Source organism: Anguilla rostrata, chromosome 3 (genome assembly GCF_018555375.3).
Source record: "Anguilla rostrata isolate EN2019 chromosome 3, ASM1855537v3, whole genome shotgun sequence".
NCBI lineage: Eukaryota > Metazoa > Chordata > Actinopteri > Anguilliformes > Anguillidae > Anguilla > Anguilla rostrata.
In genome coordinates, this window is record NC_057935.1 from 17517758 (window position 1) to 17589846 (window position 72089).

The following is a 72089-nucleotide window of genomic DNA, read 5'->3' on the forward strand; positions in this document are numbered from 1 at the left end:
GTCGTAACATTCTAGTCCCTATTCACATGTAAGAATGTCTACATGGGGGGCGGGGGGGTGGGGGGGGGGGATGAGAAGGAAGATGAAAGACAATACAACTAAAAAATATAAAGTGTGATGATGACCTGGAAAGGTTTGCTGTGATCAGACATCAGACACAGGCTTTTGAGTCAGCGCTTAAAAATAGTTTCTCTCAGATGTCATGGTGTGAAAGATGGTGCAGTTCTGAAACACTGAACTCAGAAAACCTAACATAGGCGAAAATAAATATATATCACATGGTGCCTACTCATAAAGTCTCGTAACAGGACCTTCTGAAATACTGCTTTATTCTCACAGAAAATGGACTGTGTATTCCCTACTCAGCCTTGGCTGGAATCGGTACACATTTTGTCTCCTCTTCAGTCAAATGCATTATATGGCCAAAACAAAAAAATAGGAAATACATTTGAACAGTCTGGGAAAGTTTCCGACTGTTTTCTCACAGTCTGTACTTAGGCAGTTAATACAAACTGTTCTCTTTCTATTGGTGATTGTTTTGTTAACATGTTGCACTGTAGGAGGTTTATTGAGAAATAAAAAAATTGGATTCCTGCACATTGAATTTGGAGGACATTCTTTTGAATCGATTCTCTTTGCTGTGAAATTCTGGAAGGCAGTTGCGCCGCCTGTTCTTTAGCGGTGCATTCTGCAAAACCACTTTGTGCGCACGCCTCTCGATTGTTCCGCTGTCATTTTTTTTAACACTACACTTCCAGCACCGGTCCCACTTCCACCCTCTCACGTTGTGCTGGATGATAATCGCCATGCCAACGAAGCAGACCGCGATGCAGAGGACACGAGGGGCCGCGTTGTGAGATAGCCGCGGAGCTCTCGTTTGGGGGGGCTGGTGTGTCTTTATCCGCTCACTAGGAGGACTGCCGCTGCTCGGGATGCAGTTATATTGCATTTAAAATAAAACGGTAAACGCGAGAGAGAAGGGGGGGGGGGGTGTTTAAGGGGCTGATATCCATTTCAGGCTGAACGGAAGCTTTCAGCTGCCGCCCACCCTAACACTCATACACACAGGTACACAGACACAGATAAACCAACCGTGTTTTTAGGCAACACACCAATAAAAGACATACACGTACGTAAGCACACGCACACTATCCAACACGCACACACACACACGCACGCACGCACACACACACAGCAGATGCACACACAAACACACACACGCACACACACACACACAGCAGATGCACACACAAACACACATGCACACACACACACGCACACAGCAGATGCACACACAAACACACACACACACACACACGCACACAGCCGCATACAGGAGCGCTCCTCGTTAAGCATTGCTCCCCCTGTCGCGGTCGCTGTGGCGGTTCTTGCGTTCGACGTGCAGACTCCGGAGGTCCCCACGCCGCGGCTGCTAGAAGGGGGGCTGGGGAACCGTAGTGTCTGGGACAGTACCATTCCTGCCAGACAGGGTGAATCCCTCCCCCTTTACACACACCCCGCCCCCATCCCACCCCTGCCCCCCCTACTCACACACATCCCCCCTTCCCCCTCCTCGCGTTCCCCCTCCTTCCCTGCAGTCTGCGGTTGTTTACACCCTCCCCTCGCTAGCCATTAGCATTCAGGCGGCATCCGGTCTGTGGCACACGCCATTCCCCTTTTCACACCGGCAGGTGACTCTCTGTCTGCTCAATACCGTCTGGCTCGTCCTATTAGTCTCCATTTATCGCCAGCGATGGGTCTGCGAAGGACGGGCGGCTCTGGCGGATGCTCTGGGCTAGCGGCGCTCCGAGCATCGCGGTGCACGCGAGGACACGCAATTTATCACCAAAAAAAAAACAAAAAAAAAACTGCAAACTGCAGCAGAGAGGAAAAAAAATTTAAATAAATAAACAGAAATCCGCCTCCGCGTTTTTATTATTCTGAAATATTGCCACCAGCGTCGGAAATATGAAATTGAAACCGTGTATGGCTGCTTCCTTGTTCTCGAGGCTCATGACGGATTATATTTCTGTTTATCCATTCTCTTTAACGGAAAGTTTTATATTTTACCGTCAGAACATAAAACATAAAAATAAGAAAGCTCAAGGCTGCTTCTGTTTTTCTGCTGTGCTGTACCAGTCTCACATCCCCTCTCTCTGTACAGACTGTTCCAGAAAACACAAGCAGAGGAGCTTGTGAACACGCGCACACACAAACACATACATAAAGTTCAGCACTCTCTCTTACACACACACACACACACACACACAAACACATACATAACACACTGCAATCTCTCTCACACACACATTCACATACAAACACATACATAAAGCACAGCACTCTCTCACAGACACACACACACAAACACATACATAACACACTGCACTCTCTCACACACACACTCACACACAAACACATACATAAAGCACAGCACTCAAACATACACACACACAAACACACACATAAAGCACAGCGCACACACAAACACATACATGAAGCTCAGGCACTCAGACACACACATACAGACATGTGCACACACACTCAAACTCATACACACACACACACGCACAGCACACACACACACACCCTGGAGATGAATAATACAATCATAAATCATGTTGTACTGCAGGACCACACTGTGATATTTTATTAGCATGAGGCTAACGTAATGCAGAACCTTAGACTCTTGTTCCAGGAAAACAGCAGCATGGGTCGGGACTTGCCCGCCTGCTTGCGCTGGGGGATTTGTGTGAGTGGGACAGAACGTCTCGCCCAACAAACATCCCCATTGTCATCTTCCCAACGCCGCCGTTTCCATGGAGAACATTCGCCTGCCATTCATGCCATGTCTGAGAGAAATGATCACATGTTTGCAAAGACTCCATTCATGAAATTGTGTTTGCACACAACTGCATTCCAGCCTGTTTGTAATATACTATAGGACTGTATGATTTCACATTTTGACACATATATGTGGTGGATCGGCCTTGGACAGAAAGGATTGTAATTTTTGGTTTGTTGAAAGAAACCAAAGTCACATTCATTGTATACAAATAATACATACAAGTGATCATACAAATGTATGCACGAATCAGCCCCAGTTCTATCCTAGATAAGACATTTGAGACAGTTTTGATGAAATAGAATTCTAAATAGAATGCTACAAGTTTGTGTTTGTGTTTTTTTTATGCTTCCCCAGTTGTTTATTTGTGTGCTTGATGTGTGTCACTCTTGCAACTGTGATGCTGTAAGATATTTTGTTGTTTTTTGAAGGATGTTTTTGCTGTAATGGAGATTATTCTTATTCTTGTTTTTTTTTTTTTTTTTTGGTGGGGGGGGGTATTTTTGTGTTTTGTTATTGAGGTTCTTGTTTTGTTTTGTTTGTTGATGTGATTGTAACAATTGTTGTTCTTGTAGAGGTTGTTAATTTGTTGTGCCAGTTTTTTTTTTACTCGGTTTATATTTGCCTTTGAGTTCAACTTTTCCACAAATGTTTTTTTTTTTTTTGGCATGTCCAGCATCAGCAGCATGTTTTGTTATTGTTGTTCCCGCTGATTTTGTTCAGATACTCCTCGCTGATGGCGTTTTTGTTGTTGTGGTTGCTAATGACGTTGCCGTTGTTGTTGTTGCGGATGTTTTTGTTGTTGTTGCTGTCGACGTTGTGGTCGCCGGGGTTGTCGGTCTGCTTGTCGACGGTGTTTTTTGCGGACGGCTCGAGCTCAACAGATGAAAGGATTTGCACACGGTTGCGTGAGCTCGAATGGGGAGCCCCTGGGAGAGGCTGATGCCAGGGGCTCACTGGGAAACCGAGTGCCCGCAGGCACAGATAAATAACCCTCGTGGGCCTCCCCCAGGAGCGGGAGCGGCATCCCTCCTAACTCCGGGGACAGTGGGGGACACAACACGTGCCAGGGTGTGTGAACTGTCAACTGGGCGGACAATTCCCGAAAAAACATTCTATTATTGGCTCCTTTTACTTTTCAATTTCTCCACCGACATTTGTTTTCTAATTTTGCTAACAAGCTGCAAACCGCCACTGCAACCGTTCTTGTGTGCTCATAAATGCACAGACACACGCACAACATTACCAACAGAGAGGGGAAAGGAGAAAGGGAGCGAAGACATGAAAAGAATTCTCAAAGTCCAAGATCTTTAAAAAAAAAAACCTGAGTGTGTGCGGAATTGCAAGTTTGTTGCCCACAGTGACATTAAAATTTGATGAGCATAAGCCCCGCCCCCCGAAAAGATTCCTCACACCATCATTTCCAAGTCATAAATTTTTACAAGGTGTAGTTGGCATAGATTGGGAGGATCTCTGCCTATCTGTCGTCTTTTCATACTGAAAGAAAAGAGTTTGTATGATGGTGTAGATGGGTACTCGAGAAGGCAGGTCAGGATAACCTCGTACACTGGCCCTTCATTTCCATGGCCGCTCTGAGCATTGTCACTAGCCTAACTGTGGGCTGTGGGCATGGTATTATATTCTAACACAAGAGAGCAAACAATGTTGCTGGCAAGCCTATCAGCCCCTCTGATAACACAGTAATCCCCATGCATTTTTACAAGGTTGTAAATGCGTTCTATGCATCGCTTTTTTCCTGGAAAGTCTGCACGCCTTGCAAGGAAGCTGTCATTCAGTTGCAGCAATGGCAGGCAAGCACCATCTCAAGAGAAGTTTGTTTTATCTCCAAACTGATATCCCTGGCAGTTTTCTAACAGCATACTGGCCAGGCCCCTGTTCCTGAAGGGCAGTAAGGTTATTTGTGGATTTTAAGTGTGTTATAGCAGTATTCAAAGGTGAAAGAGGTCACCACTGTTTTCTACTGTTTTTTTAGAAGAGTCTCATGCTTTGTCACATGACAATATGCTGGCACCAGTTCACAATGATTTAGTTAATTGTTACCATTTCTGATATTTTATTGCATTTGTGTTTTCGACTTGTTTTGCTCCTGGCCTTCTGGGAAATGGTGTGACAGTGGAATAGATTTGTGCTGGGAGCTGGTGTAGCTGAGAAGAGTTGACAGCCCTTGTTTTATAGCCCGAGTAGTTCTGCTCACATCCCCGAGGTCTGCCATGCATGATCGGCACTCACGTGTCACAAGTTTGCGATGTGAATTTATACCCAATGCATCAAACAGGAAGAAGCTTAGTCCTATCTGCATGCAACAATTGCAATGCCTTCAGTCGTGTAAATAAACACGTGACCATAACTGTTGCTAAGTAGTACTTGTTGCTAAGCTGCACCTGCCTTCAATGGCACTCTTTCAAAGGAACAGTAGTCCTCTGATTAAGCAATAGAACATCAAACAAAAAAGCTAACTGCAACGATTTTGGAAACAGCAATTCATTGGCTTGAATGGCTAGAAAATAGAAGATCACATTTTCCCCCAAATAAAACAGCAACAGTGAACCTCACAAGATCCTTCACATGCTACTCTGTTGGATCGAACATCCCATAATCTCCAGTCTTTAAAACAAATCTGTAAATGAAGGCTATTGGGTTGAACCTCCTTCAGAAGCTGTGCATTCTCAATCAAAACATTTCATTACACAGTTTGCATACCTGACCTGAATTATTGGGTTTGAACTGGAAACCAAAAAAGACCCGATGTCCAGGATCTTCTGAACCTCCATTACAGTTCTTGATGCAGTAACACACCCTGAAGTGTGGAAAAAAATCATGATTTTCTCAATGCTGACTTGACAAGATCCACAGAGTAGACTGCATTACTGGGCATACTATCACCCAGGTAAAGCGAGTGTCAGTTAGATTCCTATGTATTCTGATGGTATGGAATTCAGCTTGCAACTGAAAGGTTGTGGGTATAAATCCCAGCAGGGGTTCTGCCACTGTACCCTTGAGTAAGACGCATATCTTGAAATGCTTGTGTAAAATATCCAGCTGTGCAAATGGATTATATGCACAATTGCAATCTGTGTAAGTCACTTGGGATAAGAGTTGAATGTTGAATGCCTAAATTCAGTGGAAACACAGGGTTTGCAGTGTCTTATAAAATTGAGATCCAACTGAATGTCCGCTGTGTGTCAGCATCAGGGGCACGTGAAATACAGACCTCTGGTATGACAGCTTCACAACTCAGCCTGTACTGCAGAGGACAGGAAGAAGCAGCAGCTGGTTACAGGCCCCTGGTTGGTCAATGTCCTGTGCTGTCCTCAACTGACAGAACAACAGACACTGCGGCACTTAAAACTTGCTTGGGCCTTTCAGATTGGGAGGAGAAGAAGTCGGAAAAACATGAGCTAATCTAATCAGAGAATGAAATCCTAGGAATGGCAGTGCTACAGAACAGCAGCCACCTCGACAATGAAGTGGCCTTGCTCAAGCATTCAGACTTCACAGAGGTTGTTCTTATTTTAGACTTCATTGACACCTATGTGCGCAGTGTTTGTACTGTGTTACGCACTGCTTGCGCAGGTACAGCATTTGCATAAGCTGTGCAGACATCTTGCCCAGCCATTCTGAATGAAAAGATTTTTAAACCTGTCAGACTATTGTGACCACTGCCCCCCCCACCCCAAGCGCACACACACTTATTCTTCCACCCACACACACTCACTTTTGAAAATGTTTCTGACTTCTACAGTGCAGTCTAAAAGTATTGGGGCAGTGACACAATTTTTGTTATTTTGGCTGTGTATTCCAGCACATTGAAATGAAACAATGAATATGATGTTGAAGTGGAAACAGTCAGCTTTAATTTTTGTATATTTACATCCATAATAAGATTATGTTAATTTGTCCAATTACAGTTGGTCCCTTAAAATTTGGGGAATGTGTATGAAAAGGGCTGTAATTTCTACTTCAATCACTCGATACGGATGTACATACTCTCTACTTAAGGCGGACAGTCAACACTATAACCTCACAATGACAGCAGTCATTTTATTTTGCATTCCATTGTTTACCTCACGCTATTATTTTGAACTGTTCATCGGGCGATGATGAAATAACGAGGTCTGCAGCCCTGGTTCTGGAGAGCTGTGGTCATCTCATTACAACAGGTACCTGACATGGTTTCTGATTTTAAGATGAAAATGGCTCTCCTGTTATGGGGTCACCGACTCCTGTTGTAATACAGTGTGAGTAAGTATCATTGTGGGGCAGCATGGACAGACCCCTCATTTTGGTACAGACCGTGTCAGTCCCCTCTGTGGCTGGCAGCCCCGCAGGGAGACAAACAGCTGGCTCAAGGGTCACCCGTGGACGGGAGGGCATCAGTCAACGGGGATGACAGCTTCCGATCGGGATAAGAAATGGCGGCTGACATCACGTGTTTTGGAGGAGAGCGTATGTTTGTCTGCGCTCTCCCAAATCGATGGTGGACGTTGCGGTAATGAGATCCGATAAATCCAACTGGCATTCCAGACTGGGGGAGAAAGAGGAGGCAAAGCAGGAAGATATCATTGTGAACTTTCATGAGTCTTACACACTTAAATTTGGCTGTTCAATCTGGCCTAGATATAGATATACAGCTATTTGAAAGCGACACTGCACAGCCAATTGACTCAATTGCTTTTGAGTTAGCTATCAAGCTAAATCTCATCTGCTGCCACTGACAAGGTAGCACTTAAAGCAGAATAATGCAGACAACAGTGCAGGGATTAATACGATGGGTATCTCAATCATACATAGTCAATATACATCAAGGTTAAAAGAATCTTAAGGCGGGTCCTGTTCACTTTGTCTCCTCCCTTAGCACATGGTATCCAGGAAGTAATGTTTGGTTGATGAATCCCTGTGCGCACGTGTCCGTAGTCAAGGTACTGAGCTTGTTATTGCTGTGCACTTCTTTCCGTAGGAATCGACTCTCAGTGGAATATGATCCACAGCATGGCTTCCTGAACTTTCCCAGCTGACAGGGGAGAAATGAGGCCAGCGCTATATTGGATGGCGATATTTCTAAAAAGAAAAAGAGGGCTTAACCGAGTGCTCGCAGTCTAATTGGAGCTCTAATTAAAATGTAATTGATTTGCCTCTGTTGGATCAGGGGGCCATAAAAGAGACGCGCAAATAATTTCCGTAGGCGTCTGCACCTTATGCTAATCGTCATTCAGAGATACATTATCAGCGTGTGGAAATGCAAGTTGATGCTTTGAACAGAGTTCATTCAGAAAGTCGTTCATACGCAGCCTCGTGGCTTCAAGCTGATGTTTTCATGGGAAGTGGCTGTCAGTCAAGAGCCAGGGGTGCTGCATATTTGTCCGATTTTTATTAGCCTGTTATTTATCTGGAATTTAAGCTATGTGCAATCTCAGTGCATCGCCTTTGTTTTAAGACATTTTTTAAGACATTAAAAAAAAGACACACTCTGAGAGATTAGCTGACTTCGTTGTGGTTCTCAACCCCCAGATGAAACTTTGACAAATTAAGAGGGCTACAAGAAACCACACCCTTCACTTTCAAGAGAACAAAACAAAACATGACAAAACAAAAGCAATGCACTGGTAACACCTGAATGGGAAAAAAGAAAATGTCTCTCTCTCGCTCTGTCTCTCTCTCTCTCTCTCTCTCTGTATTGTTTAGTAAATTAGGTTAAAGCAGTCTGGGAAACTACATTTTGGAATGGAACAGGTTTGTGATGTAATGTTTAGTGAAATGGAAACTTGCCTTTGATTCTCTAACACACAAAAGATAAGTATGACCTGGACCTATGTACATTGCTGCTGGAAAGTTATACTTTGGGGAAATGTGTTCTTGTTATTCACCCAAGCAAACAACAGCCTTACACAACATTCATGCATAATGTCGTTTAAAAAAAAATCTAATAAATATATATATAGTAAGTAACATTTTGTGCTGGCCAGGTGAGACTAACTCCCTTTGCTCAAGTAAACGTCAGTCTTGTCAGTCATATGCACTCTGTCAACAAGCGTACTTTTCCATGAACGGAATGTTCACAGCGATAATGGAGCTGGAAAAAAACACCTGGCCCTAGAACTGCTGAGCTACGGAACTTGGGGCGGGGCTAACGCCGTGGTCTCCGCCTTTTAGCCGGCAGGGAAGGCTCATTCATTCAATACCCATACTCACATCCAGCTGAAAAAAAGGTGATAGAAGTCTTTAAACTTGACTATTTGCATTTTACGATTAAATTAGGAGCCCGGCCTAGTTCCTGTCACAAAATGAAAGCAGATGTGGCTTTGCATGACAGAATTCTGCTGATGGGAAGTGTAGGGGATATGCAGTGCTGCTTGTTATCTATTCAATGCGTCAAGTTTCAAGCGACACCTAGCTTAATGTTTCTCTCCTGGGAACGGAACATCCTGGAACTGCAATTTGTTGTAATTTGAGTCCAATTTCCAGCCTGCTCCTGCACCTTATGTTCTGTTTTGATGTCAACATTTGGTTTCTAGTCCCTGTCTTCATGAGAAAGCCCCATTTCGCAGTGATGGGACAGGTCTGGAGGTCAGCTTGTTAACCAGGTGTGCATCAGACAGAAACAAAATTCTCTGAAATGGAGGGCACATCTGGTGTTGGCCAAAAAAAAGAAATAGGAGCATTTACTTTGGGCTAAGATTTTCTGATGGCCCAAGGTCAGTGTAAGAGAAAGTGTGTGTGTGGGTCTGTGTGTGTGTGCGTGCGTGCATGTGTCTGTGTGTGAGTCTGTGTGCGTGTGTGTGTGTGTGCAGCCAGTTTTCATGTTAGCCTGTGTGCATATGCTCAGTTCTGAGTATATGTGTGCAGCGTGTGTGTAGTGTGTTAAGCATAAACTAGCATTGGATACTGGTGAAATCACTGAGTTTGTGATAGACATTCGGGTGTGAGACAAGGCAAGTGCAAGGCTCTCTCTGCCGCACTCAACTTTTTTTTTTTTTTTCACGAGCCAACACTAATGAGTCACTCACAGTGCTTTGATCCTGTAAACAGGCAGCATCCTCTGCCTCACATAACAGCAAACTTTCTGACTGTGGCGTTGAGAAATCCGGCTCATTAGACTGGTTTTCTCACTAAGCACTGGCCTGAAGCTGAGCAGCATTTAACGATCTGTCAAGCTTCTCTGTCGACACGCCGTGTGTGTGTGTTTTGGCCTGTTTGCGCTTGAATCCCAGCCAGGGCTCGAGTAGTAGTATGTAAACTTCTTCTACGTTGCAGTGCATCACTATTGAAAAGCAAAAAAAAAAAAAAGAAGCGTCAGTGTCACTCCGGTCTGGCTTTGGGCCAGAGCCTGCAGCCTTCCTCATCCAAAGATAACAATAACACACAGGGCCTTCTGCCAAACGGTAACCATGACAACGCCTCTGAGCGTTGTCCCGTGTTCTCTTTTTTGTGTGTGCTTTAATCGGTTTAATATAGACCGGCTCTGTCCTTGGGCCCTCCTTTATAATCAGAGGAAACGTCTTCTCACCTTACTGGACCAAGTGCGGTTTAGAACAGTCGTTCACAGATACAAAGACAATGGATGGTTACGAGAAATGGCTTTCAGTTCAGGTTCATATGACCTATTTATGCACAAAGCCTATAGATGCATCTGAAACCTGATTTGTCAATGTACCTGCACACAACACAGCACGCTGGTCGCAACTGACAAATCTATATCTAGCCCTTGTTTTTTTAATAAAATAAGAACAATCCAACCAAAACTGAAAACAGAAAGATATTTTTAAATAAAATAATTTGATACTTAATTCTCTCAAATAGTAGATTAGGTCAGCCAATGATACTCACAGGTATGAATAGATGTGTCGCCGTAGAAACAAGGTATTGGGAAGTTTAATCAGATAGGGATCCATTTTGGTGGCACTGTTCCCTGATTTTCTTGGAGAATATCCCATGACTTCCTGTGTATGATCGCAAAGGTCGTGGAGCCGCAGGTCAGGTTGTTCCGGCTCTTTGAAAAACCCATTGCCGTGTCAACAGAGCATAGTAACAGAGGTCACTCACACACGCACACGCACACGTACGTGCAGACGCACATGCGGATTGGAGCTCGGGGGCATGTTGAGCGGGCGTGGTAGGAGATGTCGTTCCTGTGGGTAGAGCGAGCGTGTTTGTTCAAGCCACGGAGGCAGCTTTTTAAAATGGTTTTTTTTTTTTTCTTTCAGAGAACGGACCGATGCAGGTTCCCATGCAGTAAGATGGGACCAGTACAATGCGGTACAGTTTTTGTGGTCATCATTGTGGTCAGTTTGGGCTGTACAGACATAGGCACGGAGTCAGCCAGCATGTGGAATTCTGTAGGCGGTAACAGAATTCTACAGTTATAAATGATACACAGCTGATGGAAAATGATGATGTCAATGCACTTGTGCTCTGTCATATTGAAAGATGTCCCATTCTGCAGAAAATAAATTATTTAACATGTAGTGAAAATAATCACTCCATAGTGTAAAGTAGCAATTGACATTGACTTTGCAATCTAAGGGTATAAGTGTAACCAAACTGTGCCAGTAAAAATGCAGCCAAGACTTTTACAGAACCACAAGATCACTTTCGGAACTCAGATGTGTTTCCATTTACAGTATGGTTCACTGCCTGCAACTATTATCTTATGCAATGGACTCTGTGCAGAAAATTAAGAATAAGAATTAGAATTAGGAAAAAAAAATCCAAGCAAAGGAAAACAGACACAACCCACTGAACATTTTTGTGGTGAAAATTCAGTGAAATGCCAGCTAGGCGTTCAGTTGAAAGTTGAAGTTTTCTAGCCAACGAGGATGTAGCCAGGCTATATCTTGGTAAAACCTGAGCTCCTCGGGTATTGGGGTTCACCCAGTCCATTTATGTCAAAATGTCTCTCAACCTAGATTTCCACCCTTTTGGATAGATTCTGGCATTTTCTTACCGGGGAAGTGAATTCACTGACTACCTATAAATAAGGAAGCATGGATTTTGTTTCCTTCCTATTTATTTATTTGTTTCTCTTTGTCGCCTTGGTCTCGGGGTCCACCAGCTGTTAATTAGCTAAGGGAGCGGGCCTTTTTCTGGGATCCTATTCCCCCCACAAACACACATGTGCACTCACACACACACACGCACACATATGCACACACACATACACGCACACACACACGGAGGAGCACAAACAGGCAGTACAAGGGGAAAAGAGCAGCCGCTTCCACAGCAGCACTGTAATTGAAAAAAGGCAATGGGGAGCAGGGCAGCGCAGATTGATCAGCTCTCCAAAGCCATGACCAAAAAAACAAGAAGCGAAGCCATTTGTAGGGGCTCTTTTGTGACCGCCGGCCAAGTTCTAAGGCTCATTTATTTCATTTGAACAACAATAGCACGCCATTGTAGTGGACTGGAGAGAAAGCCGATCACAGACATTGAAAATCAATTCCCAGACATCTTGAACAAAGTATGTGTAATCCTGGCTGGTGATCTGTGGACAGAGAGAGGATTGGGGAGGGGGAAGGGGTGGGCTACCAGACATGCAAGGTCAAAGGAAAAAGCCAACAGGGGTCATTGCCATGGCATTTGATTAGCCGTATGAGTCAGGCCTCATTTTGAATCCTGTCAGGTATGTGGTGAGGTTTTGTTGTTGTTTGTTGTTGTTTTTTTTATCCTTTTAAAACGTGTGCGTAATATACAGGAATTCAAAGGGGTTTCTGGGAAATTTGCCACCAGATGAGAACCTAATTGGGTCACTGCAAGGCTTTTGAATGTAACCACAGAGTCACGTTCGCCTTCACCTGCGGCTCCATGTGGACTTCAGCAGGTAGAAGCTGATGGCCAAACACCTGTAATATTATGCATTGCAGTAAATGCAGCAACAGCTGCTTTTCAGGTTATGTAAATGTGTTACAGATTAATAGATTACACTTAAAATAAGAATATAGATGTATACACACACCCACGCATATATACACACACATATATATATATATATATATTTATCCCCACTGCTTTTTCTTGGCTGTGTCTCAAGACCTGTAAACCAGCTCCCCTGCAAGTGTTGTTGCCCTCAGACAGATCTCAGGCTGTAATCTATTTTTCATAGCAGCCATTTTGCACCCCCACCCACAACCCCCTTAGTGGAAAGAAATCTTATCAATTTTTTTTTTTCCAGCTGAGGGGAAAATCAAACGCAACCTCTGATAAGGGCACATGCTTTCCAGAAAAGAGGATCATTGGGGATCAGGTTCAGTGTGTACAATTCCCTCATGACCTCAGTTTCTGAGTCAAAGTTTCCATTCTCCAGAGCAAGTTTTGACATTAAGGATTTTTTTTTTATGACCGCATTTTCATTTTTTAAAACCTCCTGTGTTTTTTTTTTGTTTTTTTTTCTCCATAGTGAGACATTCCATAGTGTGTTTTTGCAAGCCGTAAATCAAGATGGCATTGGTGAGATGTGGGACACTGGAAGCAGCAAGAGGGGTTCAAGTGGGTCACCATAGAAAGACGCATTTCAAAAATAAAAAGAAGCATTTTCACTGTTTACAGAGTTTTACACAGCATATGTGTGTGTATGTGTGTGTGTTTGCATGTCTGCGTGTATGTGTGTGTGTGTGGGGGGGAGGGGGTGGGGGGGTGTTGCGCACTGTACCTGGTGAAGGACTGCCATATACCAATGCTCATCTTCTCAGATATAATTGGATCGGCACAAATCACTTCCTGTCCTCAATTTTACGTTATTAAAACATCATTATCATTTTTGTGATTTCTTTCAAAAATGTGGTGCTGTTTTTAGTATCAGACCATGAAGGAACACTTATTAAATTCTTGGATTATAAGGACATAAGATTAAAAAGTGGGTGGGAATGCAGTGTTTTAGGAGGTATGCTTGCAGGACATGCAAATTTGTTGGCCTGAGCCTTTGGCCTTGATCATCAATCTCTTACTGCTGTTTGATGGTTGGCTAGCTCAAAGCTTGTTCACCATGGCAACAAACACTGAAATTATAATAATGGCAAGAGCGCGCGAATAGAAAATTAGACATTAAAAAATCTGAGACCCCACAGCAGGAAGTTCAAATGGTAAATAATCGACTGTGCTTTGCCCAACAATTTGGGTAATACAGGGGAAACGCACAACCAGTCACACAACTACAAAGCCCTTACGTGCCTATTGGACCACCCCAATTGGTGATTTGATAAGAGCATAAAATCCCACTGTATTCACAGTGCCATCCACAGCACACTTGTCATCACCACCACCATTTTTTAAACTGTGAGATCGGCATGCTTTTGTTTTTGTGTCATATTGTGTCACGTCTACCCTACCTAGTTATGTGTTGTCAGTAGGCTCCAAGAGCAACCTGTGGAATCACAATGTGATTATCATGGCCTTTTGTAAACAAATGAACTTCAGTTTGTGAGAAATTTCAGAAGAAGTGCCGAATAAAAGGGACTTAAAATAACAATGTCTCATTTCTGTGGTTATTTTTACTTTTCCACCCCCATTACTTTTTAGTCTGCCCTTTAATCAAGCATGACGTCCATCACAATTTTGAGGAGCTGAGAGCAAGCCATCACAAAGTGGGCAGTTTGACTGAGCGTCTCTGAACGTGTGCTGAGGAGAGCAATAGCAGATGTTTCCACTTGTAAAAACAAAACAAAAAAAAAAAACAATTCATAGGCTGTCACTCTGGCTAGGCAGTGGTTGTCGCTCTATGGTCAAGTTGTGGTTGTTTTGTGACGGTCACCAGCTGTGCTTGCGTGGATTCCATATGCAAGGATGCGGCGAGGTTGGTGGACAGACAGTCCCACGCTTCAGGTTCATTTCAGGGTGTGAGCGTTTACCGGAACGTCCCCACAACTGTGTGTGCGTGTGATGGTCAGCAAACAACTTTTCCATAATGACAGCATTTTAACTGAGCTTTGAAATGTCTCTCTTATTCCTCACTCCCTTCCAAAGTCAGACCCACGTGACGGTTAACATGCGCTAAAAAAAAACCTGCTGACGGCGAGCAAGCCCTGGCTTGCAGAAGCCGTCATTTTCTGCGTTCGGTGACCTGGAAAAGGTTAGTTTTCCTGTTATTACACGCATTACTTCCACAGCACTTCCAGCAGGATAAACTCCCGACATGTTATTTCTTCCTGGATTAGCCGGGTAGTGTCACTCATTTCTCCCGTGATGAGTTTAACCGAGATACCTTCCTCTGAGCCAAGAAGGAAGTGAAGGTAGGGGGAAGCATTTCACCGTTGCACGCCCATAGTGGAAAGCCAACATTGTGCCTTGGTCTCAGTGATTTGCCCTCCCTTCTCTTGATGAATATGTCCTGTCTCACCCTTCTCTTCAGTTCATTTCATTGGCTGCGTAAGGACAGGCTAAACACGGTCTTTCATGGGCTCACAGTGCTATTTATTCTCGTCCTGGGAGATCTCATGGACGGACCAACTAAAGAAAAACAAACTCCTCAATACATTTTGTTTTCATTAGTGCCTATTTGAGAATGTTGAGTCAGAGTCTTCCCAGCCTCCTGTTTTTCCCCGGTTCATCCGTACAGGATTGTTATGGTGTTACACACACATATCTAAGCCCGTCACATGGTTTGTCATTCCGCGCAGTACATGCGCCAAAGGTGGCTCGCATTCTGAGCCAGCAGGGGTCCCACAGACAGAGCCACGCCCCTGGGCTGGTCCGCACAGCGTCGCCCGCCCGCTGCCCCCCCTGTCACACGCCGTGAACAGGAAGCCATTTGTTTGCACAAGATTAGTTTCCTCGGCTCTGTGGAAAGCGGAGTGGAAACACTGTGGCAGTTGGCGGTTGGGCTCTACGGGAGGGAAGCTTGGCCAGGAAGCTTATGAGCTGCTGAGGTCGGCCAATCGGAAGCTCGGAGCATGGCACTCGGCTGGACTCGGAAGCAGGCAGCCGCCAGGGAGAGAGGAGATCCCCACGCCAGGCCAAATACTTCCCTTTGTCCCCACCGTCGCTCAGGAAGCAATCCGTCAGCTTGTTTATGGATTTAGAGCCACTCGGCTTCCGCACTTTCTCCAGCAACCGCCAGCGAAAGCTCACATGACACCATTATCTCAGTATCATAGAACAACGGGGCTAATTAACACCAATGCTAAGTGCCGCTATTAAACACGATGACCTACCTTCTTGGACCAAGTAAAGAAAATGCGGTGTTTAAATTGTGTACGTTGCAGAATAGTTACGAGTTAGAATCCCAGAGCAAAGGTGCAGAACTGGTGCTGTAACCTCACATTCAATGGGCAAGGTTTTTAAAACTTGAGAACATGGTCCCGTATGACTGCAGCTCTGGAAAACTACAGCACCTGTGTTACATAGTTTACATAGTCACCTCTCCCACCCCCCTCATTACTGAATAAGCAATGGAAGCTAACAGGATGCATATCAGAGCTAACATTGCCACTCCTGAAGCGATGAAGGACTTTGACAGAGATGGGACAGCCAACGTTTGGTGGTGGCTGAAAGTGGGCAGGAATAGTTCTGGAACTGCCTGAGAGGTTGCAGTTTCAAATCCCACATTCTGCTTTACCCTTGGGCATGGCACTTAACGTGAATTGCGTCAATTAATATCCGGCTATGTAAATGGGTAGTAAATGTATGAAATTAAAGATGCGAGCCGTGCCAGGAACGCTGAATAAGGGTCTGCTGAGGAAATACATCCTGCGATGTAATAGATGCAAGGTCTCAGATTTACAAAGATTAGCTGAGAAAAAGCGAGAAGCTGAGCTGAGAGGAGGAACACAGTGTGCCAGACAGGCTACAACTCAAATTCATTTTAACTGAACATGTCCATGACTCTGATTTTCTTAGGAAAATGTCCCTTCTTGTCCCTCCAGTTGAATTTGTTTGGAAATAATTGATGGTCATTGAGGGAGGGGGAGGGGGGTGATAATAATGCATACAAATATATCCAGGGCTACCAATCCAAGCCAGCAATATTTTTGATCCGTATAAACTCACTGCTACCTCTCCCTGCTGCATCGGATGTTTGCGTTTCCCATCTCCCCTCTCTCCACCTCTAACCTCTCTTACAAACAGCAGGTCTCTGTCTCCAGCTATACCTAAGGTCTTTCCATCTGGCCTCCTTCCTGCTTGCATTTACATTACATTACATTACATTATAGGCATTTAGCAGACGCTCTTATCCAGAGCGACGTACAACAAGTGCATAGGTTTCATGATGTAGAGGCGCAAAAGAAACACTAGAGTGAAGTAAGGATCGTAGTGCCAGAAGTGACCACATCGATCAGGACTCCAACCCTGTAGAGTAAGCTTGTTCAGCAAGCAAGAATCCTACCAAGTACAAACTAGCACTGGAATCACACCTAATCATACAAAAACAATCCTGCCAGATACACTAACAATCAAATTATCCTAGCTAGGTATAGTGAGCTGAACTATAGGCTAGGGAGGGGTGGGGGAGAGGTGCAGCCTGAAGAGATGAGTCTTCAGTCTGCGTTTGAAAGTGGGTTTATAGATCAGGGTTAATTTAGGGTTAATAGATCAGTGTTAAGGCAGACTGTGATGTATGTTGTATCACTGTGATGTGATGCTGGTACCAAACCAGACGTAAATGAACAAATTGAGCTGCATAGCTCTTTTTTCATCTATGTGCGTAGATGTCTCACAATCTGTTTTAGCCCTGCTTTCACACCTCTGGTTTCCATCATCCTCATCCTCATCCTTGTCTTGCAGCCAATCGGGATGCCCCTCTACTTGCCTCATAGCTGTAAAAATGTTCTTTCCGGTTGAAGAGTCAAGCCAGGGATCTCCTGCAGGACCGATTCCCTTACATTTCAATTCACTTCCTTCAATAAATACACTTCGTTGAGCTGGCAGTAATCTAGGGATCTCTTCAGTGTTAGAGAATCTATTTTCTTTCCCTCTCTGTCTATTTTTACACCTCTGGAGTCGTTCTGCAATGTGAAGTGTAATTGTTTACATGACTGAGGAATGCAACGCGGTCTGTTTAGCACCACGGGACTCGGCAGTTGTGTGAAAACTTGTGGTTCGGATTACAGTAGGTTGGGTCAGTAATAGTTTTCGCATTATTAAGCTACCAGAGAACAAAAACAGGGCCTAGGAACCCTGCCTGCCAGGAGCTCTGGCTGTGAAGGTTTTGAAAACAGATGACGTTGATCTCCTGCGATGGTAGGGACACTGTGTTTCCAAGTGCAGGAATGCGAACAGGAATGTGTTCACTGCAGATGTGCCATACAAAAAAATCATCTAGCAAAAGGAAGGGTAGAGAAAAAAAGAAAAACAGCCAAAAAAAAGAAGAAAAAAAAATCACTCTGTTAGCCAAGCGGCCAAACAGAATAACAATCCGCAGTTAGTCATGTTTCTGAAAGTACAGGCTTTGTACAATCCGATCCAGATCATGAATACGTCACAGACCACAAGTTTTTTTTTTTGCGTCTTCTTATCTGTTTTTAATTAGGTTTTGCTATGTTTTTTGTGTCCTACTATGGTTGTGTAACAGCTTACTTCTATTATTGCCCCCAGACAGTGTTGCGTCACAGAACTTTCCCATTTTAATAACATTTTGTGTTATTGTGGACACAATTTCATCTGGGCTTCAAAAATAGATTATCTAAAAAAAAAAAACAGATGGGTTTAGCTTCCTACATAAGCATGACATTGTTTATTTGTTACTTAGTTAGGATTCCCCTTGCTGTTATTTTTGCTTACAGAAGGGGCTTTTTATGGATCGCTGTTTACAGATCATGAACACTGTTGAGTGTCTAAAAAGCAGAGGGCAAGGAAACAGAATAAAGGTTGATGGAATTTTTTGTGAGTGTTATTTTTTGTGATATGTGTCTGATGATCTACACGCTGCCTTCTTTTTGCATTGAGATCAGCTGGTCTATCTCTCCTCTTCTCTTTATAGTTTACATTTAGTGCATGCTGGCCTATATGTTGTCTTCCTCTCATGTCACTTGGCTTATATGTTGTCTTCCTCTCATGACTGTTGGCTTCTATATTGTCTTCCTCTCATGTCTGTTAGTCTATATGCTGTCTTTTATGTTTGTCGGTCTTTCTTTATAGTATGAGTTTGTTTGTATAACTTCCTGATTTTGCAGTATGTGTCTGTAGGTCTACTTTTCATCCTCCTTTTGCAGTATGTGTCCGTAGATCCACTTCTCATTCTCCTGTTGTAGTATGTGTCTATAGGTTGACATCCCATCCAGCTTTTGCAGTAAGTGTCCATAGGTCTACTTCCCATTCTCCTTTTGCAGTACATGTCCGTAGGTCTACGTTTCATCCACCTTTTGCAGTATGTCTCCGTAGATCCACTTCCCATTCTCCCTTTGCAGTACGTATCCGTAGGTCTACTTCTCATTCTCCTTTTGCAGTATGTCTCCGTAGATCCACTTCTCATTCTCCCTTTGCAGTACGTATCCGTAGGTCTACTTCCCATTCTCCTTTTGCAGTGCGTGTCCGTAGGGCGGCAGACAGGAACGGAAGTGCTCTCCCTGTGGGATGCGGGGTCCTGTGACACAGAGCTCCGATGGGCCATTAGTTAAAGGCTGTGGACTCAAGCTCCCGGCAAAGAGCCATTGCTCATGGAGGAGTCAACGGGTGACCTATGCTTCCCCGCGTCCGCAGGATCGGATGAGGGATGGGTCAGCGTGGCAGTGCCTTTGTCTGCTCCATGGCGTCTAGGACACCCCCAGATGGATGAAGAAAGAGGGGGAGGGGTGAAGGGATGGATGAAGGGAGGGAGGGAGGGAGCGAAAGAAGGAAAAGGAGGGGGTTACCCTTTTATCTGATTCATCCCGGCTCCCCCATTCATGCATTCACACGTCCATCTGAAGTGGCTGTTGGCCCCTCCTTCATCTGTCTAGAAGGGGGGAGGGGGTGGAGGTCCTGTGTGTGTGTGTGTTTGTGTGTGTGCTTGCTCAGAAATCAAGTTTGATATCCTCTGTAGAGATATCAGTCTAATTTAGACGCATTTTTTGTACATGTTTGGACGGCCAACGAAGCATGTCATTTACGTGCATTTTGTGCTCTTCCCTCCTTTAGCAGCGCCCTGTTATCCACTGCCAGGTGACGGGACGTTTTGGAAATAAACAGATGAGTTTCTCCTTTTCGCCCGTCTGTGGCATTGCATGTCAGCAGACATCATCCTCTCCTTCCGTACAGGCACTGACTGACCTGGGAACAACATAAAGACGTCAGCTGCCGGGTAGATGTTGTATCCACAAGGACTTGCTTTTGTGAATGGCGTAAACGCCCAGCCCAGGTAAATGTCATCGAAAGCGACCTTTTGAATAGCGTGTTGAGATACATCCCGTTCGTTATTTGATGATGATGGCTCAGTCTTTCAGTTGGTGTTTGCTCATGAGGCGTACAGAAAAGAGCAAATATTTGGTTGCTCTTACGGCACTTAAATAACTGTTTACATACCAATCATTTCCCGTTTACCTTTAATGTTTATCCGGAACCTCTACTTCCTGTAACAAGACATGATACACAATCAACATCAATCTCTTTGGAAGTTATAATAAATAATTAATTTGATTTCCAGCTATTTTCTTTTATTAAAATGTTCTAATTAATATGGAACATGAACTATAATAATAATAGTAATAATAATAATGATTATTATTATTAATATTATTATTATTATTATAAATAAATAAATCATTTGTGGTCAAGCCTCTTATCAAAACCAAATACATATTGGAAAAGATATTGGTGGTGTCACATACACACACACACACACACACACCAGCCTTGAATCTACCCTTTGTCAAATTTTCTCCATACCTTGTCACCCAGACCATCTGTCAGAGGCAGTGATCTTCTGCCCCTTCTAACTCGCTGGGCCCCGCCCCCCTGGAGGTGCAGAAAGCAAAGCTGAGCACCCGTCCTTTTTTAAAAACATCCACACAATAGAGCCAATCTCTGTCCTTCCCACCATCATTCAAACCAGCCATTTTTTTAGATTCATCTATGTATGCTTTTGCGTGCTTTGGAGTCCATTTTGGCTCAAGCCACAGCTCTTACGTGCTTCCATATTTTTTCCGATATATTCACAGATTTCTGCATTTGTTTTTATATCACATATTTTAAGTGAGAAATTAAATTCGTTTTTGCCAGCCACTTTTTATTTGGGCTGACATGAAAAATAGACTGCACCATGAGAAATTCTTCAATTATGAATTCTAAATTTAAATAATGTCCTAATAAAGCTTTGCCTCATTATCAATTTATTCATCCTCTGCTTTAATCCTTACCCCTCCTCCAACCACCTCCTCTCATAAACAGAGGGCCAATTCCAATGGCAGACGCCCCTCCCCCATCCTCCCTCTCTCCCCACTTCTCCTTCCCTATTCAGTGCCTTTTTTTTGCCTAGACTCTCATCCTCCCCCCACCCCCACATCCATGCCCCATCCCTAAATCCCACCCCTATTAGGTGCTCAGCTGATGTGAATACAGATGCGTGAGCCACATGCGCTGAACACCGCAAGGAATCCCAACTCCTGGGCCCGTCTTCCTTCAGTCACCCCAGGTCATATTTTCTCCATCCTGCGACGACCAAGCGTAAAATTTGTCTGTATGTCTGTCTGTTTGTCTGTCTGTTCGTCCTTCTGTCCGTAGGTCTGTCTCTGTGTTTTTCCACCCATATGTCCATATGTATGTATGTATGTATGCATGTATGTGTGTATGTGTATGTACGTATGTATGTGTGTGTGTGTATGTATGTATGTATGTATGTATGTATGTGTGTGTGTGTGTGTGTGTGCGTGTATGTATGCATGTACGTATTTCTCACAAGACAGAGGCCACACATAACAGTAATGATAACCATGGCCAGTCTGTGGACAGAATCTAGCGTGGATAGAAACCACAGAGTGACAAATTGGAGGATCTGTAGAAAGGAGAAAATTTAAGGGCAAAGCAATGTCATAGAGGATATAATGTGGTTTTGACTTTTTTGGATGACATTTCAATATCCTGTTTGGTCGGAGTACCCTCCCTTTTGACTTCAAGCGACGGTTTTTCATTTCCCATTTCTTGTCATTCTTTACACAAGGGAGACTTTGTTTGCTGCCATGAGAAGGAAGCTTGGAGATGGCCAATCAGAAAGCAGCAGCGGGATAGATGTCAAGGCCAATGCGACACAAACCGTGGGAGTGCTGTAAAGGCAATCCTGAACAGTTTTAGATCCGTTTTTATTTCATATTTTTGCCGTTTTTGAAAGTTCAGCGGTTTTCCAAGGCTCGTCCAATCCACGGGATGCCCTCCCTGGATTCGGGAGAGTGCTCACAGGCAAGCGAGCTCCTGTGAAACACCTGGAGCTGGGACATCTCTTCTGACTAAAAACATTTCCTCTCGGGGCAGCCTCTCAGCCAAATGGACACCAGTAGGACTGTCGGTCACAGCCGACGCCCCACAGTCATGAATGAGAACCAGACGACCGGGCAAGCCGGCAATACGCCGCATTAACGTAATTCAGCCTAATTCGGCGTATTAGCGGGGCAAGCCACCTGGCAGCACATCCTCACATCTGGCGCAAAGCTTTCCGCGCTTTTTTCCCAGTTGTCCGGCCGCTACAGAACTGCCGCACTACGGCGGCCAGCGAATCCCCCGCCCACCCCCACCCGGCCCCATTCGGTGCGAATTGCGTCTCTACCTCTCGGTCGGAGGCGGGGGGGGGCGACGGTCGAGCGGCCTCAGATATCGATGATCCCCAGGCTCGCCTTCTTATGTAACCGCTAATGTTCCGCGCAGTCTGTCAGGGCAACGGCAGCACACAACAAGCACTCAGTGACGGCAAGGCTTGACATTTACACCCCCATCTCTATCTCTCTCTCTCTCACAGACATTTACACCCCCACCACTTTCTCTCTCTCTCTCTCTCTCTCTCTCTCTCTCGCACACACACAAACATTTACACCTCTCTCTCTCTCTCTCTCTCTCTCTCTCACTCTCGTTCACTCTCTTCGGTTTTCACTTCTCCATAAAGGTCAATGGCGCTGTCTGTCCATTACGCTACACGTTTAGCGCTTTGTGTAACTTTGTGCGTTAACACCCCACACCAGCCTGCATCAGTTATCCTTTTTCAAACAGATAAGAGAACAACACCCAGCCTGTAAGGAATGCACAGAGAAGGCGTGGGAACAGCCACCCCCACCCCCAAAGATTTCACTACATGAAACAACAAATGCAAAAATGACGTCATTGTTGATATCGAGGAACACAATGAGGCACTCATTAGGAAGGATGGCGACGTTGACGGCACAGAGCTTCGCGCGCACAGACACTAAGCCTGCCCGAACACACGCTTATTCTCTTATTTACTTTAGCAAAATACAGTTTTATTCTGCTCTTCCTCCCCCGCGGGGGCCTTGTTAAAAACAGCTTGACCCAGACAGCGCGGTCACATCTCCCCCTGACCCACCACGCTGTTCTGGGGAGATGGGTTCACGAAGAATGCAAACCTAGTATACTGGATTCTTCAACCATATTAGTACATACACAGCACAGACACAGAGCACAAACATTCCCATAAACACACGTGCACACACACATACCCAGGCACACACAAACACACACACACTTACACACAGACACACACATACATTCACACATATACTTTCTGCAGCAGTATCCATTACACTTTTCACTGCATCTCTGTTGGGTTGCAATAACAGGAAGTCAGTCCCTTAGACCACTGATACTCAACAGAAAGCCCAGTCATGCTCTCACCATGTTGAAAACCCCTTCGCTCACACTGTACATAGATGTTAAAAATGGCCTGTAAAAGGGCACACACACACACATATTGTAGCATTACATAACCACTGCCTGTAAATGGTGTAAACAAGGGGGGGTGGCAAAGCAGCAGTTTCATCTGCACTCTCTCTCTCCCTCCCCAGCCCTCAGGTACTTTATTTATTACAGTCAAAAACACAGATAGTGTACATACACATGTATGGGGGGGCGGGGCAGAGAACATTCCAGATGAACTGTCAAATGCCAGAGCTGATCTGCCAGGCCCATAAAAGGGTTTGCATAGGAGGGGGTTGTTTTTTTTTTTTTTTTTTTTTTTAGGTGGGGGCTGTGATTCTTTGTGAGAGAGGGTAAAAGACACAGTATTTCTCCAAAAGGGCATACACTGAGACATGATGGGAAGGGACAGGGGTAGGGGTAGGGGTGGGGGTGGGGGGGGGGGCTGGGAGTCGGGGAGGAGGGTTTGCAGAAGGTAAACAAACAGGATGAGGACTCCATGGAAGGCGACTACATTCCACAACTTCTCTCTCGGCAACCAAGAGCGCGGCACTGCACAAGAACTCTTCTTCGGGTTTCCCAGGAAGCAGTTCGGCTTCATGTAAATATGGGCTGGACTCTCGCCTCTTGATTGGCTGGAAATGTCAGAAAATAACATCTATGTTAAAAGTAAAACTTTCTGTGATCTGTGAATCAGTGAATTTTGCTCTGTAACACCCATAGTAAAAATGTATCATCGTCTCAATTCAGAGCTAGCAAGGAATTTTTCTTTTTACACCTACATTTCCGAGCAAACTCTCTGTTGTTCGTATAATGGATGCACGCCTGGTTCTTTCAGCTGTTCGACACTGCCGCTAACTTTATCAGGTGTGCTGATAATCTCCACTGGTCTTTCTAGCCTGGTAACTGATGTTTTTCCCCATGATTTTGCAAGATGTCCGCTTGCATCATAGCCAACTGATGCATGTGTATTAGGAAAATATTTTAGTGTCATTCAATAGCCCTGTAGCTAAGCTGTGAAAGTGGGTAGCAATATATAGTAACTTGTTTGTTTTGTTTTATTCTTACTTCTTATTGTAGTTGGAAGCGCAAGGACATGTCAGGTAGAAGAAAAGGGAACATGGACATAATAACTGAAAAAATCACAACTGTGTTTTATTGCACTGATCCAGTGCCTATTTTAGCATTAGAGCACCATCTTTTCCTATTGCTTATCCAATTAATTTTATTTTGAATGACTGGCATGCAGTTGTGTTAGCAAATGTGCAGAAGCTTTATTTTTGTATTCAATTTCTTCTTGCTGAAGATGAATGGAGAGTCCCAATTATTTTCACCACATCCCAGACGTTTCTTGAGTATGAGGTATAAGGGTGGCTTGAAAAGTAATCTTCCCAATATTTGACTCTAACCGTGATTCAGGTTTGGCGACAGCGCATACAATATTTTTAATGCAAAAACCACACCTGCAGTATATTTGATGCGAGAACACGTGTACATCTAAAAGAAAAGAGGACCCTGTAATAACTGAAGCATTCCTGTGAGATGTGCTGGGGCTTCTGAACACATGTTTTTTACTGCTAGAAGAGAACTACAGCTTACAGAAACAGAGCCGCTGTTTCCAGAAGCTGCCACTGCACTGCCGTACGCAGTTTTAACTTCTGCAAATTTTAAGAGCACCGTCTCCCTGTTCACAACATCAAACCCAACAGCTATTTCCGATGGGCCTGGAAACCTCGCTGTTACTCATTCTGACTGTGGACCGGCTCTACCTGGGCAGCCAGGTGAGCTGTCAGGTGAGCCCCACTCTGGTCCCGCCCCCTTCCTGTTCCTGATGATAGTGCTGTGAAGGACAGCAAAAATGCAACTGAAAAAAGAGTCAGAAGGCGGGATAATGCTCCCTCCTCCTTCCTCTTACTGGAAGTACAGTAACACACCCAATGCTGCACAGGCGTAGTGGGAGTATGCGTGTCTGTGTGTGTGCCTGCACGTGCTTGTGTGTGTGTGTGTGTGTCTGTGTCTCTGTGTCTGTGTGTTATTCTGCTCTGTCAATAATTATTCACCAGTGGATTATATTAGGTGCTTCCTGACCTTGTAATTAATGGTTTTGGGGGTCTGGAGGTAACATGGACCAGTGTGAATGATGCACACCCCAAAAGCTGGTAATGAAAGAGGTCTCTCCAAGAGCACTCAGGGGGCCAAGCTGGGGTGAGACCAGGGAGAAAAAAGGGAGAGGGGGAGATCAAGAGAGGGCAAGAGAGAGAGAGAGCCTGGGGCCCCACCTTCCGCCGACCCTTCCCTCACACCGAAAAACAAAAACAACATTTTTGAGTGTGATTACGCAACGACCTGGAGGTGGTGTGGTTCGCAGTGTGAGGCATCCTGAGGGGGAATGAGAGAGAGAGAGAGAGAGAGAAGAAAACAGAAACAGAGACAATGAGATAAAGAGAGAATGAGACAGATAGAAAGAGAAACAGATAAAGAGAGAATGAGAGACTGTTCCATCTTCCCTTGTTTACCAGTGACCACATGCACCGAAGTGAAACAGCTACAGCCCACCGTCACGTAAAATGTGAACAAGGTCAAATCATGTTTGCGTGTTCAGTTTAAATAATCACAGCATTACAAATTAGTTTTTCATATTCATGACTCATGTAATGAGGGAATATGATTACTATGAAGGAGATATATGTCTGGTTAATTGGGAGCAGTGTAGTATAATGGTTAAAGAGCTGGTCTTATAACCTAAAGGTCACAGATTCGATTCCCGGGTAGGACATTGCCGTTGTACCCTTGATCAAGGTACTGAACCTGCATTGCTTCAGTATATATCCAGCTGTATTAATGATGCAATGTAAATGCTATGTAAAAGTGTAAGTGTAAGTCGCTCTGGATAAGAGGGATTGCTAAATGGCTGTAATGTAATGGACAAAGGTCGTCAAGCCTGGGCCCAGAGAGCTGGAGGGTGTACCAGCTTGAGTTTTTGCTAGTTTTTGTTTCAGACCCAAGAAAGTAAGTAAGGTGAGCTAGCTGACTGCTTTCACTTACCAATAAGTTCAACCAGTAGGCAAGCTCTCCAGAATCAAGATGGAGGATCACTGGACCAGGGAAATCAGCAGCGGTGTGGTCCGATTAAAGGCAGAGATCTCCACAGTAGAAGTGGGAGGGCTGTAAGGCAGGTGTGGTGTTTCCTAAGGTGCAGTGTAGTCCCATCAGACAGGGGGTGGGGGGAGCAGCCCAAGGCTTATCTCATATCGCCCTACGTCCATCACTCTGGGGTTTACCTTCACACTGCTTTAATGTGAGGGGGGGGGGGGGGAGAGCAACCTTTGTCCCATCGCTGAATTTATCACCCCTGTTGGAGAGGTGGGTTCAAACGGGGAACTCTGCCCCCTCCCCATCACCCCCCACCCCAGGGGAGCAGAGGAAGACCGTTTGCCCCCTACGCTCCCTAAGTGCCCGCTGTCGAGGGTGGTGAGTGCCGATGAGGCGTGTCAGCCACAGACTGCTTTCCTCCCCCCAGTTCCGCCCCCCCTCCTGGCCCAGAGGGAGCCCAGCCCCGCTGCCATGGCGATGATGGATCCCAGAAGAGGGCCGGCGATGGCGCCCATGCGTGACCGGCCACACGCACATCCCGGCGGGGGTGGGGGAGTGGGTGGGCTGGGGTGGATGGGGGTTGGGGTGTATGGTGGAAGGAGAGGGGGAATTCATTGGGAAGCAGGGTCTTCTTTTTTCCTTTGCCCCGAATGCCTCTGCCCCCCTCCTCCAGAAAAAGGCGCACCTGCTGATGTAATGCAATAGCCCAAGCCACTACAGCCGCTACCACCCTGACCCCCCCCCCCCCCCATTCCCGGAAACATCCCATTTCCTCCAGTACTTTTAGGGATCTCTGTCTGTAAAGCACCCGCCCCAGGGAAACGGGTTACATTTCTTAAATAAAGAACCCATCTAAATTTACACTCCCCTGTGGTCTGGATGGATCTGTTTCTTTGTCCAGTGCGCAGTGCTACTTGGACCATCCTTTACAGTGATAGCCTGCTTCTTCCCTTACAGTGTCCAGGCTCCGCCCCACCCAACAGATTGTTTTGTCAAGTGGCTGACAACTCATCCCAGTCTTGACAGACAGTCACGCAAGAGCACCTTTAGGAAGGATCTCTTTTTTCTTCTTAATTTGGCCGTGCACAAAATATGATAGGCTGAATGATAGAAAATAACTGGTTACCTTATGCATTTCTGGCACAGAGTATAAAATGTATTTTATTTTATTTATTTTTATTTAACCTTTATTTAACCAGGTTAGTCTCATTGAGATTAGAAATCTCTTTTTCAAGAGAGACCTGGCCAAGCAAGCAGTCAATTACAGACACAACAAAATTTCAACATTTAACATACTAATTTAGATCGGCTTTTAAAACCAGCTAATGCCAACCAAGATAAGGACCTTGATTTGGCGAAATACTGCTGTCCAATGTTCAGAGCTGGTGCTTCTTTCATTGCTAGATCGATCAATGTCCTATCGACCACCGTCCTATCCCGCATTGCTGCCTATCCAGAGTGGCATAATGTCAGTGTCACAGCTGTGTTTGTGAGGTCTCACATTACACCTCCACTGCTTTGTGCCCAAAATAGACAGGCAGGATGTGGGGGGGTGGGGGGGGAGGGGCGGGAGGGATCTGGAGTGCGTCTTCTGGGTCTTCAAAATTCATTCCGAACCTTTTATTTATTTAATTGGATCAATTATCGGGCCTAATTAGCCCAAATGAGCTGTGTGCAGGAGGAGCTCGGGTGATTGATGGAGACGTTCCGGGGCAAGGGCCCGGAGACGCCTCTCCCCCTCGGCCGCGGCGCGGGAGACGGAGGTGCGCTCGCGGGGCGAGGGGGCCTCACCAAGGGCACCCGGGCCATCTGGCGCTCTGACGCCGGGATCCCTTTCCTCTCCGCGGCGGCTCGCTCGCAGGCTCATCCTGCGCTGATCTGCTTAAGCTCAGCAGATGAGCGCTGACCCTTCCTCGCAGGGTATTCCCGGAACTCGGCGGAACCGTCCCCCGCCCCCACCACCAAGTACCCACCCCCCACCTTCGCAGGCTGGTAAGCCCCCGTTAATGTCAGCGAGGTCCGGGTGCGGTAGGCCCCCCATTTTCGATGTTCAAACGCGCTCCCCGGTCTGTTGTAATCGAAGGGCTTCCACCCTGCCCCGCGCTGAACCACGCCCCGTTTCTTTCATGTACCACGAAGCACACGCTCCGATCGGGGCTTTTGATTCCCGGCTTCTGAAGCAAATTGAAATATTTGCGCTCATTTTTTTTTCTCTCCCTCCCTCTCCCCCCTCCCCCTCCAGAACCACCAAATAGAATTTCCATTTTCTTCACTTATCAGACTTAATTACCATTTTAATTAGTGCGAGAGAGAGAGAATGTGTAATCCACCAACATATGGCTGAGGGCTGAAAATAACAATCCCATTAGCCCATCATTTATTCTTCTGTAGTTGGGTCTGTCGAAGAGCTCCTCTAATTAGCTGCGAGAGGTGGCAAACAATGGTGTCGCAGTGATCAGCGCACCCTCCATTTCAAACGGTCTTCCTTCGAAAGAGGGTGTTCGCCGAGGAAACACCAAACGTGGGGGATTCTGACAGCGTTCGTAGAAAAAACTACAAAGTGCCGTTTCGCTTTCAGTCTCACAAATTGCTTTCAGCTCCCAGAGATCCTGCGAAAGACTCTCTCTCTCCCAATCAGGCATCGGAGACGAAACCCAACTGCTCCCAATTGCTCGACTGAAGAGGACGACGCAGTTTGTTCTTTTAAATAACATTTTTTATTGCATGTGGCTATCGATAATCAATACAGACTAAAGCAATATTTAACTACACTCATTTAAATTATTGTTTTTTGTAGCATCACAATTAACAGTATATGAAGTATGTACAATGGAAGACACAGCAAGATCAAACAGACCTCTTAATATTTAACCTTTCGATATCAAGAAACCAGATACATACTCAGGATGAAAACACATGAAATTACTGTTAGGTTCCAATAGCAAAAACAGAAGGAAAAAAATGTACAAACAGCAAAATTTAATTTTGTCTTAAGGTTTTTAACAAACATATTAACACAATATTTATACATTTGGTTTCATTCTGTAAACTAAGTTGTTTTTTTAAATGTAAATATTGCATATGCCATTTGTGAATTGTACCTATGTAGCAAGATTAAATCTAATGTCAAGTATGACTTTTTTCTTATTTTTTTTAAATATTACAGCATTGTTATAAAATATTTTCTTAGTGGCATTCCATCAGATAGAGAGTATAGACAGTAAAGGCCTGTCCTAAAATTTCAAAACTCCAGGCCGAACTTTAAGATTCGGCACATACCTTTATTAGTGCTGTCTGTTTGGGGGCTCCATTCAAACACATATGTACAACAAATGACAAATTATTCATTTCAAAATCAAAATTGTTATAGTTGTATTCTCTGAGTTTGTACACTATTTACAGCATTAGGCAATGTTGTGGAGAACGAGTCCAAGCCTGTGAATCAGGCGTGCTTTTTTGTATCGTTTTTTTTTTTTTTTGTATCGCCATTTTGTTTTATCTTGTCGTACATCTGCAGAGATCACAGAATCCTCTACATTCAAATGTGTCTTGTGTTACAATCTAGGTGGTTGTAAGTGCAAGACCTTGCGTTGGTTGTAACGAGTTCCGTCCCCTCGGCCAGATAAAAAAAGCCCAGCAATGAAGCAGCAGTGTTGGTTTCAAGAGTCTGGCACATCCCTGATATCAACGAGCTCTCCCCGCCCCACCGCTCAGTCCCCCCCCCCCCTTTCAGCCAATCATATTCGGCCCAAAAGCTTGTCGACGGAGCGACCGGCCAATGGGAAGGGAGGTAAAGCAGGAAAAAGACGACTTCCTGTGACATCGGCGGCACGCGCGAGAGAGATCGCGAAAGGATAGGGAACAATTGGGGTCAAAGTTTAAAGTGTATAAAGGTGCGGGAGGCGGGGTCTGACCGACGGTGCTTTGACATCACAGTGACATCACACTGTTCTAAACACCTGAGCGTTCACAGCTTTTCGTGCCTGTTCAACCCTGCCTCCCATTCTCAGTTTGGCTTTCCCATTCTCCTGCCATTTCTTCACTATTTACTCCATATACGTACTTTGTAATATGATAAAAAAAGAAATTCTCTTGTGAACATTTAATTAATAATTAATATATTAAAATAAATTAAATGTTTAAGAAAAATAATAATACAAGAATTCTTTGAGTCTTTGATTTCAGAAGTTGAGCTCGAGCATTCAATACACAATGCCAGCAGCATCTGTTCATGCCTCTTGAAAACATTCAGGTTTCATGGCTAACGCTATGTCCTTTATTTTCTGTGTGTATAATAGGTCCAAACTCCTAAATTCTTCAGTAGAAATACTCTATGACAAAGTCAGTAAGGCTTTTGACTGGTAGTATGAAACATTCAGTTTTTGAAAATAAATTAATTATTTTATACTTTTTTTTTTTTACCATGCAAGAAAAAAAAATCTGGCTTTTTTCTGAGGTAGGGCTTTCAGAAAATTGTTGAATCTGTTGTTGAATCAATGACAATTCCACCTCTGTGCTGTACATGTTGCGCAAACACACACATACACACACACACACGGGTATATGCCATATATAAATAAATAAGTGTGTGATGTGTATACGTGTGTCTGCATCCGGTTGAAGTGCGTTGAATGCGTCGTGAATCTCCAGGTTTGGTTCACAGGTTCTTGGAGCGAGGTTCACTGGCAGCTCAGAGTCCAGAGATCAAACAAAACCAGTGAAAATCTAAGGTTAACCTCCATGAAGAAGAAACAAAAAAAAATCATATCTACATACATTTGTCTGCCATAAAAGTCTCTGTGACTCTACTAGTCTAAAGAGCAGCAACGTGATGGTTCCTGATAGAGGAGTCCAGGACTGGGGGGAGGGAGACAGTCATGGCAGCCCTCCGAGGTTTGGAGGGGGGACTGGGGGGGGGGGGGGGGGGGGGTTGGGGGTCAGGAGGTCGTCTACAGCAGCACATGATCCATCCACTCGCCTGGCCACTCCTTTCATGGCGTCTGCTCGTCCACTCACAGGAAAGAGAGAGGGGAGAGCGGCACCCTGGTTAATCTGGAGAAACAGAAAGAGAGAGAGACAGAGAGAGTGAGTGAAAGAGGCCAATGTGACAGAATTTAAGGCACAGAATACAGCTGCATTTGTTCAGAAGTCAGGCAGGAGAGACTAGAAGTGTGTGTGTTTGTGTTTGTGTGTGTGTGTGTGTGTGTTTACCACGGTGATTTATGTTGTTGAAATGGGACCACTGAAGGAAGGAGAAGGTTAAATGGTGCTTTCCCCTTGCTATTACCAAGTAAGGAATGCAGGCTCATTTGCTATGGGCAACTGAAGTAGCAGGTGCCTTCTCCGGGAGGAAAAAAAAACAGACTGGCATTTAACACCAAGCAGAAAGGGTCTCCAATATCTCACACACACACACACACACACACACACAAAAAAACACTCACGCACAAAATACAAACATACACACTAATAAGACACACTGTTTCTTCCCCTTGAAAAATAGATTCTCCTATGTTTTCAGTGCTAAATCAAGTTCAGAGATATTCATTCATGTCCAGAAGTCAAGTATAAAAAGTATAGTAAAAAGTATATAAAAGTAGCCCTGAGAGGTGTAACGCAGGTTTAGCAAGTCGCACACACGCATTGCGCGTTACGTTTCTGGCAAAGCAGCGCGCGACCTAGCCCACGATCAGGGGAGCGCTCGCTTGCCTTTTTTTTCCCTCTTTCTTTCCCCTGTGGAGATGGTAAGTCTGACCTTTACTCTTTTGTACTTGTTTGTGAGGCTGGATTTGCATAAGGGGGTGGGGGGGCCCGGGATAGGGGCGGAAGTCTGGGCAGAGAGCCCCGCCTCCCCCCAGGCCTGACGCTGTCAGTGATCTTTCTATTTCACCCCACCCCCCCCCCACACACACACACACACCTCCCCCCCCCTTCACCGAACAAGAGGTGTTTTCACAGAGCTCAGCTCGGCTGCCACACTTTACAGAACCCTCCATTCAGGACCTCAGGTCGCGCACAATGTCATCATTGTCATCGCTGCGCTCCCTCGCCTCGGCCCGTACGCAAACGGGGTCGTTTCCCGGCGCTCCGAGCGGCGTCGGGCGCAGAGAGACGCCGTCTCGCCGTCCGCCGGAGGAGCGCAGAGGGGAACGCACCTGGCGAACCCCGGAGGCGGGGGGGGGGGGGGCAGGCAATGCCGTGGTCTCGACAGCGCCGCCGCGTCACGCCGAGGATCGGTGTGGGCTAACCGTGCTTTAGCATGGTCGCAGCGCCGATAACATTAGCACGTGACTGGAAACTATAACAACATCCAGCTTATACAGAGAGAGAGAGAGTGGGAGAGAAAGAGAGAGGAGGAGAAACACCGACAGAGAAAGAGAGAGGGAGAGAAACAGAGTGAGGGAGCGAGAGAGTGAGGGAGAGATAAACAGAGAGAAATAGAGAGACGTTGGTGTTAGCCGTGATGTGCTACGTGGACCGTACTATCTCTCCGCTCTGTCATCGACTGCCATAGAGGGGGTAATCCCTTTCAGATCCTATTTGCTTTAAGTTTATAATTCTCCCAATATACGGTGAAAGAGAGCTGGCCCCCTGCGCCCGGCTGGAGAATCATGCCATCTGGGCTTTCTGGAGGTCAGGGGTCAACTGGCAGGTGCGCAGGCAAGAACACCATGTGTACCGCCATCCAAGAAGCCAAACATAATTCCCGCCGCCTGTTTTCGGATCGTAGGGCCTGCGTGCTGCACTCGGGGTGGAGTCAAACGATTTCTCACGGAGTCAGGACTGACAGATCAAAACGCGACACCCGTGGCGAGAGCAATCTGACCGCGTCACACAAAACACTGCTCCTTTTCTTTAATATCACAAAAAATACATGGGTCTTCCCAGCAGATATATGTGCCATGCCCGCACGAACTCTCGGCCTATGTTGTGCTCTTCCGAACCTCTGGAAGCGCACTGGAAGTGCCTGCAGTGGCAGGCCGCTGGGATACCAGGATACAGAGGCAAAAAGGGAGGGGAGGACAAACTAAACATGGAGGCCCACCCAGGAGCCTCCTCTCGCACAGAAACCAGGTCCTCATCTTCTCTTCTGCCATCCCTACTCTTTCACTCTCTCTTCCTTGCTGCTTCTCTGCCCTCTCTCCCTCTCTCTCTCTCTCTCTCTCGCCACCTGACGAGGAACCATTCTGTCCCGTCACTCCTCCATTACTATGAGTGACTGATCTGTTTGCTCATCTCCAGCCACACAGATCTGACAGCAAGCCCCTCCCCCTACCCACCCCCCCACCCCTGCACTGCTGCCAAAAACAAGCTCGCAAATCAAGCACCTGGAGAGAGGGAGGGAGGGAGGGAGGGAGACCCCACCCCCCCAACCACTCGCCCTCCCGGCCCAGATCCCAATGCAACAACTGGACCTACACGGTGGCTCACCACCCCAATTAACCCCCATACCCACATTAAGGAGGGGGTGAGCCGGTTTTGGGGACGCGTGCCAGGCGGGCGATCCTGCTCTCTCGCTCCTCTCTCCGGGCGGCCCACGGCGTGGCCCTCACGCGTAACCGTGGTAACGGGAGAAAGGGGAAAACCACAGTTCCCGCACATGTTCGGGAGATGGGAACAAGGTGGGTGGGGGGGGGGGCAATGAGGTCACAGAGCCGGTCCCAGCCGGTCTGAGGTGTCACGAGTGCAGGACGCTCGGACGCTCGGAAATCCTTAAATAAACCGGCCACACTCTCAGCAGGTGTTTGGGTTTGGGTCACGCAGACAGATGGGGCTGTTTGCTGCCACCCGGAAACCTGTTTTTCTCAAATATGTTGATCACGACGGACACTTGATAAACCATAGAGGGGGAGGGGGGAGCAAACAGAATCTGCATCCACCCCCCCCCCACACACGCACACACACTTTTTCCAGGAATACAACGTGTAAAATCAATGCAGCGACTTGTTTGCACATTCTGAAGCCGAGACTGTCACAGCGCAGACCGGACTAGAGTGCCGCTGGAGTTGAACCCCTCGCCCCCACCCCTCCCCCCAGCCATCCCCCCTCTGCCAGCACCCCAAACCCTGCACGTACACACCGCTCTTCATTACGTATCCCTTTCTCACCGGCTATATTTAGCCCTGGCACTGGGGCCGCGATACTGCCTGGAACGCACATATGCGCGCGCACACACACACACACACACACAGTCAGAGAGGCCTGCTGAAGCACTTAGCAGCCACTGTAAACATGTGCTTGTCTTACACTCTCCATTTCCAATGAGAGCTCTGCGTCAGCCTCTCTCTCTCTCTCCCTCTCCCTCTCCCTCTCTCTCTCCCACTCCTTCTCTCTCACACTTCAGTTTCAATTCAATAGTGTTGTACTGGCAGGACAACCAGAGGAGTGCTGCCAAAGCAAATACAAACTACGTGAAGGACACCATTAACTAGTTTACAACCATGCTAAGTGACACATAGACATGTCTAACTGCAACGACAACAACAATACTAATAAAACTCCCTCTCTCGCTCTTTCTCTTGCTAGCTCCCCCACCCTCGTTCTCTCTCAGCCTCTCAATCTCTCTGTTTCTCTCCTCTCTCTCTCTCCCTCCCTTTCACCTTCTCTCACCCTCTCTCTCTCTCTCTCTCTCTCTCTGTTACAGTACCACTTCCCTGACCCCATAGGAAGGGTCCATGCTGGACAGCACCAGTGGCAGCCATTCACCAGCACTGGAACAACAAGAGCCCCATTGACCCGTTTCTTCCCTCTTTTTTCCCCTCCGCATCTCACTTCCTCTACCCCCCCCCCCCACCCCCACCCCCACCCCCCTGGGCCAGCAGTAGCCAGGCATCAATGAAGGATTGTTGTCGACCTTGAAGGGCTCGAAAACAGCTCCCAAACAGACTCAAACGCTCAGGCATGTGGGTGTTTGTTTTTTTGTTTTCTTTTTTTTTGGGGGGGGGGAGGGTGGAGGGTTACACATTTCAATGCTCTTTGCTCATCGGGGTGGAGAAACCCCCCCCCCCCCCCAAAAAAAAACACGCCACCTCTCCACACCGCAGTTCTCCAGGTCGACAAAAAAATACTTTCGAAACGAGAAGGAAAAGAAAAAAAACTACTCGAAGCAAACGGAATAGCGAAGCGGCCATTAACCTTAAACGGCCATACTCAGGGCTTTCAATCAAACGCGGACCTGCCCGCCCAGCAGCGCACGAGACGGTCTTTACGCGCCTAATTACCCGTCCTAAGACTCCCAGCGTAAACACCGGCCCCGTGCGAGAAGCCAAGACCGCGTAATTACAGGCGGGAGGCTACCGCCGCAAGGCCGCGCATTGGAGTTGGCCCCCCAACGCCCCTCGACGGGGGGGGGGAGGGGGAGGGGGGGTGCGAGCGGGGAGAAAAGGGGGCGGGCCCCGCAGCACGGGGGATCTTCCCGTCTCTCCGAGCCCAGACGTGGCTAACCCTAACCGCCAGCCGCGCCGCGTCCGCGCCGTCTTTTTCCCGTTCCCACGCCGGGAGGCGGAGAGGCGGGACACCCCGGAAAAGGACGGGGAGGTCGCCCGTTCCGAACGGCCCGACGCGAGGCCCAGAATCCGAAGGGGCGGGGCCGGCGCAAACGACCCGTATCCAGGTCCGCGCGTCCCGCGCTATCCGCTCCTCTGAAATCTGCTAAGCAACCTTAAAGTTAAACGCGAGATCACAAAAATAACAACGGTAATAATTATAATCGCATCAGCAGTGACTTTTACGTGCCGTAAAAACCCATTGAAAATTACAGTATGTACCCCACCAAACATGCTCTTCAACCCCCAACCCAACCCCCCCCCCCCCCCCCCGCCAACACCACAATGCATTCCTCAGCCAGAAAATAAATGTATTCATTTAAAGCCCAGTCACACAGTGTGTACTCAGTCTCCACAGGCCCCTACACAAACGCTACGCCGTCTTCATGATGGCGAGCCTTCGTACTTTCGGTTTTCAATTTCATCACGCATTCGTGGCACGCGCCGCTCTGCAGCCCCCACCCCCACCCACTGCACACCACCGCACACCGCCGCACGCAGATTAAATCTATTTCTCAGGCGGGCCCGCAAACGGTCGCATCAATCTGACATCGCCGCGACGTAGTGCCGCAGACCGCTTCGCAGAGCGACGAGGAGCGCTTCTCTGCCCTCCTCCCCCCCCTCTCCCGGAAACCTCCCCGGGCCCCGCTTGTCCCGCCGAGGCGCGGAGCCAAAAGTCACGCACCTTACGCAACCCCCCCCCCCGATTTTCCGTTCAGCCCTTAAGACCCACCTCGGGCAGAGGGTTGAGGTGCCTCTCAAGAAACACCGAGGGGGGGGGGGAGGGGGTGGATTTTAAAAACAAAACACAACTGCTTTTTTTTAACGAGGCTTGTTTTTTTTCTTCCCGAGCGACACACCCGTGAGGAGCGCTTTGCAATACCACCGCTTTGCCCGCTTGCTTGGAGCTCGTAACTTTGTTGTTTACAGGCACGGCGTGCCACGCCCATCGGTGAGCCCGGGCCCGCTCCCCCGTGGCACACGGCCGCGATAAGAGCTCGTCCTCCAGGCTGGGCGCCGGCGCTCCGTCAGACGCTACGCGGAGGGGGGGAGACGCCGGCTACGCCTGAAGCCCTGGCGGGGTTACGGAGAGAGGAGGGAACGGGAAAGGGCGGGAAGACGGGGCTCGGCGAGCGGAGAGGGGCCGGGGGTACGGGGGGGGGGGGGTCCCGGCGACGGCCACCCGGCTCAGGTTCTGGGGGGGAAGTGATTTTTGGAGGGGCGGGGTGAGGGAACCAACGGCCACCCCCACGCACTACCCTCCTGACTCCAAACAAAACAAGCCGCTCGTACAATGCCTAATCCCCCCCCCCCCCCCCACCCCCCCCCCTCCGCAGAAGGTAATCCTCCTTAACTCTCTGCTAAATGTGGGCAACGTTCAGGGCGTTTTTATCTCCGCCTGGAACATCCCGGCCTACTTCGGTACCCGAAGTGTGCGCGGAAAGCCCTGGAAACTTTTGGCAGTGGGAGGGGGTCGGGGAGGGGGGTCACGGGGCTACCTCTCCGGTCTCTTTCAGGGGAGCGTGGCTCGGCCGGGGCTAATGATAGCGGGGGCAGGAGACGTGTACACAAGGGCCGCTTTTTCAAAGGGGCCCCGACGCTAACCCCCGCTGGCAGAGGACAATGCGCACTCTCAAACTTCCTGGCTTCTGTACCTTGTAATTAAGGTATTATTTCAAAAGATCTGGCCGTCCCGGGGTGGGGTGGGGGGAGGGGGGGGGGGGGCTGGAGCCGCGGCATGACTGAAAAATCCAGCCACTGCTAAGAAAATGTTTGTGTGTGTGGGCGTGCGGATGTGTGATCTTGTACGTGTGTGTGTGTGTGTGTGTGTTTTTTAAGTATAAGCTGAGGCCGTGTGGTACTATAGTAAGGCCCTTTAACTCTCTCTCCTTCTCCTTCTCTCTGTCTTCCTCAATATCTCTCCCCCTTTCCCTCCTGTTTTCTCTCCCTCTGTCTGTCTCTCTCTCTGTCTCTCTCTGCTCTCTCTGGCTGAGGAACAGACACTGGCCCCTTTCTGCTGTGGAGCAGATGGTCAGCAGCCATTAATGCATTGTCGGTGCCACTGATGGGCTTGATAACAAGTGAGCATTGCTTGGAATGGCAGGTGCACAACCCCGGCAAAACCATCTGCCGCCGCACGGCAGTCTGAGACGCCAAAATACGGCCAAAAAAAAAAAAACAGTGTTTACTATTCCCTCTGCCTTCTCCCGGGCCTCAGTCACCTGACACATGAAGGAGAGGACGGGAGGCCCATCTTTAAAAAGGGACAGAAAGAGAGCGCATGACAGGCGGACAGTGAGAAAGACAGACAGCGAGACAGAGAGAACTCTCCAGAAATATCTCTTTTCTGCAGTCAAATTCTAAGGCACATTAGTATTCTTTTGAGACCTTCATACGCGTCAGGACGGGGTAAAAGGTCACCCATTTGATTTACATCGCCGTGTTGGGGGGGGGAGGGGGGTTGGGGGTAGGGTGGGCGTTTCTGAATCTTTATTAGTATTTCCCTGTGAAAGGGGGCTGCCTTGTACCCAAAATCCCCAACATGGCAAAATGCAACCGTTCACTTTGAGGCAATCACCAATAAATCCTGCTCGCCAGATTCTGTCACCAGCACTATTTCTGCCACCGTCCCTCTTCTTCTTCTTTTTCTTTTTTTTTACATCTTTTTCTCCTTTTATGGCTGCGTTTGTAGTGGAGAGTGAATCCCAGAGAAACTGAAGGCTAGGCCAGGACCCGGAACACACCAAGTACTTCAAATTCCCAAAAGCTACAGCCACTTATTAATGAGCTGATCCTGAATGCCTGGGAGAGAAGGCCGCAGGGCCTGTGAAGTCGCTGAAGCGGTGGCAACCTGCCGGCGCCGTGGTTACACTGCAGTAAACCCTTAGCCAGTTAGTTAGCGCATAACCCGTTTTCCAGCCCGTTTTGTCATATTTCCCGAAAGCAGGTGCAGGGACTTCTAACCGCCGCGGTTGCACCGTGGGGAGGAGCGTTGTAAACACTGTGGTGTTGTTTTTCTAACCCTGCAGAGCTTTTGTTGTGAGGAATGTTGTAAACAACCAATCAGGGTTTGCTGTTGGGGACCTTTCCAAGAATGCACCTGGCTGCCTTGCTTTGTTTTTGTTTTTTTTTAAAGGATTGAGTGCCCCTCCCAATTGCGCCTGGGGACTTGGTCTTTCAGAAACTGCAGGCCGGAGAGCAAGGGAGCATGGCGAACTGAGCAGCCCTGTTCGGAGAGGCAGAACCCCGGCATGGCAGGTTCCCTCTGATGAGTCGCAGCGGGCTGCAATCAAATCTGAAGGTTGCCTGTTATTGTCCTGCCTCGTTTGAACGCGGAATATTTTGTAAAGTGCTGTTTATCATAGCTCTGCGAGAAACTTCCTTTGGCCCAGAGTCAGGCAGACTCATGATCGCAGATCGGTTTTTTATTGCTCATCACAACCGTGCGACAGAAGCATCCCGCAATTCAAAGTTCTCAACGTACTTGTGTGAGGTGTCACTGAGACGCCACTGAAAGATACGTGCATCCACAGCAAATTCTGAGGACGCGCATGGGCAAACAGAGAAAGAATAACTCATTTTATTTAAGTTTTAAACAATGTCATCAATATGTCATCAATATGTTTCTGTTGTTTTTTTATTTTCGTTTTAGTTACATTTGTTAGACCTTCTTTATAATCATTGGTTGTATTGGGGTCTACGCTTTGCGAAAAAAATAAAATATTACAGCCGCTGAATATCACCGTACTTTGCAATGTGTTTGTGTGCGTGTGTGCATGTTACTGCTTTACGGGAAACGTAAGCCCAATGAAAAGTCAGCAGCAGCAGGTTACAAAAACAAGGGAGCGTTCACCTCTCCCAGCAACCTTTGCACACGGTCTGCATTCCAATCGTGAAACGGAGTGCCTGACGACTGATAAACAACTGACTCACTTGTTTTTCTCAAGGAGAGACTATGATCGCGGCGAACAGCAAAGGCTGCCTTGCGGCGTCTTGACACCCGGCGCACATGTTCGATCGGGGGACCTGACGAGTTACAACACAGCAGACTCACTGACCCAGCAGAGCAGAGTTGTTATGGCTTTACGTCACCCTCTTTTGCTACCCGCATCAGTAGCTACGATACACGGCAGCCTCCGGCCGTAATGTGTGTGGAATAACATAATAGTTTATATTAAATACCACAATCACTCTTGTGTTGTGTAAACAAACAGCGGTCCCAAGTGATCTGTTATTTGTGCGTTAGTCCGTCGTACATCATCATTATTGGTAATACGTATATATATATATATATATATATATTATATATATATTATTATTTTATTTTTTTTTTTCTTCCAAGAAATCTATGAGGAACTGGTCAACATGACCCAATGCAATAAGTTACAGTAATATCTGACAACCAGAAACATGTTTTGTTCAAGTAGGGACTCGATCTACAGATAAACCCTCAATGCGCGCCACGAACCGAGCGTGAACGGGTTCACGTGAGCATGAACAGACCCGTCAGTAGCCTACAATGCGATGGCCACAGACGGAACTGGATGACGCGCTTTAAACAAATCGCCACTGTTCTTCGACAGGCTTCCTTTAAATACCTCCTGTTACCGTCAGGTCCCTGGACAAAATGTCTGTCAGTGACCGGTCACAAGAGCTACTGTGAACGGCTTGTACACTGGTAAACTGCTTTTTCATGTGTGTGTGTTTTTATTATTCGTTGAATAATAAAAAATAATAATAAAATGAGAATGATAATAATGTTATGTGTGCTAATAACAATAGCTAATGTGTAATTATGATTATTAATAATAATAATAATAATAATAATACATTTCAGCATACATTTTCAGCATCACATAGAAAAGGTTGCTTGTTGAGATTTAAAAAGCCAAAGTATTTGGTACAAGGGTTGTGTTATTCCCGAGTAAAATATTCATGAAAAAGCTTTCATTCAAATGACAGCTGATTTAGAGCTTGTTACAAGCGCCGAATACGTTGAGTGACCCGCCTCCTCCGACGCGATTTATTAATGTTAGTGTATACAGTCTGGGCTAAAACAGAGCTGAGCGAGGAAGATTATATTAAGCGCGTAAAATGCGCCACATGTAGCTCAAATCATGTCAAATTATGAATCGACTGAAAACAAACGACAGATTCTAAGATAAGCATTGGTGGAACGTGGTTCATGGTAATAAATATGTAACGCGGATATAATAATATAATATAAAATATTATAATATACTTAAAATAAAAATAGGTGTCAAAATTAAAACGCAAAAGTTCCAAAGTAAATGCGGTCAAAACATATGTGTGTGTATGTGTGTGCGTGCGTGCGTGCGTGCGTGCGTGATTATAGTAAGTCTACATAATTACATCTCCTGTCAGCATTGAGTCACACATTCAAAAGCGTTGCTGTCCGCACTGTGCATGACAAGTTCTTGTACATATCCTTTTTACGGGAAGTGTAATGCGTTTGGTTATTTAGAATCCACCGGCACCAATTAATGGGAAATGTTATACATTCAAAGCATTCGCACTACATAATGTCCTTAAAATAGGTTTTAACAGTTTAAATTAGCAATTCCAATCGGAAACCAACAAGCCGTAGGCTAGGCTAGGCTATAGCATCAGCTGATCTGGTCCAAAATAACTGCGTCACTAAACCTGCTCCGACTGCAAGCATCACTCCCCAAAGGCACAAGAACCTTCTAGTATTCTAGAACTAGCTTTGCACCACACCGTTTGTTTTCACTGCATTTTCAATATAGTGATGTTTTTGCATTACACCTGGCCTTTCAAGACGATTACAACTATTTGTTTTTCCTAAGTAACGTTTCATACGGCGCCTTGAACGATGCACTGATTTACATTGCAGTAGTATACTCTTTCCGTATCTGTTTATCTAACACACAGTTTGATATTATACGACGATGGAAACGTTTGTAATGTATGAGATCAGGTCAACCCGCCAAAGCATCAACCAGCGAAAAGTAAACATGTGTGTCTGACGCGCTTTCATTTTGATTTACGGTTTACAAATTGTCACCATCCACTGAAATACTGTACCTGAAAACATATAAGGTGCAACACCCCGAATTGTATTCCGAAACACAAACAGCCGTTTACAAAACGTCATTTAAGCTGCAACACAGTGTTTACACCCTAAAAATTAAAAGTCAATAGCCACGAGCATAATGGCTGCAGTAGGCTATTACATAATATCGTGCAGTTTTTTGTTGATTTTTTTACTGTCACAGTATGCTGACTCAATATACGAGACTGTATGATCATAAGTACCATTTAACACAAACCCAAATGCCAAAAGCATTAAATAATTTATACCAGGGGGCCACTGCATGATATATTTTTTCTGCTTCAGTTAACAGTTAGGGCACAACAATTCTAACAGCTGTAGATAGCAGAAACGGAAGTCACCCCAATCACTCTCAACTAGAAACCTGACAACAAAACCGAAAAAATGATAGGTATAATTTTAAGCTCACCAGAAATACGCGAACTATTGCACCATTTTTTTAAAGTAAGATGCAACATGTAGGCTACTCCGTAATACACAACTCCAACAGAGGAAGAAAAAAAAACACATTTTGCAAATAGATCGAGCCGTTTTAAATGCATTTACATGCGATGAGCCCGAAGTATTTCACCCAGGGAGGTAATAAATACAATTGCACTGCCTACAGTATTCCAGAGTAGCATAAACTCAGTAGGTGAGGGACAGAAAACTAAACACTTGCCCCAGCCTAGTGCAGGCACAGATACATATTTCCACTGAATTTCAAGAACTTTAGTAGAAGAATGAATGGACATGCACACACATGCACACACACTCACCTTTAACTGTGGTGGCTGTCTCGTTGAATCCAAGGCTGACGTAAGGGGTAGCATGAATACCGTTGATGCCCCCTTTGCAGTAGCTGGCAGCTTTCAGCCTGGCTATATTCTCGCAGTTCCCCAGATTTCCATCCATCAGGTTTAAGGCAATGTAGTTGAGTCCGTTTTGAAATCCTGCCGAGGTCTTACGACACATGGGACTCCCGTACTCCTCGTCCGAGCCCTCGCAGTTCCGGACCGAAACGTTCTCCACCGAGGCTGAGCTGTGCCTCTTGGGATCGTGGGCAAAGGAGGGATAGACGGGTGTGACAGTGGTGGTGGAGGAGAAGGTCTCAGAGCTGTGTCGCCTGCGTCCCTGGGGGTCGGCCCGGATCACTTTGGCCCCCCGGTCCGGATCCACGGTGGAGCAGGACACTAGAAATGCCTCCAACACTGGAGCCCCCTGGTCACTGAGGGTCAGACCCTTCACCCCGTTGGTGGGGCTGGTGGTTTGGGCGCCATCGGCGGTCTGCGAAATGGGCTGGAGGGGGGTGCCAGCGATGCCAAACGCCATCTCCGTGTAGTCGTCTTTTGCGGAGCCGGGGAGGCAGACTGAGCCGATCTTCGCCTTGAGGTACTCCTCCTCGGGCTGGCAGGGGTGTGAAGACAGTTTAGACTCAGAGGGAGCTGCGGGGGCGTCCCCCGGTTTTGGTGACTGTGCATTGCTCAGATCAATGTTCATGTAATCGGAGAGGGGGGACCTCCTCTGGCCGCTGGAGCCTAGCGAGGACGCCGGGCTCTCGGTGGACAGGGAAGGCGGCGAGCAGCGGGGGGCTTCGCTAAAATCTATGTTAATGTACTCCCCGGGGCTTTTTGGCTCGGTGGGCAAAGGATGCTCATTCATACTTGGCAAAGTCATCAGCGTGTCCAAGATCAACCTGGAGGGTCTGCTGGCTCTCCCCCTGTGCGTCAGGATCTCGTTCCTGCCACTCTGCCTGGCGAGCGCGGGCGCCACGTGCATCATGGTCACCATGGAGCCGGGGGAAATCGCGCAGTAGTTCGACTCATCCGCCGCCTTCTGACCCTGCGGGTTCATCATCACGTATTGGTCGCTGTCTCCATTTTGGGGCGTTTGTGCTTTGCAGCCGCGAGGCAGCAGGGTGAAAATGTTGGCGGGTCGCGGGTGCTCGCCCACCAGAGAGCTGAGGAGGTAGTCGGTGGGCGTCAGAGAGACGCAGGGGTCGATGGGCGACATGTTCATGTACTCCCCGTTGGTCAGCTTCCCGTCAGAGCTCTCCATAGACAGCTTGGAGCCACACCACATCCTCATGTACCCGCTGTCGTCCAGGGAGCCACAGCCACTGGGGGAGTCAGTCCGCAACCCGTTCACTACGGTCTGGGGGTGGGACCGGGGGTTAATGATCTGTTTGGGGGCAGACACGCACATGGGGCTCATGGGCATGTAGCTTTCGTTTTTCCCGCCTTGCAGTGCCGCGCCAGGTGTCATAGGCATGTAACCGTTGTCGCCCAGGTTGCTAGACGAGCTCTTAAGAGATCCGATTTCGATGTCCCCGTAATCCTCAGGGTAGGTGACTTTTGGCGAGGTGGTGTGCGAGCTGCGTGCCGAGTGCCCGTTGCCATGCGTAGCCCTCATCAGTGTGTACTCATCCAAGGAGGTGGACGACACCTGCGCTGGCGCCCTCTGCTGGGATGGGGTGGTGAGGGAGTACGTCCTCTTCCTGTAGGCTTTGTCCAAGTCCAGTACCTCCTCCGTGGGCGTCCGCCGGTAGATGTGTCCGAAGACGCTGCCAGACGGCCGCTCCATCGTCATGTAGCCATACGCGTCGCTGCCCTCGCGGGAGGGAGGCGTGTCAGCAATAGATTCGGGCGTGTTGCTCCGGTTAGCCGACTGGTGCCTGACGTCCCCCGGGCTGGAGCCGTAGTCGTCACATGACATGAATCCGGCATCACTGGGGGACCCCGAGACGGAGGCGCTGCCGCTTGACGGCCGCTGGATGGTCTCAGAGGCAGAGCCGTTGCCACTGCTGGAGGACAGGCTGACGGGGCTGGCGGCGGAAGGTGGGGAGTGGGACACAGGCATGCACATGGATTTGCTGTGCTGGAGTGAGGAGGATTCAAACATCCGACAGGGCCTGGCGGTGACTGTGTTGGACCGGCTCAGGTGTGTCCGGTTAGTGCTGGGGCTGATGGGACTACTGTTCACTGACATGGGTCTGATCATGGTGCCGTCCCCTTCACTGGCAGTCCGTATCCGACAGGAAGTGAACTTGCTGACAGGCGACGTCGCTGCCATGCTGTCAGTCCTCGACCTCCTGAGAAGCCCGGTCTGACTCGGGGGCAGGTTGTTTAAGTGCCGCCTCGTGGGCACCGAGATGGGGTTTGTGCCGGAGGACTGACTTTTGCTACGCGGTCTAAACTCCGAAAGCTCCTTCATCGCTTTCATAGCCTCCAAAATGGTCTCGTGTATATTCTGCGCAACCACGGAGTCGTCCGCCTGCATCCACAGTTCGCCCGGTCCTGTGGAGGCAGACCTGCCCACCTCGATGAAGAAAAAACTGTCAGAGTGGCCGCATCTCCGGATATTCATGAGCTGTAAGCTGACGGACGCAACCTCCGAGTTCAGTTTTACGAAGCTAATTGTCCGGCTGGATAAGCACAGCCTGTACACCCCCGTTAAATTCTTACTCTGACCCAGTCCTTTGGATTTTAAATTTACTTGCCATACCTCCTTATAAGCGGCATTCACCGGCGTGATCATACCGTAGTTCGCCTCCTCGAATCCCACCAAAGAAGACGCAGAATTAGACGCCGATCCGTCGTACACTTTCCCCTCGTTCATTAAATCTGTTAAGACTCTGTACCAGTTGTCTTGTTCCTGTTCGTTGTCAGCAGCTACGGCAAAGTACTCGTCCTTGGTGTAAAGCGCGATCAGGTGTTTGTGTTTAGCGTCCGCTCGCTTGTTGATGTTCAGACAGGAGTCCAGAGGTATAACCCTCTTAGCAGCCGACTTGTTTTTCCATTTCTTCTCGTTCTCGTAGTACTCCAGTCTGGCAGGGAAGCCCTCGCTCTGCTCCTTCAGCACGAAAAACCGCTTGTGTCCGTGCTTCTGCTTCTTCAGGTATCCGCATTTCTTAATGTTGTTATTATTAATATTCACATTAGAAAATAAGTGTCCTCCTGTCGTCGGCGGACTCGCCATTCTGGTGTCCTTAACTCTCACTTTCTTTAACTTGTTGTATGTTCAGTGCTATAAGCGCAAATAAAAAACCTCGTCTGTATCTCCTCGCGCTATTTCAGTGCCGGCGCCGAGCTCTCCATTCGGTATCTGTAACAGTTTAACAGTAAATAACACATATCACTGAGTGACTGAACTGAACAGAAAAACAACATGTGACGTTCTACACATCCAACGTTAGTTACAAAAAAAGAAAGAAAAAAATACACACACTCATACGGAGGCGGTGCAACCTTGAAGGGGCGTACCTATGAAGCCGCCTATTTGGTAGTCTCATTCGACTCATTGGTCGAACTGACAGATTGATAGGAACGCAAACCCGTCAAACGAAAATAAACCCTCCCATTATAAAGTCCTCGCTCCGCCTCTCACTAGGGCAGTTTAAGGTACAGTAAACGTAGGTCAGTTATCTATTAATTTGCGTTGTATCCTCTTCCTCAAAACAGTTTTCCTAGTAGATCGTTTATGCAAAATAAAGTATTTCTTTTCGGAGAATAAAGTAGTATTTTTTATCTGGAAATGGGGGCGGCATTAATATTACCCAGAACATGATGGTAAAGTACGAGCTGATGAAAGGCAATGCGGGCATTCCTCTAGAAGAACGATAAATTCCGTGTATTAAAAAAAAAAAATAAGTAGCGTATGTAATAAAATAGGCCTTATAGTCATTTTCAGAGGTAGGCGAAATTACGTTATATTTTCTTTGGAATGATGATGCACACTTCATCTTAAACATGTATAACTAGGAAATGCGTGCGTTATCGTGAATCATAAAACATGAACATCCTTCCAAATAAAGTGCACCAGCGATATTGCGAGTTCATGGCGATGTGTCCCAGGCACCGGGGAGGTATTTTTTGTTAAAACTTGTTTTCGAGATCACGTTGATAGCACGTTGGTGTTTATTCTGTCGGTAAAATGAAAACAATGCAGCAAAATATGTATAGGCTGTGAGATGAATGCATTTAATACGACATATGTTTACACCGAGTGGAATGGGGCGTCGTAAAATAATAATAACAATAAACACCGTAGAATATGTTGATTCGCGTGTCAGAAACGGGCAAAAAGTTAAGATAATGTGTTAGATACAGGAAATAAATCGTCTATGTTGTTTTGGGGATGAGACTGTGTTTGCGTCCTGTCGAAATAACTGAAACACGTAACAGTAAGAAAGTTTGTACACGTAATGTAACCAACAACACCAATGGCAGCACGGGGTGCTGCATTTTTTCGACAGTGAAGTTGTAAACAAGCATTACGGCGGCCACTGCGGTACACTGTCCCAGAAAAAAATAAATACTGCAGCTTTACAGAATTTGCATTCTCCTTGCGAATAAGTGTTTATATCTATTACTCATTTATGTTTAATTCTTAACAGTCATAACAGATACGTTACTGCGTTTAGATCTGGTGGGATTACTGAGATGTAACATTGTAAACAACCGAGAAGTTATGCAGCTTCTTACGTATTACATAACGCGCCTGGTGGTCCATTTTAAGCGCTTGAGTTTAGTTGCACACCACGGCATATACTGCCTCTAGCGTTTCCGACAGCTGTATTTGCATTTGGCTGTTATTTTCCCTGAGAAGATGCTGTCGGCAACCGACAGTCAGACTAATACGTCCTGCTCATTTTTGTTACATTTTGATTAAGTATAATACGTGTACAATTATTTATTGTTTATTTGCTTGGGTAGCGTGGAAATACTAATGCTATTTTGTGCTGACTGATTTATGGATAAACCAACAAGTATCTCGGATAAGACCAAATATATGCAACCTTTCTCCAGGCAACTGATCAGTCATTTGATACCACAATGCGTAAAACGGACTGTTCAGGTCTTGAGGGGTTGTTTTGTTACTGCGTAGTAGATGCGTATGTGGTACAGAAGCCAAGAATTCCGCCACCCTCCGGTTTCCTTTTAATCTGTTATGCACGCACAGGCAACTCATCCCGCGGAGAGGTACCTCCTTGCCCGGGAAAACACTGCTCATATGCGTGATGACGTAAGACCGCACCAAACCGCCCTCTGCAGGATCACGCTCCGTTCCGGTGCTCGTTACGCAGTTGTTTTGGAATAGCAAGCGCCTGCCGCTTTTTAGAACCCGCGTCATTTATGACTGGGAAGCCTACAGAAAGATGCTTCCGTGCTCAGCAGTCCGTTTCTGATGCACCAGATATCTTTAACCCTTTAATAGCAAACACGTGTCTTTTTTCAAAAGTGATCAATACTGAATGTGTATCCACTATTATACACGTGATGGGATGACAGTAAAGAGGACATCAAATAAAAATGACACATAACTGCCAAACTACAGTTTCATAAGATCATTGTTCAATATTTTTTGCAGAAACCCAGGGCAGTTTTGTAATCAGTCATGTAATATCCGGCAATGTATTAGCTATATCGCTTACTCAGCACTTTGTGTCCTCAAATGCAAGGTCAATTATATAGTGCAGAACAGGGGTCAGTTACACCAGCAAAGCACTGATTGGACAGATTTAGTTACAGGATTGGATCATATTATGGGCTGACATTTCCTAATGGACTCCATGTTTCTCATGAATAACATAATTAAACCAAACCATTGTAGTTGTTGTCTCAGGCCTGCCATTGTGCCGTATGGAGGGGAATTTATCCGGCACACATTTCACCGACTATGCCTTTATATGTGCAGTGTATGTGGTGATGTGTCAAATTTTGTTACATTTTCAAACACCTTTATTCATTGAAAATTTGTCTTTATCTTTGACTCACAGTAAAATGCAAGTGTTATTTTTTAAACAGCTTTGCAAAGTCCAGCAATCAGCAAGTCACTTGGTGAAGATGCTTTATATTTTTTGAGTTAAAGTTATGAAAATGTAAAATTCAGGCCTAAGTGGTCATTGGTCATGAGTAATATGACGCTTTGGCCAAACAAATAAAGCTGTCTCCTTCTCAACGTGTAGTTACTGTCCATCATTACTGATTGGTGTGTGACCAGCTTCTTACAAGAATCAAAGGTTTTATTAGTGGCAAGACATTTGGTCCAGTCTGTAGGGTGACCGACTCGTAAGCCATATATGAGTCCCCCTGCACAGCTGTGGGATCGATTGTCTGGCACGGCTGAGCAGTCACCCTTTTTATATCTATTACCCTTACCTGTCTGAATAAAATCAAAAATATGAAAGGTGCGCAGACTGTCTGCTCTCTTTATGTATTTAAAGGTTTTCTCATTTTATAGGGATGATGCAAACCATCCTGAGAAAAATATTTGTTGAAATGATACCTTTTTAAAATGGTTTTAACAGGGGTGTACAATTCTCTTTGATTTACGATGCGGTGCATTTAAGTACAACATTTACTACCCAGGTATATTCATGTCTCAGTGTTGTACTTAAAAAATGAAGTCATTTTAGGCTAGGGCATAATTTTACGTGGGGCACATTGACAGTCGCATTTCAAAGTGAACAAATCGTTGGATCGGCACATTGTTGGTGTTTTCTTCTCTCTCTCTCATTATTTTTACATTACCTCTATTTCTTCAACTGATGTAAAATGTAATGATGTGGTCAGCAGGGTCTATTAGAACAAGCCTCCGCATCCACACATCAGGTAACACCTAGCTCAAAAAATTGCAGGCAGGCACTCATTGTGGAGATTGGGCAGGTGTGTGTGAGTGAGTGGGGGGGCGGGGTCCTGACGTTTAACTCATAAACTGCCCTTGTGTAAAATGTAAATCAGAAGTCCATAAAAAGGCAGTAGGGTGCTCAATTCCTCTCCCCGTGAAATGTAAACTGTAACGCATGCATCATCAGGCTAATACTGCCGTCCATCTGCCTCCTGGCGTCATCGCATATGCCTAATTAGACCATGCATATGCATCGGCTTTTTGATTTACATGCGATGGAACACAAATTTACAAGTTCGTTAAATGTGCATTAAACCCCCTTATTTATGAGGCTTTACAAAAGAAACCACAATTGCATCCAGACGCATTGGTTAAAATTCCTTTGCGTCAAAGTGTTTGTTTTGTTTATTTGGTTGTTTGTTTTTTGTGTGTGACTCTTTTGAAAAATGAAATCATATGTATATTTGGCGTCATTAAGAGTGTTTTAGTGTCTATTATGGAATGGGTTCTGAGTGGTGTGTTTGTATTTTGGTTACAGGCATGTGCTGTCAGTTTCTAAGGACGTGTTGTTGTGCATCACAATGACGCTGTGTGTGTGTGTGTGTGTGTGTGTGTGTATCTGTCTGTGTCTATATGGTTTAGGGGTGGGGGGAGGGGGGAAGTGGGGGCAGGGTGATGAAGGATCAAACAGATCGACTGCTGTAGATGTTGTTTTCAGCCCTAAAATCTACAAGCAGCGTGTCAAAAGTGTTTTAAAACTCTTCCTCAGGACCCAGGCAGCAATGGTACCATCATACTTCCCTACAGGCCACTGTGACCTCCCCACGAATCATCAGTCCAGTCAGACACCCCCCACCCACCCACTCCATGTCAGTTGAACTTCCCTGAGAAGCAGGGGGAAGCATGATTGTTTTCATAATCTTTCAGAAAGAAGATTATGTTATTCAATCTGATGAGCTGAGCTCTAGGAGGGAGGTCAGCTTTGCCCCTCTCGCCGAAAAGCAGACACCCCAAGCCCCCTCCTAAATGAACAGCTGTCTATTGTGGTTTTAGTGCCACTGCAATCAGATTTAAGAACCTCAGCCGGGGTGTCAGATCCGTATGGGGTTTGTAGCTTGTTGTTGTTTTTTTGGGGTTGTTTGTGATCTCCCGTGCTGTGTGCTTTTGTGTGTGTGTGTTTTGTTCAAGTGTCACGATAAGTGCTAAGCTGGCGACAACATGTGTTCTTGGCATTAAAAGCCAGTAATCCTGGCACAATGGCACATGTGGCTGGCTGCTTTGTTTCAATATGGCCACTCAGTCAAAGCGGCCACCTCCCTCACTCCCGTCCCCAGCGTCTGAGTCAGTCCTTGGTGGAAATGGTGATTGTTTATTTGCTAAACAGATGATGTACGTCAATGTGACTTTGACTGTCCTGGCGTAACCCTGTTCCCTCTTATTAATATGTATTATTTATTGTTTGTTTGCTTGGCAGATGCTTTTAATGACGGAGATTACCCTGCCTGCATTGTTCACATTATCTGTTTGTGCAGCTGGATATTCATTAAAGAAATGCAGGTTAAGCACCTCCTTCAAGGGTATGGTCTCAAAACAAATGGTAATTGCAGTGCCATGATGCTGAATTCAGCCTGCAAACTCCTGGCCGTCTAAACACGCTACTGCCGCATCTATCTGTGCCCTTAGATACCTTTTGCACATTTATTGTGCTTCAATTATTCAGATCTGTTTTATGTTCTCACACCTTAATGTAATAATATCGTCCATTTTGTGTCCGAACAGTCTGGTCTGTCCATTATCTCAGTCAGAAGATGAGTGTAGTTGTTTTTTTGGCTGTGAAAGCTTTCGGTGTTACTCTGTTCTGAAGGATCAGGTGGTAAGCCTTCGCGTCTAAAAGTCAGCCCTGTTTGTTACTTTGTTACTCTGGCCCAGAAACATCAGCGTGGTGACTTTTTGTGTCTATGAAAGTAAGGTCTGTCAGTTACTGTGCTGTGAAAAAAGGGGCGTGGTGAGTTTTTCTGTGCCAGTGTAAGTCATCTCTGTCAGTTACTCTCATCTGAAACGGTGGTGTCATGGGCACAGTTTAATCTCAGGTAGGTTATTAGTAAGCCTGGCAGATAAATCAATGCTTAAAGCATTCCCTTTGATTGAGTGAGTCAGAGACTAGTGGGATGGGGATGGGGGGGTGGGGGGGTGGGGGCGCTCACTCGATTTGTCATCCCTGTGCTGATCCAATAGGGAGCTGTGCGAGGAAGTACCAGTGAGTAAGTGGAGCAGTCTGAGGTCTGGCACGTCCCATCGGCCCGGCACAGTAACCCTTCTCTCGCTGTCTGCCCACTCGGATACTCCCTTTCAGGTACTTGTTGCAGAACTCTGTACCATGTGCATTAGCGTCGGAACAGGGGGCTGGTGGGCGACTCAATCTCTTTAGGCACTATTTAGCGTATTTAGTGTACTGGTGGATGTGACCTGTGCCAGGGTACACTGCGGCTGGTCAGTCAGCTGGGATGACAACATAGCTGGCACCCACAGACTATGTGAAGCACTTGTAGAGAGCAAGCTTCAAAATTGACTGCACTGATAACTGGGGTGTGGGGTTACCCTTATATGAAATTTGGACAGGTGAAGTCAGAGGATGTCGTCCTAAAATGGCTGCAGGCACAGGAGGTGTGCATGGCAGGCTAAGGACAACACATTCGCGAATCCCGACGATTGAGATTAAACAGAGACGGACAGGCCGCTAACTGGGTGTCAGCACAGGGTGATATTTGCAGCGAAACTGGCATTAGTGCGTCCCCGCGGTGGTACCTGGCGGGAAATGGCGTGTCTCTCGGCCCATCTGAGTAACAGCACACGAGGGAGCAAGCACGTGCTGTGGGATTCCCCGCAGTGCATCTTGGGAATGAGCGGAGGAATACTGGTGGGCCGCAGTCTTCAGGCTGATCAGCAGGGACTACCACAGCAGCGGGTTATTAATGAACTTCCTCTCGCGTTTGTGTGTTCGCCTTTTCTTTAAGATTCATTACCCGGAATCATTATAAACTGTGGGGAGTTCTTTTAGCTGTAGGTTGTGGTTTTGCAAATTAAATTTGAGCGCGACCTTGATCACGTGCCAGCTTCACTTTTTGAAGTCGTGAAATAGCACTGAATACATTTGGACCTGTTTGGAACATATCTTTAGGGTCCATAATTGTCAGGCTGACTGTTTTCACTAAAAATAGGATTTTGGATTTAGATTTTTTAATTGCCAATTGAGTTCAATGGAAGAGTCTAAATTTTAGAGCCATCACTTTCACTTTTCAGTGCAGAACTCAAATTTTTACTTGGATTACATTGATTTTCACCCTCTCTACAGTATGTTAAAACTTATCCAACAGTGTTTTATTTCTGTTACTTGTCATTGATCATTACTGTAATACAACACAATCATATGCCAGTATTTCATGTGTGTTAACGTAATGCCCATCTGTTTCGACTTGAATCATACTTGAGTCGTGTCGGCATTGTTTACGTTTTAAAACCGAGACTGTTTGCCTAAAGGGATATTTGGAAGGTTGAGGAAGGTGTTAGCCAGTTCATTCAGGTAAAAGCTATGTGTTTTCGCTGTTTTTCTTTGAAACAGACAGACAGACAGGTGTGAGCGTGGAGTGGAGGAGGGCGGATTGATGAATCCCGCAGTGTTAGGTACGGACTGGGAACGCTATGTCCCAGATAGGCCCTTGCTCATCTCCACTGACAGCTGAGCCGAGAAACATATATTTAGATTCTTCACAATATTCCCTAGCCATATGCCACTGGCCATAAATCAGGGGGCGGGCAGACGGCAAAAAACATCGTAAAACGGGGTCTCATTGTCATCACGAGGTCCTGGAGCAGGGCTGAGATTATACACTCATTGTCTGAGTCACTCCCGTTTCTGCAAGTCAAGCAAAATGGAAAAAGTGCACAACTCGACAAATCCCCCAGAATGCAATGCTCAGGCAATGGGATTGGCCACTCGAAAGTCCACACAGCTCTCTTTTGCGCGGAAAGTGGAGGGGTTTTTTTTCATTCTTTTTTTTTAACACTGTGGGCAAATGAGACAAAAATAGAGAAAAAAAACATCAACACACAAAGAAATGTCAGAGGTCAGGGGACCAATACACAGATGGGGGGGGGGGGGGTTCTGTGTCCCTCTGTCTATATGTGTTTGTGTCATCACCTATCAGTCCTGTATGTACACAGACACATGCACACACGTACACACACACACACTCACACACACACCCATGTAGTGTCTACAGCTTTGACATTCTTTGCTGCCGCCGCCCCCTTTTTTCATAGTGGGGGAGAGGACCCAACCAGTTAGAAGTGAGACAGACAGGTGAATGAGTGACTATTCAAGGAGCATAAATAAGACTTAGGGCTAACCCTTCAGACTGCTAAAAATGGATCGACCACTTGCATAATGCACTCCAAATGATGACAGGCAGAACGGAGAGGTGTCATCTTTTACTTTAGTTCTGTTTATCCAGTTAAAAAGGTACAGAAGATAATAATAACTTGTAATTTAACTTTCTTTAGGATAGTATGGCAGCCTTTTCACTACTGAGACACAGCTGCAGGGTAGAGGAAATACAAACCGTATATTAGACTCGCAGAAGTCTGTTGTTCTGACAGTAAAAATGAGATATGATGACCCAGCATTCCATTTCATTTTAGTTTAGTTTAGTTTTTGTTTTGCATGCTGTATATCATGAATATTGATGAGGATGGACAACAATTTAGTGACCACATTACACAAACCAACGCCAAAGCGCTTTCCTTCAGTCACAATTTAGAAAGTATAATCAGACCGTTCACAACTGTTACGTACATGTTGCATAACTTTTAACGTGAGTTGGCACATAAAATAAGTATAAACAAAAACAAAAGAAACACAATAAAAAAGAAGGAATGGTTGAAAATAAAGCCAAGATAGACAGGTAGGTTTGCAAGAGTCAGTTTATATATATCAACATTCCAGCGGTCACAGCTGTGGGCTGGAACAGGCCCCAGAAGCATAGAGTTAGCAACACAAAGTGCTCATTACTCATCGAGAAAGGTTTAGCTGGGGGAGTTGAGCAGAGGCAGCTCTCATGCACCCCTAGTGGTCTGGGGGACTGAATCCACACTTTTCGGAAATGGGCACGCAAGGCAAAGGTAGCCTACATTCATGATTTGCCAGAAATGGGATTAAACAAACTAATCTGCCACCATAATTTAGAACATTAGGAGGGAAGATATTCAGTAGAAAGGGTTCATCCAGGTTTGTCTAAATTCTATTTACTGACACAGCAAATTACCCCGGTTCACCTCGTTTTTAAATGTTTGGTTTAGAAGCATTATTTCTGCATTCGAGGTGACAGTGTGGGGTTGTGGATAGCTGGATTTGAAATCAGAAGGATAGGATATTGCTGCTGCATACTTAAGCAAATTATTGTACCTTACACAATCCTTATAAGCATAGTGTTTAAACCTTTCAGGCTTTCTTCATTGTCAACAAGGATATGTGCCAAGAAAATAAATAATGTCAAATATGTTAAAAGAAAAGAGTGCTCAGGCCAGAATAAATTTTACACATGTATTTGAAATGGCAATTAACAAAACTGATTTATTGTACTGGGTTCAGCCATAACAAATATCAAGTTAGAATGTATGCATGTCGTTTTTTCTTTTGTATCTTGTACTTTACATTTTTCCCCCCATATGCAAATTGCAATGAGAGCATTCATCTTCACTGCTGATATTGATTAAAACCCCTATATCTTTAGAAGTGCGTTGTGTGCACAGGGAGTTTCAAGCATGTTTTGCCAAAGAGCAGGAAAAATTTAATCAAGTTCAATTTCCATAACCATAAATTAAATATTTCACGTGACAATCACCGTGACTGACAAGGCAATATGCTCTCCTTGCAATGAACCCAATATTTGTTGCCCCTCCAGGTTGATTGTTTCTGTTGTTGGAGTCCAATTTCCTTGCATGAGTACCCGTGTACCTCCACCGCAGTAATGAGTTATATGGAGCGCCGAATGTTTTACCTTTTTTCCCCAGTAATTTTAAATTATGGCTGTCTTTGGGAATCTCTCCCTGGAGAAAAACTGGTGCATATTCCCCATGAGATCCTTTTCTCTCTCTCTCTCTCCTCAAGCATGGAGATAGGCTGTATTTGTGCATTTCATCTGAAGGGCTCTTGTTTTGTTTTATTTGTTTAATTATTTATTTATTTTTCTTCATTTGCCTGAAGTCTAATCTGAGTCAGACAGTATGATGTGAAGCTCTTTTAAGTTATATTTGTCCACACTAACAGTTGTCACTGTAGCGGATAAACTGCATACAGAATTGCATTTGTGTGTGGCTTCCCCGATCGCGAAACAGGACCTGATCATGGCTGCAGAGATGACATCACATTCAAATCCACAGACAGGACATTGGTTCCCAGAAGGTTTTCAGAACATTAGGATGTACATTGCAAACACGTTTGTCCACTTTCTTGGATCCCTCTTGAGCCTTGTTTTCTAAGTTCCAGGGAACATTGCAGGAATGGTCTTTGAATGTCAATTTCAATTCAAAAAGAACTGAAACAGTAGATGATTTTTCAGTAAACTTGGCTGACAATGTTCAAAGAAATTGACATTTTAATTTTTAAATTTAAACTATTACATTTAGGGATGTGACATCCTTGTAATTTTTTTTTTGTAACTTTGACATAATTTTGTCAAAACAAAATACGTTTTTACATTTCGTGAGGATAGGTACTTATCATAAGGTTGTCTCACATCCAAACTGGGATCTAATGGGATGTGTGAATGACCGCCCGTTAGCTGGGCTTCTCCAGCCCCTCCAGCTGCCACCCAGACCCTGGGTTTATGACCACTGATCCTGTTTGTTTGTGTTCAGTTAATTTGTTTAATTTACTGAGCTGTCCAGATCAAGACCCAATGCGTTGCTTTATTAAGGAATCAGATGTCTTCATAATCCCAGGAGCTCTGTAAATTTGCAGCGTATTACGGCACTAATAACCCAGGGCACTATAATTTGCTTGTCTTCTGCCCCACCCCACCCCTTGTGTTTGTAACTCCTCTCTGCTCTTGGTACCTTAATAGGGGCCAACAACTGTTCACAGCCAGCGATGCTCCCAGATAAACCCACCACCTTCTTTCACACAAATATAGTAGCCTTTACATTTAGGAATATCTGAGTGTGTGGGTAATGAACATGGGCAACCATGTTTTATCCAAGTTCAGGAGGTTTAAGCTCCCAGCTGATAAACGGGTCAAATGCCTCATATTGTGTGTGTGTGAACATAGCAACCATGCTATCATTATTTTATCCGAGCTCAGTAGGTTTAAGCTCCCTGCACATGAACAGTCAAATTTCTCATATGGTATTGTGTGTGTGTGTAGGTGTGCGTGTGCGTGTGTGTGCATGTGTGTGTGTCTGTGGCAGAGGGGAAATGAGAGAAACCCACCGATATCTAATTTAGTTCTGTCAGTGTGTCCATGTTCCCCTCCAGAACATGCTGTTACTAATTTAAAGGTATGGTGTTATTAAAATGTTCTTTTCAAGCCAATGGTTTTGATTGCATTATAATCACAGCTTACCCTGGCAGAGATGGTCACGGATTTTGCCCTAATGTGAAAATCAATGTACAAAGCACAAACATCTGAACATTGGGACATACGCATGTTGAGAAGCAAATGTATTACAAGTGGCTGAACAATTGCACATAAAAACAGTGCACATACTTTGTACTTGCATGTACTATATAGTCTTTCATGTCTTTTGCTCATACTCTGAAAATGTATACATATCAAGATAATGAGTCTGTTAAAATCCTGCAGAGAAAATGGGGGTATGGGTGAAATATTTTTACTTTTTTAATTGAATCATCACACCTAACAGCTGTTAGGGTGTATAGTCAGACACTGAAAGAGTGGCTTATTATGCAGTGAATTAATTCATTAAAAACAGCTATCTGCATGTTGAAACATGTTGTAATGATTCAGGATGCTCTGACAGACTTGAAGAAGAGGGCTCCCAAATTTTATGATCTCACAACCCACTTAATGAGAAACACATTTTCTGTGATCCAGCATTCATCGACGTGTATCCTGACCCGGAAGTGTTAAAATCTGTTTAACTACTGAGTTGTCTTCCATGGAAACCAATAGGCCAATGGCAACACATCCTTTGCAAATTGCAGTCCCTAACCTCTTAGCGCAAAGCCCATAGTGGTCGGCACGCCGAGGTGCCGAGAATACTGAACTCAGACATTCAGTGCTACTGCAACCAAAGTATGAGTTAAAAACAGAAACGCTTTGTTTTAGTTACATTAGTAGACGATACAAGGACAACTACGCCGAATACTGCGTTTCACAGCGCCACCATTGTCGCTCTCGTCGTTCATTTAACACACACCCTCCCTGCAGTCTCATCTGCAACTATACCCCACACCCATGACAATAATGGACAATATTGTCTATCTGGGCATTCATAAAAATATTCTTTCACCACTCAAAAATTGTATTCCGTCATAGCAACCAGATAAACCCATCAATAATACAGCAGTGAAAACGCTGCTCACTGAATAACAAAATAAACGAGACAAAGTTTTAAAAAATGATACCATTCATTCTACAGTCAATATCTGGGACTAAATATTGAATAAATAAACAACCTTACCATTGGTTTTACACGTAGATATGTCCCTTTTGAGACTGAGTGGTCATATATGTTGACATCCCTTTGTGAATATACACTTTGTGATGTGGACCAAAATAGCTGTCCCATACCACATTTTGCTGCCTTCAGTACGTTGACTGAATCATTTCAGTAGTGGAGATAATTCTAACGTGCTACGTCAATGTTGAATAGCGTTATAGGTCAGTAACCAAAATTTCTTTTCATATTCACTACCATCACTCTGTGAATGTTAATAGATTGCCAATACTTGTAAGATTTCGTAATTCTGAAACCATTATGAGGCTTTGGCATAGCTAAGCCTAGCTGAGACTATCTGACCTTTTGACAACAGAAGCGTTTATGATCTTTACTCTATTACGATGATACTTATCATGTGTTTGTCAAATATTGGTTTTAGGTTATTGTTTATAAATGTCTTAAATTGTGGTATTATATAATGTGGATATTTCACACTGTAATGTAACCGTTAGTTAGTAGTGTAATAGTTTTTGTGATACATGCAACAGTGATAACGAGAGTGTTGGAACATTGCCAAAACGTGGTGGAGGGTTGAAAATTGTTTTCATATCGTCCCATCCCCATACAAGAAAACATACGAGAGTATAGAAATACATATAAGAGTTAATTATTACACATTTAGGTACTGTGCAGCATTGTGTGACAATATTTTGCATTATTTTTGAATCTGATATCAATGTTTCATCTTAAACCTTAATAATGGGCTCATTTATATGCTTTACAATGGACAAAAAGCATTATATTCCTTTTTGGAGAGATTTTGGATATGTTTCTGGACCCCTAGCTATTTTAGACCACTGTACTGACAGAAAGCTTGTAATTACCACTTGAAAATGATGCAACAGTGAGTTTCTTGAGTAAAAACAGTTGATTTGTAGTGAAATATGTGAATTTGTTGTGATTTACAGCAATGCATAATTTAGACATTTTGGGTAGATTTGGAGACGCTGGGTACACTGCTTAGTTTTTGCTTCATATATCTTTAGTAGTTATACATATCCACCCTTAGATTTTATGAACTTGTGGTCAAGAAGTTTTTGATCCAGGACATGTATACTTTAACCTGCTGTATATGTGCAATGTCCCAATATTTCTTTGCGAACTAAAAAAGAGCAAATTCATTTTAGATTTTTTGCCTAGGCAATTGCATTTGTGGCACTTTATTTATTTCAAAATTATGAATATAAAGTAATCTAAGGTAGTATTGTAAATGATACAAATGTCTTGCTCAATTTAAGCCATTTTTCAAGTCTCTGTGGTGTTCACACCTGGAGTTATAAAGCTTTAAATAGGGCACCGCCTAAATTAGCAAGGATTGGCCACATTTGGCATGTGCACTAAGGGGTTAAAATTATTTTAATCAAACAATCTGACAGAGAAACCAACAAGCCCAGCCCTGGCAGGGACGATGGAGATGTTCAGAACCCAAGGAACGCTGAGGTAGAGAGAATGAGACATGGTTCTAGAATCTTTTATTTTTCATTGAAGACACTATAAGCGTTCGCTGCTGCATTCAAATCAAACTTACCAGTTAAAGGCAGCGGGCGGCAGGCACGGGGGGGGGGGGGGGGGGGTTGAAGACGTAAACGGCCGTGGTGACATACCGGGCCATCAACATGCCATAAAATGCGGCAGTCATTACCACCCCCTGGGCGCAGCGCGCATCTCGTATTTCAAGCGCTGACTCGCCTTTGACGGCTGCCCGCGTGGCTTCTCGTAAAAATTAATAGTTTGCGTCTTTTAGCGGTATTGACATAATTACTGCAGCTCATGAATGCGTGCCTCTGCTCACAGAGCAGCTTGCGCGGTTATAGTGTCACTCTTGAGTGCGCCTGCCAGTTGCGGATAGCTCATTGAGTGCATACTCCACGTCCAGATGTCGACAGTATACAGTACGTAGGACATGCACTTGCATGGATATATTTGAAATGTGATGTTTTTGGAGGAAAAATTATAAACCATGCAGTAGGGATTGTTTCATGTAATTTTATTGTAAGATGGTAGCCAATAGAAATGCTTTCCCCAAAAGTAGTTTGTGTTTTTTTAAAAATACATCTGTCACATTTACTAGTTTGTTTCAAAGCTTAATATGAAAATGCTTAGAAGGTAGGCTATATGTAAGTATATATGTGCTCATCCCACTGGTCCATCTTGTTTACAATATTGTGTCTTGCCTCCTCAGTCGAGCTTTGAGTATAATTTATAAGTAGGAGAACTCGGCTGAAATCGAACCACTCCCAAACATCGTGCCGCGTACAAACTGTGTATACTCATTACGACTTGAAACTTTTTGTTTAGTGACACTCTTTAGTGACACACCATTCTGCAGTTCTATGATTGGAAAACACGGAATTGAAAATGATTGGCGTACCAACCACAGAAAACAACAATAGCTCGTTAAAGGTGCATAAACTATGACAGATGGATGTTCATGATTTCAGAGTCGCTTTCGTTTATTTAGCACTGCAAAAAAAAGAAAAAAAGCAGACTGGTCACACCGTTAGGTTTAACTGTGGCACACAATGCTTGAGCCCACACAGATGCAGTATTTTTTTCACCGCCAATGGTATTTTGGAATTGCAATTTAAAACTGAATAAAAGTGAACAAATAGATAAAAGTGCATCTGCAGAGCTTCAACAGTGATGTTACTAAATGAATATAAGCACATAATATTCACACAATGCTCAATATCATGAGAAATAACCAGTTCTCCTCAATTAGGCTATCGTCAAGTAATCAATTTTATTTTCATCACAAAATTGCATACATTTTATTATTTACGCCATTATTTAAAATTGTGGATGCATGTACTCAGAGGGTGGCAAAAATCTGCATGCCATTTATGGAATCTGACGTGAAATTATGGTCTCGGAGAAGATTTATAACTTTGTGACGGGCGATTTATAACTTTGTGACATTTGACCGATATACCACTGATGTTTTGCATCCACATAACAGTGCAGGTGGGAGTAGAGAGAGTGCCTGCACTCGAGTGCACCACAAAAACACAATGGGCCTGTGCACGGTTTGTCAGATCCGTCGCAACAGAAGTCGCTTTATCTGGGGCCCTCTTCCCAGCCTGGCACGTGCCGCGAATGAGCATGACCCCTCCCCCTGCGGAAACACCACGATTGAATTATCAGGGCAAAGATTCATATTGCATTTGACCTTTTGTTGTTGCAGGGGATTGTACCAGCTTGTGATAATTGCTTCAGAGCTGGGTCAGGGGAACAGCAGGTGTATTGATCGGGGTGAGCGTGGAACTCCCATGTCACAATGGGGTCACCCCGGGAGGGAACTCCGACAGTGGAGAATGGGCACAATGGGAGAGGGGGCTTTGCCTATTCCCCCGCACTCAAGTCATGTATTCCTCTTTAGCTCAATTACATGGCAGTAAAAATGGCCATTTGGTAGAAGCAAAATGGAATGTAACGTTTTTAGAACACAGTGGCACGGTGGAATGGAGTGTTCTTGGAATCAAATTGAAACAACATAATCTAGCTCTGTAAGAGGAGATAATGATCCAAATAGAACATGGAGATCTAGCCATTGTCAAATGGTGTGAATAAAATCAGTAGAGCAGATGCAGTGGCATCTTCCAATCTTGTGTTTCTGAATGACTGGTACAGCACTAAGTTTGCAGAATGCCTCTGTAATTGTCTGCATGCTGTTCCTAAAACAGAAGTCTAGGGAAAAATACAGGAGACAAAATGAGAATTGTGACACATTACAAAATGAGAATTATGCCATAAACAGAATTATGGCACATTAAAAATAACATGGTGCTGAAACATAATATTAGATATTTCAGGAACTTCTAAGGCAATTTTAAAGGCATTTTACAGCTCAAATAAATAATGAGTAATAATCTGCGTCTCTCCTACCTATGTTTTTACGATTTTTTTCCTTCATAGCTTAGCATCTCATTTTATTCAAGGAAAATCCTTAAATTAGTTTGCAATTTTTAGTTTGGAATGTTGTATGTCTATATCAATGATGTGTTAGTATACATGCTTTTTCATTTGAAATTAGTTTTCAAACCATTTTTATTCCTTATTTCTTCGTTTCAGTTATCTCTCAAATTGGAATGTCCAATCATCAAACGGTACCACACGGTAGTGTCATTATATTTAGGGTTTGATAGAGTAAAGGCAATGTGTCTGTCTTGGAATATTTATACACAAATGCTTTAAAAATGTTAAGCTTTATAAGAACGGCTGTTCAAGACACAACAATTAAAGTCTTTTTTTTCCTGGAAAGAGAACAATTGCATTTTTATTCATATTTAGCCTGATCAGTAGAAGAAAAGTTATAGGAGAGCTCCTCCTTTTATTTATCCGTAGTTTACTTAATAGTTTACTAGTTTATTTACTGCTGTGTTTTTTTGTATTTGTTTTTGTTTTTGTTTTAGGTTTTCAGCAGCTATTTGCATTAAAAGTTGCTTAATGCATTCTTTTCACAGGCTGGTTATGCATGCTGTAGTGATGCGGTAGCACCCACCCCCCCTCCCCCAGCCCCCAGCCCCCAGCCCCCAATTCTCCTATGTGTGATTTTTTTTTTTTTAACTTGCTTCTTGCGCATGCTGCACTTTTAAATATAGGCAAGTAATGCAAACAGCCTGTCAGCTTTGCTTGAGACAGGAGACACTAACTAATGGAGCAAATGTCATTGGAGCCAACCTTTGATCTCCGTCAAAGGCTGTGTGACATGTGTCAGGGCTCGACGAGGTCCAATCAATATGTAATAAGAAAATAAGAGAATAATTTGCATGTTCAGCTAAGGAACCCCCTTCCCCCCTCGTCCACTTTTGAGTCCCCTGGTATGTGTGGAGAAAATTGTGTGTGTGTGTGTGTGTTTTTTTTTTTTAATCGGCTGGTAAGTATTGATTGATAATGTTGTGCATGTTTTGTGTGTCACTGGGTCTCGGGTGTATTAGTGATATCACTAGACCTGCATGCAGTGCGATGAGCTGCTTCCACAGCTTTGAAATAACACCCAATAAAAATGTAATTGAGTCAGAAGTAAAATCAATCAGATTTCATTACGGTGGATTTGATAATAGATTATTTTCTGTTTTGCAAAAATTTGCTATGCGTCTCAAAGCTGTTTTGTTTCAACACGGCGCATAATGCATGCGATAGTACATATAATTCAAATAATTGCCTTGGTGCGGATGACGTAAATGTGAGATGATTTTACAAGCATTACGCATATCATGTGACACACGCCTTCAAACGTTGTAGCTAAACTGGACATTATTCCCAGTTATTGCTTCAGGCCTCATTTTATATCAAACCAAAACATCAAACATTGGGTCATATTGTCGTATTTTTAATGAACTAAACAACTTGCATGTCTGAGAGGCAGTTTGTTTTCGATTGCGATGCTAACAGAACCAGCCTTCTGTTTGTGAACGATGTATCGCGGTCTAGCTACCTGTTCACTGGTGCAGCGATAAGCATCTCATTAGCTCCTAAAGCCCCTGAAAAACCAAGAGGATTTTCTCCAAATTGATCAAAGTTAGCAAATCATTTGCGCAATTAAGAGGCCGGCCCATCAGGAGAAGGATATGCAATGCATGACCAGAGAGCCAACTCATGCATCTCACCTGGCTTGACCTTGTCTAGGTTTGTGGCCCGTGCTTTGGAGGGGTCATTTCGGCAAGCGAGAGCATGTGCCGGTGTCACCGGCTTGGATGAAGGGGTCAGTGCACCACACAAAGTTTTCCTGGTTTTCATTACTGCTCGGGAAGTAGCAAATTATTAGAAGTGGCCCTGATGAACTTAGTGAACAGAATACGAATGTGGGGACATCTGTGGTTAATTATGTAGTTATGGATATGTTAACTGCTTTTGTTCAGAGAACTTGTTAATTCAGAAAAGCAACTTTATGGGAGTGAAAATTAGCATGCCTATTGTCGGTGTGGTGCATAATCCTCAAACCTCCATTATTTGTCATTTAGGTTTTTTTAAAGACACATTGAAAGTTTTCATCTCTATGTACTGTTTCCTTTATCAGTAATTGATAAAATTAGGTCAGAACCCAAAATTATGAAACCATTGTTCTCATTGGTTAATATAAAATAAAAGCAGTTTTTTCAAGTTTTTTGCAGGTGCAAGTTTTTTGAACATTTGTCCTTGCCTTTGACCATTATTTTTTTGCAAATGCATTTTGGACACAGTAGCTGCTGCTGTCATGTCCGGCAAAGCCAAAAGCTCAGTGGAGGTCAGGATGGAGTTGAGAATTGTAAGTGAGCTAACAGCCATGATGCTTACAATGTCATGTCCGATGTACCTTTTTTCCCTTTTTGACTGGATAGTGTTTTTTGGGGAGGAGCCCATGAGAGGGCTCTTTAATCTGAATGCAGTGCAAGCACTTGTATCCACTGATCTTCATCCACAGTGATGGAATCTTTCTCTTACTGTAGCAATGCTTAGGAACAGTTCCATACTGATACAGATTTACCAGGGTGATTGTGCAGGCTTGCTGCTGAGGGTAAACACTGTATGCATGTTCTGGGGTGTTTGTTCATCTTGTCTGTCTGTTACATGATGCTCCCCACACACAATCCCACGTCACTGTGGTATACTAACGTTCTATCTGTAATAGTTCATCATTAACGTCATGATTTTGTCAGTGGAAAGATGCAATGCAGGATAAAGAGAGAGAGAGAGAGCATGAAAGAGAGAGAGAGAATTGGATGAGGAGGTACCATGAATCAGTAATCAAGATACCCAGGCTGTATACTGTAGTTGGAGAGATCACGTAGGGCGTGATTGCGTGAGGAACCATCATGACTGATACAGGTTTTTGAGGTGGGGCATCTGGTCGGAAAAACCTTGCGTTTTCTTCTGATTTTTGTCACAAATGAATGAGGGAGCGAGGAAAAAGGGAGATTTAACAGGCTCCATTTCATGTAGGACAAGTAGAGGGGCTGCCACTACGCCTGGTCTCTCGTGAAACGCCACTCCTCGTTTAATTTATCGGGCAATTTCTCAAATAGGGCATTAGCTAATTAAAATGGAGAGGGAGGGATGGTCTAGACTTTGCCAGAGGCCTGATTTATTTATTTATTTGTTTATTGCAGTTTCGTCAGCGCAGAACTGTAAGAGTTCTTATTTATAATTTTGAAGCTGAATTAAACAAACCAACTGTAAGCTGCTGGAAGAACATTTTCTGTGATTATATTGTGTAATTGTTCGACACATTTATCTGTGGAGCAGAGGAACCTTTACTTTGTTGATCAAGTGAATTATTACAGCCTTTGATTCAGAATCTACGAGCGGTCTCTGGAGATGCTTTGTACATTATTCTGCCGAGGTGTGGAATTCATAAAATGTGTTTATAAATAGCTTCCAGAAAATGGCTGGGTATATCACGCAATCATTTGCTATATTATAGACGTCCCCTATAACCATAAATATCTACTGCAAATATGTAGATTCAATGTCCTTTTTTATTGCCATATCCTACATTTATTGAGTCTAGAAATCATATATTGAATATGAAATGACAATGTCTATTCATAAGAAATATTGCAATTTATTTATTTATGCGGTATATTTATTTTGATGGAGCGCGCACATTTTTATTTTGTACTCCACAATCTTATGGTCCGTTGAACCTGGGGGCTCTTGATGTGCACTGAGTATTTTATCCATGTCGATGAAGAAAACAGTGATCTCATTCCTATAATTATAATGCACTTTGTGAGACGATGTACTGCTGTGGCTGTGGTAATGAATTGGAACGTCCGTGCCTCTTAACGCAAAGAAAAATGTGTCTGATGCCACGAGGTAGGGCCCGACGATTGACTTAATTGAAGAATCAGTCAAAACACTGCTACGCCAGCCACGCTGCCATTAATATTGCATGGCACCTCCCATTCGTGTGAATCATTTTGAAGAATTAACATATTCACTGGCTTGTATTATTAGTCTTATTAATATTAGCTCTCCAGGTGGCTCGAACTTGTTCCTGCCAATTAAAACAGGCTTTTGTGTGATCTGCCCTGGCAGCCATATCAAGTGTATGGCTCCCCCATTAAGGCAAACCCATTAGTCGTTAATATATTATGTATACCAGCACCAAGTGAGATGGACGGGTAGCTGACCTCCTCCCCACTTTCTAAAATATTAATGTCCGACATATGCTGTATCTCTCTTTCGCAACATATTATCCTTACAGTGTGGCCGTCCAATGCATGACTAACTATGCGTAAGTGCAGGTCAGTTATACAGTAACATCTTATTGATGTTTCAAAAAAACGGGTTTAGCCCAAAATAAAACAAATTGTTTATTAAAAAGTGGCTTTGAAATAGCATGCCTAATCGTGCCAGAAAGCTAGATTCAAACACAAAAACGCATGTCTTTAAAAATCATATTAATCATGCATTTAGGTGGATTTTGAACTGAAAAAGGGGGGGTCGTGTCTGAGAGGTATAAAGGTTTAGCAGGGTTAATGCCTCAGAAATGTAGGATTTGTGTAGTGGGTTCTGCTTTGGCTTGCACTCTGATTCCCACACTGAGCACGGCTCGGCGTGTTCAGAGATAGTGCTGAATGTTATCAGCGCCCTCCCTTAGAGACCCGGCCTATCGTTTGCGCTCTCGGTGCTGCATCTCGAAGAACTGCCGGGGAAAAAGGAGGTTAGCGGGGAAATTCCACCGCTGGCTTTGCCCACTGGGGGATGGGATAGCAGGGGGTAAGTTCCAGGGGAAGGGGAGGGGTCAAAGGAGAGCTGAACCAGGGGAACACCACGCTTTCCTTGCCCGTGTCCTGTGGCTATGTAGATGTGTGTCAGCCCCCGGAGAAGGTCTCTGAGGTTTCTCTGAATCGAGCATTGTTCTAACTGTGCATGGAAAGAGAGAGAACGCCCCCACACTATCACTCCCCCAGCCCCCCTCTGTTTAAAGCAGCTGGCTTTCCATCCACTATCCCTGAGAGCTGATGCTGAATGGCTGTTGCAGTCAGAACCCACCTAAAAGTATATTTAAATTAAATATTTTACAAAATATTGCAATACTTTGCAATATATGAGCAGACATAGAAATTACTGCCACTTCTGGATATTGCAATACTGTGCGCTGCTGTGAAATAAATTGATCAAAATGTTTATTAAAAAAAGTCCCAAAAGGCGCAACAGAGAATCAGAGTGGCTTACTTCTGGCGTGAGCTTCTGATTCCCAGACAATGCTTCTGTTGGCTCAGGTTCTGTCATTCTACAGGGAAATACAAAGTGCCACATTCAAAGAATTCACATCCTTGAACAGTGATGCTAAATAAATGGGCTGCCTCATATGGTACTTTGTCATATTGCTAGATTTCATTACATTTGTTACAGAAGAATTTGTTACAGCCCTCCCTCATGCTTCCACATGCTATATTTTAAAATATATTTACATGATGTACTATGATATATATCATTACTTTCTTTCTAATATATCAAGTACACTTTTATATCTACACTACTTTAGATATTACTAAGACAGTAATTGGTTAGGCTGTGGGAAAGTCAAACAGTCAAACAGTCTCATTATTTCCTGAGTGGAGGGTGGTGAGCTGTATGCCAGGATCCTAGGGGAGGTTGTGATTTTAGGGGAGGTGGGGGTTCTGTGGGAAGTGGGGGTTCTAGGGGAGGAGTTCAACATTTCTAGGGGTTCTAGTGGGGGGATTTGTGGTGAATTTGGGAATGAGAAGCAATAATCATGAGAGCAGCCTGGCAGAGGCTAAATGGCTAAGAGTTAAAGACAACTTCTGCTTTTCTCTCTTTATTGATGAGTTTGGACAGATTCTCCAGTCTGTTGGACTCTTGCCTTGCTTTGCCTGAGAGACTATGAATGGGCAAGCATCCTCTCCCCCACTCTCTGGTAGACTTAATGATACACTACATTTCCAAAAGTATGATGACACCTCTTCTAATTGGCAGTTTCAGCTATTTCAGCCACACCCATTGATAAAAGGTGCATAAAATCAAGCGTACAGCCATGCAATCTCCACTGACAAACACTGGCGGTAGAATGGGTCATACCGAAGAGCTCAGTGATTTTCAACGTGACACTGCCATAGGATGCCACCTTTCCTTCAAACACCTTTGGGAAGAATTGGAATGCCGACTGTGAGCCAGGTGCCCAACCTCACAAACGCTCTTGTGGCTGAATGGAAGCGAATCCCCACAGCCATGTTCCAAAATCTACTGCAAAACCTTCCCAGAAGAGCGGAGGCTGTTACAACAGCAAAAGGGGGGGGAATTGCGACTCCATATTCATGCGCATGGTTTTGGAATGAGATGTTCACCAATTTGGGTATGATGTTCAGGTGTCCACATACTTTTGGAAATGTAGTGTATCTCTCTCATCTTTCTCTCTCTCTCTGTGCCACGTCTTGTTTATGCACCAATTGCACACTGAACTCCTCTCCAGCTTTTGTGTGCAACCACAACCACCAGAGAACCCGGGGAGCTCTGAGTGTGGAATGGCTGTATAACCATGGCGATAACTCTGCCAGAGAGAACGGCGCGCCCTCAGTGTCAGTCTGACATTTCGTCCCCGCCCTCCTGACACCAGGTAACCTTCGTCTGCGCATATTTGTCGCAAACTTGTGCACTTGTATTTTAAGAAAGGGCGCAGAGAAAAAAAACGGTAGGGTTTCTGAGGACTTTGTCCTGATCTGAACATGGGAAGCAGACACTGGCTTCACAGAGGAATGTTTGAAATGTACCAACAGTGAAAAATCAGCACGTGTCAGTGCTACAGTTGTCAGTACCACTGTATTTGAAGATTTTCTAAGCATTATTCACTCAGTTGCGCAGCGATAGATATATTTTTTCCTTCATGTTATCTTATTTCATTGTATCTTTGTAGAAGCATCACAGATGTCAGATTCAACATAAATTTATCTGGTTATTAAATTCCAGTAGACTTATTGGTATCTGTCTAATTAAAGTCTGACACGGCATTCATTTTTTTAATAAAAGCAATCAATATATGCATTTCATGGAATGTAAAATCCAAATGAGTAGATATGCCAAATGTTCTTTATGAAAGATCATTGTAAGTATTGATTTAATTTATTTTTAAACAGCCCAAGGGCAAAACATGTTCTTTCTAAGCTTACCTGCCACAACAGCTCTGCATTTTAAAGGAATTTTTGATCATAAATTTGATTTGTACATCACTGAATCCTTTCATCCTTTAGCCTCTATGACATTCATATTTAACCAATCCATGAGGGAGGAAGCGCTGGCAGACGCTTTTGTGTGAAAAATCCCATGGCATGCTTTCACGGCAGTGTGTGTGCGTGATTGATTCGAAACATAGTAAAAACTCGAGTGAGGCTGCCCTTCACACAAATGACCCGGTATCATGACTTCCTTGTCAGAGCGGTAACAATGACTAGGTGTCAACACAATGGCTGAGTGTCAACACAATGACCAGGTGTCAAGTTGTCAACGGCTGTCTTTTTTTTTTTTTTCAGTGGCGGGTTTGGAACCCTCCCACCCACCCCCACAGAGCACGAGAGACCTCAAGACTGCAAAGTCGAGAGGACAAAGGTGCGGTGTCTCCAGTTGTGTGTGTGTGTGTGTTGTGTGGGGGGGGGGGTGGACGTGACAGTTAGACAAGTCTCCAGTGCCCGTCTGGCTCCTGTGTCAAAAATGTCAGAACACAAGCGTGTTTTCGTGTGAGCGATGGGCAGGGGTGGCGGGCTTAAAGGAAGGGGAAGCGAATGGCGGGGGGGGGGGCGTGATCGCCCTCTTTCGCGGGGCTCTCTCTCTCTCGCGCGCCCGCGCAGTCTACCCGACGACGTAGACGTAGACGACGTCTCTGCATTTATGCATGCGGCAGAGCCCCAGGCTTTTTGATTAGAGTGTCGGGGCACCCTCGAAAGGAGAACATCAGCGCCGCTCCCTCATCAATCTCCGCCACCGCTCCGGATTAGGCCATAAAGCGAGGAATGAAATTCTGAGAGGTCTGCTCTCGCGCCGTCGCCCGCCGCGTTAATATTCAGCGCCGCCGCTCGCGCTCCGCCGGCTCCGGCCGCGGCCTGCTGGGATGGCCACGCCGTGACTCGGAGGTCACACAGATCCAGGAAATAGAGCCTTTTTTTTTTAAAGGCACGTCTGTCATGTCTTCGACTCGCAAAGGAAATTATTTCTTTGCAGATTAAGGTTCTTTTGATATAAATATAATCCCTGTTTCCAGTCGGCTGTTGTCATACAGTCCAGAAGTTGCAGTGATACTGTATATTACAGAAGAGACACTCAGTTACATTCAATTAGATTATCTGGAGATGTTTCCAGACACATAAACATATAAAAAAATACCCTTTAAATATTTCAATCAAAATATTTTGGCTGGACTGCAACAGCAGGGCCAGCCCTACAAATGTGAATGTCTGTGACTGAGTGAGTGATGAAGGTACACCATTGGTCGGCCGAGTTGTGAAGTCAAACCATTGGTCGGCTGGATCATGTATGTTAGGTCCAGCCATATACTAGGTTTTAACCTGGTCTTGTTTATAGAGACACAGTCATAAAGATGTTTTTCAGTGGAAATAGAAAAATAAAATTGTGGAAAAAACCAGGCCCGAACCCCCAAAAAGCAAGTAATTAAAGGTAAAAAATTCTTTTTTAAGTATTCTATAAAGATAGCAGACAACTTGCAGAAAATCTTACACAATTCAATCTATTTCTAAAAACGAATGGTAAAAAACAAAGACCAAATATAATTCATTTGGGCGGGGGTGGGGGGGGGGGGTTCTCTAGGCTGAGGCAAATAATTTAAATATAATAATATAATTAATCAGTATTAAGCTGTAGTAGAATATGCACCCTATCAATCATATCATCCAAACCATGGATGAAGGCCTACATCTCATTACAATTCACCTGTGCCATCCCACTTCACATTATATTTCACATAATCTACCCGTCAATCTGTGTCATCGATATGGCTTTCATTTGACTTCATGTATGACAGAGGGGATCATAAGAAAATCCTGAAATCATTCCTGTGACAGTTGCCATGGAGTTTTCCTGAATTCAGCTGTGAAAAACAAAATGCAGTTTTTTTTTTCCAAAGGTTTTAAAGGTGTACACAGGGTCCTACGGCAAAGAAGATGGATAGTTGCTCTGAAAAGGAGTCAATCTTGGCTCAGTTATAGATAATGCGATCTCGCTTTCTAATGAGCTCGTATTTTAGCACGTTTCCAGTCGTGCCAGAGAGCACCCATTTGTCTCCTTTGGTCCTGTCAGTAAGCTCATGGAAGTAGATTGATAGAGCCAGCCCTGTCGAATTCTACATGTTGAGCATGATGCTTGTGTGACCGTGTAGTCACAGGTTTGAGTTGATACGATGGTTTTCCTGGTTAAAAAACGTGACCTGCATGAC

At 45.0% G+C, this 72089-nt stretch overlaps 1 protein-coding gene across 1 annotated transcript; it reads right to left on the minus strand.

Annotated features, from left to right (window-relative positions):
* Positions 1-29410: 29410 nt before the first annotated feature.
* On the minus strand, positions 29411-46562 carry irs2b (insulin receptor substrate 2b). The gene is made up of 2 exons (XM_064326549.1): positions 43114-46562; positions 29411-31768 (listed from the first exon to the last, which is right to left on the minus strand). The coding sequence occupies exons 1-2, from the start codon at positions 46310-46312 to the stop codon at positions 31764-31766; spliced, it is 3204 nt and encodes a 1067-aa protein (XP_064182619.1). The 5' UTR covers positions 46313-46562; the 3' UTR covers positions 29411-31763.
* Positions 46563-72089: the final 25527 nt, after the last annotated feature.

What these genes read in the sequence shown, in the direction of transcription:
- irs2b (XM_064326549.1), bottom strand. Translation starts at nt 46,312, where the DNA reads ATGGCGAGTCCGCCGACGACAGGAGGACACTTATTTTCTAATGTGAAT.